The sequence below is a fragment of the Heloderma suspectum genome, chromosome 2 (genome assembly GCF_057233095.1).
Source record: "Heloderma suspectum isolate Gila_16-S chromosome 2, 16-S_ref, whole genome shotgun sequence".
Taxonomy (NCBI): Eukaryota; Metazoa; Chordata; class Lepidosauria; order Squamata; family Helodermatidae; genus Heloderma; species Heloderma suspectum.
The window spans coordinates 224,617,244-224,684,200 of NC_139459.1; the positions used below are offsets into that span (position 1 = coordinate 224,617,244).

Below are 66,957 nucleotides of genomic sequence, written 5' to 3' on the forward strand. Positions count from 1 at the left end.
GAAGAGTCAGACACGACTTAAGGACTGAACAACAACAACACGTAGACTACATACCCCTATTCCTTGCTGCTCTCTCTCAGCTCCTTGCAAACTCAAGATATTGGGACAATGACGTTTCATGAAGTTCCAGGAGGTGGGAGCCAGGAGATCCGGGTTCTAGTCCTCACTCAGCCATGGAAGCTCACTGGGTGACTTTGGGCCAGTCACAGGCTCTCAGCCCAACCCACCTCACAGGGTTGTTGTTGTGAGGATAAAATGGAGAGGAAGAGAAAAATGTAAGCCGCCTTGGGTTCCTTGCAAGAGGAAAAAAGGCGGGATATAAATGCAACAAACAAACAAACAAATGTGGTAAGTTCCAGAAGTCTGTAGACTTCCAACAGACACAAGCATTCTGCTTTACATATTGGATGAATTGGTGATGGGTCATGAAATGTGGCTAAAGACCCAAATGTCCTCTATGAATCAGAAGGGATCCTGAGCACCTTTATAAGTAAGATGTTCATATGTCTGAATTCTACTACCCAAAATATCTCTGTTACATTACTGGCAATTATTACTTCTGCTTGTGCAGAGCAACACAAGTTGGTTATGCACTCAGTTTCAAGCAATTTTCAGACAAGCACCCAAATACTATGGATGCCATATAAAGTTGAATTAAAAGTTGGGTATTAATTTCAGATTGGCAAGTGAATGTCAGCCTTCCTCACCTCTGCATGTGTTGCTCTCTGTGAATTAAGACAGTTCAGCCAATCAGTCTCTGCCAGTGGCTTCACTACCAACAAAAAATACACCATTGATAATATTCTTGTTTGTTTAAAATCTGCTCTGTTTAGTGGGTGCTCTTAACTTTGTCTTCTGTGAAAGAATAATCAGATGTAGCCTATTAAATCCTCCCCTGTCCACCCCATGTGACTTCATGTACACCTCTCTTTTCAGTTTGGAGGCCTACTGTGAGGTTGGGTGTGATAGACTGTGGTGAGATGTCCAATGAGAAAATATATTCAAAACTTTGGAATCAACAGTTATCCATCTCTGAAGGTAAGGATTAAGAGGAAAAAATGTGGTGATGACAGAAAGCAAAGCCTAATTTAGTCAGATCCTCCTATTGGTGGGATGAGGGATTTCCTTTCTGTTTAAATATGGAATATGACATGATAATTTTAATTCCAGTTATTGTTTAGGGTTGGCTTTTCCCTCTTTACACATTTGTGTATTTGCTTGAAAGCAACTATAATAAAATGTTAATAAAAATATCAACAACTTACATCTTAACATTAGTAATTTCACAAATAATATTTAAACAAACTCTTACACATTATGTCTGACATTTTAATTAAGTTTGGTTCTGTTCCAGTATCTAATGAAGCTATGCCAATAGTCAATTATCTCTTTTGACTGATATTGCTTTTTTCCCTACAACATTTTATAATATGTGTGTTTATTCACTGATACATCCACACTTTCCTGCACCATTCATTTATGGGTAATGTCTGCTGCTTCCAGGAGCCCACAATAAATGAATGGCACAGGTCTAAATCATCACCTAGCATGCAGGGGACCAGAGGTCTAATTCAGTGGCCCAGCTCCCACGACACAGGGTGGTTAATAAGCCATGGTGGTTAATAAGCCATGATGTCCAAACCCAACAAGGGTGACTTGTTGGGGTGGTTAACAAACCACCCAGAAACCATGGCCTGTTGTGGGTTGTTAACCACCCCAAGCAACCCTCACCAGGTTCAGGTGACACAAGAAGCCAAGCAAGGGTGTGAATTTGCAAACTAGCACCCATGGGTGCCGCAACCCACTGTGCCTTAAATAAGCCATGGTGGGCTGTGGTAATCATGCAAACCAGGTCACTGACTAGCACTCAGAAGACCAGAGGTCTAACTCATTGGCCAGCACCACTGGCTCCAACTGTCCTTGTGAACTCAACATCCCCAGTTATCCTGATTCTTGTTCCACCTTGCTGATTTCCCCTGCCTCTCCATGGGAAATGCCAGCAAGAGCTAAGTGTCAGGGCAGGAGACACTGGGACTAGGACTGGGAAACCTGAGCTCTGTGTGCGGCTGCCCCATGTGTTCAGCCAATAGAATGGCACTTTGGAACATCTTCCTGGGCCGTGAAGTAGGCTTTGAACTGCCCCCACCCACCAAGGCTGGCCACTGGGCCCACCTAGACAGGAAGAGCTACAAAACGCTTCCTGACTGGGCTGAGACCCTGCCTGAGCAACAGCAGTTTCGACGTTTTTCAGTGTATGATTCAGCCCTGACTTTTGGCTTGGTCCCTCAGCTCTGATTCCCTGCCACATTTTCTGGTTCCCTTCTGGCAGCTCAGCCCTGACACTACATGAATTGTAGTTCTTGAAAGATAAAGTGGTCATATGTCTGACTCAACAGAGGACAGTTCTCTGTTTGTAGGGCTTTCCAATCCAAGTCCAAGTTAAACATTAAGACCCTAAGAAGGGAGAGCAGCAGGGGCCTTGAAGTTGCCCATGAACTGTTATTACCTGGACAGCAGACTGAGGAGGCTCACGGGTCACAGTCTTCCCCACTATAGTGAGATGTATTTTATGTCTATTTAAATTATAGTCACAGTTTCAAAATATGCACCTGTATGTATAAATTAACATATACAAATTTTATGCAAATCTCTGCCCCTCTTGTCCCATTTTTGATGCTCCATTTCCTCTTTGGGGGGCAATTCATAAGTGGGTACCTTATAAGTATATGCCAGATATATAGGCATACCTCTCTCTGTTTCTCAAATTACAAGTCCTGCTCAGAAGATCTGAACACCGCATATACATACAGAGAAATAAATTTGCATAAACATTTCAGACATAATCTACAATTCAGCCACACTTTTTTTTCTCATTGTAATGGTCTTTGAGCCTGGGCTAGGACCCCCTAGCCTACCAAACCTATGGAAAGTGAACCCATTTTCCTTACCCTGAAGCTGTAGAATCCCGTCAGCTCTTTTGCTATTCAGAGTCTAGTGTGTAGATGTATGACCTTCAGAATTCATGCAAGATTTGTTCACCAGGACTTTTTTGCCAGGAGGTGGCTGCATTTCTTTGTTTTGGGGGCAATGCGTAAGTGAGCACTGTGTTAAGAGTAAGTTATGCGTATAGCCATATCTTTCTCTGTTTCTCCTGCTCACAAGGTCTGAACACCCCATAGAGCTATAGAGAAAGAAGTCTGCATAAACATCTCAAGCACAATCTACATTTTTTCATCATAATATTATGTTTGCAGCCAGGGTTAGACCAGCCAAACCTGTGGAAAGTGCACCCTTTTCTCTGCCCAGCCCTGCTTGGCCCCTGCAGGTGTAGAATTCCTCCAACTCTTTGGTCTTTTTCAGAGTCCACTGGGTAGGTGTGTGACCTTCAGCATCCGTGCAAGATCTGTTTGGCACCAGGACTTGTGCCAGGAGGTGGGGTCCAGCACTGACCTGTGCTTCCCTTTGGCTCCAAGAGTTCCTACGCGCTCTTCTTTGTTCATCTTCTGTTGCAACACCTGGTCAGCATGATCCTAATATCTTCAAGGCAGAAACTGTTTAAATCTGTAACAATTTAGCTCTTCCGTGTCTGGAACGAGTGCACACAAGAAGGGACGCTCACTTTGTAGTCTACTTCGACTCCTCAAGGTTTCGAAATACATTAACAAGAGCAGCTTAAAATCCCACAGCAAGGCCCGGGCAAGACATGTGCATAACACGTGTCCGGGGCTGACTCTAGGTTGCAGGGGGTCCTCAGCAAGATGCCACGGGGTGGGCCCCCCTACTAGCCGCACCACTGCCTGCTCAGGTGGGCATGTGTGCATGAACAGCGGTACTAGCCCCTGCCCACTACCATTTTTTCTCTGCCTGATTCTAGCTGATCGCACCTTCGCTTGCCCGGGGAAATGAGCAACCAGCAATGGCAGCTATGCACAGAACCTGCCACTTGCTCTCGCTTGCTCCCTCCTCCACTGCTGCTGCGTGCCCTTGGATTGAGAGGCGGAGTGGCAGGAAGGGGATGGGGAGAAGGTGCTGTCACAGGGGGTGTCATGGCACAAAGGAGGGCATCCTTTGGAGTGGCTCAGTTCCATTGCTACTGCTGCTTGGAAAGAGAGGGTTGGTGGCAGTGGTTGTCTTGTGATGCTAACTCCAGACACTGGCTCTGCACATGCCTCATAGGTAAAGTCTCCAGGTCACAACCTGGAGAGCACAACTGCAATGCCCCCCCCCAAAAAAAAAACTAAGAGAAAGCAAAATAAGAGGAAAAGGGAAGGAAGAGAAAGAGACTGTTTTGTAAAATGAAGAATACCCAGTTTCACTTAGTCTTCACCAAAACGTTCAAGGAACTGCAGCATCCTCTTTGCCAGCAAAAGATAGATGTGCTCTCCAGGTTGCAACCTGGCAGCTCATCTGCTTGAGTACCTGATGATCTGGTTTGTTTCCTTCTAGTTTTTCAAGCCATTCTCTGAGAAGCCTGATGATGGCATGAAGGTCAACAGTATGTATGCTGACATGAATTCTTATTTAAGTTAATTTTCTACCCAAATTTAGAACTCTCACTACTAATGGCACTTTCTCTCCCCTTTTGTGATGTTTCTTGTTGAAATAATAACCTGCCCCTCCTCTGAATATCAGTTGCTTTGAGTTAATTCACACTCTCATTTTGGGATACAGAGATTTGTAGATGTACATAAACAAAAAAAATCCATATCAAAATAATATGGGTTACAGAAATATATGTCTTGGCCCTGATACACTTCTTTAAGATTAGAAGATGTGGATAGTCTTCCTGATATCTGCATTACAATCAAAAGGTTGTCACAGAGAGGAAGGCCAGGATTTCTTCTCGATCATCCCAGAATGCAGGACACAGAATAATGGGCTCAAGTGACAGGAAGCCAGATTCCGGCTGAACATCAGGAAAAACTTCCTGACTGTTAGAGCAATACGACAATGGAACCAGTTACCCAGGGAGGTGGTGGGCTCTCCCACACTGGAGGCATTCAAGGTGAGGCTGGACAGCCATCTGTCGGGGATGCTGTGACATGGATTCCTGCATTGAGCAGGGGATTGGATTTGACGGCCTTATAGGCCCCTGCCAACCCTACTATTCTATGATTCTATGAAAATCTGTGCACATGCACATGCACATGCACGCACAAACACACACACACAAACACAAACACGGAGTCATTCATACATATCTTTTCATAAAACTATGCTCTCTCTCTCTCTTTCTCTCTCTCTCTCTGTGTATGCGTGTGTATGTATGTATGTATGTGTTTAAAGCAAGCATTGGCCAGAGTGGGAAGCTGGGTCTTGTAGTTCCAGACAGGTTGTGGTGCTGGGGCCATTTTTTTAGTCATTCTAAGCATATGTATACCTCACTCATATAATTGATTTACAGTGAAAACATGATACAAGATGAAAAACGTTAGAGAAGGTATAACGGTTTCATTTTGCAGAGTCCCATTCACACATTATACTTTCTCTTCGCTATCTGCCCAAGCTCAATGATTCTACCAGTCTGCCAGTACTACCAGGACTGCTGAGCATAGATGAGAGTTCAACATTTATCGAAAGTAGATGGCCCAGATGGCTGTGTTATGCCCACAGCAAGGTGCAGCACTAAACGTTTTGCTCAGGCACCATTCCCTGCAGTACACATAACATGTAATAGAAATGGGTGTCCCATGCAGCAGATACCCAGAGACTGGATGCATAATTATTATGTCTAATTATTGATTCTTGTAAGCCACTTTGGGAGCCTTTTGACTGAAGAGTGGGATTAAAATGTTTTGAATAACATCAAGAAGTGTTCACCAGAAATAAGAACTTCAGATTAATATGACTCTCTCTCCCTCTCTCTCTCTTTCACACCCACACCCACATTTATTTATTTATTTATTTATTATTTCTCTGCCACCCAATAGCCAAAGCTCTCTGGGTGGTTCACAAAAATTCACATGTCTATTTAGAAGTAAGTCCCATTGAGCTCAATGAAACTTACTTCCAGGTAAATACATACAGGGTATCAACCTTAATGGTCATTTCATCTGTTCAGGAAGCCCAGAAAAAATATAATTCTGTCAAGGGTTCGAAGAATCTTTAACTCAGAATTCTAAGCAACCTCAGAACAGCAGTTCTTGCAGTGTGGACAGACATGACTTTTGTTTCCCTGGTATTTGGTAGTGTGTCAGAGAAAATTCGTGGTGGCAGTGGAGGTGCTTGCAGTACCTGAAAGAAAGAAAAGAAGAAGAGGCAACGTCTAAAACTGATATTCGAAACAAATGTTACAGTTTACCACTACATTGAAATTAGGGCTGTGCATGGACCCCCCGATCTGACTCGGCAGCCGCTTCGGGGCTTCTGAGGCAGGCCCAATTCAGTTTGCCCCCCTTCAACTCGCATCAGCCTATGAAGCTGAAGCAGGATTCAGATATCTGGATCCCACTCCCCCCCCCCCCACACACACACATGCCACTCTGCCCCCAGCTCCTTACCTGGGCCCTTAGGCTTGTTCTGTGGCGGGAGACCACCGCCACCACCAGAGGGCGCCGCTGCTGCTGCCGCCAGTGCTGCCAGGGGAGCCGCCCCTGCTGCCGCCGCCAACTCCTAAACCTGTTGGACACATGCCAGCAGCTGTCTTGTTGTTCTGGGGGATGGGGGAGCCATTTTTAAAAATGGCTGCCCCATCCCCTGGAACAACAAGACGGCTGCTGGCATGTGTCCACAGGACCCAGGTAAGGAGCTGGGGGCTGGGCAGAAGCAGTGGTGGTGGCATGGTGGCTGGGCTTACGGATCATGCTGAAGCACACCAAAGCGCTTTGGAGTGACCTGATTCACTTCAGGCCACTTCAGGCCCCCTCTGCCTCACCTTGGAGGTGGCCTGAAGCGGCCTGCTTTGACTTGGAGCTCAGGCTTCATGCCAAAGTGATATACAGCCCTAATGGAAATCATATGTGCTCGAGGACTGTTCTAGATGAAGCTTTTATTGGGTGCTCACCCAAGGAAGTCATGGAAGTTTACTGGTGCTTTACATGACATCGTCATCCTCCAGTGTTTCTCCCGTACTTTCCAACTTCCTGTCTGGGTTTTTTGGGAGATGGGAAAAATGCAGTCTTTTTTGAAATCATGAAACAGCTGCATCTTTTGGGCCCTATGAACAGCTAGCTACTATTCAATGGAGATTGCTAAGTGAAGCACAATCTCTCTTTTCTTTTCTACTTTCTCCCCTTTTCTGATGTTTCTTGTTTGATCACCAGTTGAAATAATAAACTTCCCCTCCTTTCATAATCAGTCACTTGGAGTTAATTCACAATTAATATAGGTCATGAGAATATACGTTCCGGCCCTTTTACACTTTTTTTTAGGAAGAGAAGATGTGAATTGGCTACCTGATATTTCCATTAGGTCCAAAAGTTTCTCACACTGTCATTTATACACATTTTCATACAACTGTGCATCTTCTGTATTTCATTTTATTTTTAACCAGGCATTGACCAGTGAGGGAGGCTGGATCTGGGGGTTCCAGATACATTGTGATGACCACCTTTTCCTAGGTTCTGTCTCTGGTCACCACCCAATGTCGATGAATAAATTGTACGTCTTTACAATATTTACAACCCACCTTGTGCTGAAGGCCAAAATACTTCGAATATAACATTGAAATCTTCCTGCAAAGTGTTGCCTTGCTCCAGTGAGGGAGATCTGTTTGTGGAAGAAGACCTGCATGCGTGCAGCCAGTGCAGAAGCAGATATATCAGAATGTGAACTTGCGTCCCCATTCTAGTGCTCATCCGAGGGCCTCACTGAACTTGCCGGAGGCATCTTTTGATACGGGGGGAATGTGCATCCCCATTCAGGGCCACCAGTTGTTGTGCAAGACTCCTTACACATGACTACAGTTGGACTGAGGCATAGCTGTTTATTCCAGGGTTAACATCTTTATTAATTTCCATGCACTAAAAGACACCCAGAAGAGGATTGCCTGGTAATAGTTCTGAAAATACTTAAGAAACGTTCATGTTTTGATGAGGCTTCAAGAGGTTTTCAATAACTGTGGCACAGAATATGAAAAATATTTACAAAATTTTCAGCTGCCTTTTCCAGGTTTACAGTTAAAACATTTTTTGTTTAAAAGATAATGAAAAGATAGGGATCATTAGATCAACTGGCTGCTTAAAAGCTGGAAACTTGTGAGTAGGGATGTGGGAGAAATCCACAATAGAACCAAATGAGTTCTATGAGTTTTCCTGAATTTGACCTGCAGATTCCATAACAGAATGGCTTTTCCCTTGTCAGGTGGGTTCTGTGGACTCGCAGACCAGTTTTCTAAGTTTCCTGAATTTTGCACAAATTTTGTCAGAGAAAAATATGCAAAATAAAAAACCCACCTCAAAATGTGCATTTCCCCACAGGCTAAAGTGTGAAAATGTGCATTTTGGAGGAATTTTTGCACTGTTGCATGTGTGAATTTGCGCAAATGTGCATTTGTGCAATTTTGGAAAGTAAAAAAATCTGATTCCACCAATGGGTGGACAATGGAACAAAAGTCACTTGATGATCCACTAAACGCAGACGAAATGGATTTCATACAATCCGTGTACCCCTACTTGACACTCTTTGGTAGAAGTAGGTTTCCACGGCAGAAACACTCCTATAATTCTATCTAGAACAAAAGATGCTTTACAGTTGTCATTCCATTTGGCCTCTCTTGGTGTACTTGCTCTTTTTTATTTTATTTGTTATTGGCTTAAAAACGTTTTATTGTATTTTTATTATTACTGTTACCAAGCTTAGATGCTTTATGCAAAAAGATGGGAATGAGCAATAAATCAATAAATACAATACAAACTAAGAGGAGGGCAGACTAAGGCTGTGAGGCAAATTTTGGTGAATACAAAGGATTATTTTGTAGCTATCTCCCTTTTATTTGAATACAATCACTCATCCATATAGCACCATAGTCAGCAACTAGAGTTGCAGTTGTCCAGTTCAGTTCCCACCACTGTCCAAAAAGACCAGCAGAACCGCCGGTCCTGTTAACACTGCCTTGGGAGCCAGGTGGTCGTCTTCCACAGTTCTGAAATCTGTCCATGGCAGATTTCATGGCCCGCAGTTGCTGAACATATCCTCACCTGAGAACATCCTTTGTGTTTCATGATCATATCTTGAACTTCACTTTGGCTTTTTGTTCAGATCACAAAGGCAACGATCCTAAATTTCCCAAGATCCAGTGGCCTCCCCCCAATTTGTGTCCACAATGCAACAAAATGAATGGGGATTATCCATGGAATAACTCAAGTGTTTTGGAATTCTTCAAGACGGATTTCTCAGTGGAGAAGATTTCCTTGGACTTCATAAAGTAACCCGTAACACCAGTTCAAACCATAATCAAATTAACTCACCAATAAACCATCAAAAGCCCCCCCCCCAATTTTCTCCTAAAAGATAATAAACAAGTATCACAAACAGGTGATGCACCTCCCTCCTCGCCTCTGGCATGTTTTTCTCAGGACGTCTTGAATACTTGAGTGGGCCTGCGTACTTGACTTGTGATATGCTACTGGTGTCAAGTAATGAAGGTGGTTAAAGACAGCAACAAGCACAAATTCTCTTCCTACCACGCAGACTGGGCAATGGAGAATCAACACTGGGCAAAATTCCAAATAACAGCAACAAAATCTCCCTCCCCCATTCATTGGAAACCTCTTGTACATGAAGAGGGCAGACACATGCATAAATATATGGGACTTCCCCATCACATCTAGTTTGGCCCTTATCCAGCCACCCTCCTGGCTTCTGAAATGTCATCAGACATTAGCCACACTCTTTTCAGGCACTTCCCTGCAGTCATTAAACACTAGCAACTTCTTTTAAAGAAAGAAGGCTGAGATTTTCAGTACGATATGCTATAGCACTAACTTTCTCTTGAGGTGAATTTGGATTTTTTATTTATTTATTTTTTTTGTAATTCCTCTGCTTGGCAGGCATTTGACCTATGGTAATCAGTCAGTTGTTAAGGTGCTTTTGGGGGCAAAGGTGCTTGAGCAAGTGATTACCAGGCCATTTGCAATCTCTCAGGATGAAACAATAAATTTAGATCCATTTCAATCATAGGTGCTTCCAAATGGAGGGGCCCAAGTGCTAACCATTTGAAGGCTTTGTGCAGTCATTCCATCTTGTTCCTTAACAGGTTTTTGGCAGTAAGAAAAAAGACAGAAGAACTAATGCGAAAACATGGGAGGTTTATAGGTGAAAGATGACAACGTCTGGATCCCCTATCAATTTATCTGAATGAGGGAGGTGATGGGATAAAAGCCTCTTCTGGAAGCACGCATGGCTTCAGGCCTTGTTTTGGAACAGAAACTGTTGGATGACCTATGCTACGAAAGGGCTGTAACGACAGTGGGAGTGCAACTCTGCTGATTCTCTTGGACCTTCCAGTGACTTTCAGTGCCATCAGCCATGGTATCCTTCTGAACAGGCTGGCAGAGTGGAGGATCAGGGCCACTGTTTTGCAGCGTTTCCATTCATACCTTGCTAATCAGTTCCAGAAGGCAGTAGTGAAAAACTACCACTTGTCCTTCTGGCATTTATGCTATAGAGTCCTGCTGAGTTCTGCCTTATCTCCCATGTCATTTTACATTTACATGAAATGGGACTAGCTCTGGATGCACCACCTGAGGTGAGGTGGGTGATGTGGTGAAAGGGCCTTCTCAGAAGTGGCACCTCTGCAGTAGTGCTTCAGTTGTGGAACTCTCTCCTCTTATATGTTGGCCTGAGGCCAAATGTGATTACTTTTAGGCACCAGGTACTAGGGCTATCCCCTTCATGGATCACTGCCTTGTTGTGGCGAAGGGGCTTGCATAACTCAGTGAAGCCATAAGCTATGCCGTGAAGGGCCACCCAAGACGGACAGGTCATGGCAGAGAGTTCTGACAAAATGTGGTCCACTGGAGAAGGAAATGGCAACCCACTCCAGTATTCTTGCCAAGAAAACCCCATGGAACGTATCACAAGGCTAAAAGAGATGACGCCGGAAGATGAGCCCCTCAGGTCGGAAGGTGTCCAATATGCTACTGGGGAAGAGCAGAGGGTATTTCCAAGTAGCGCCAGAAAGAGTGAAGCGGCTGGGCCAAAGCCAAAAGGACGCATGTGGCATCCACCAGCTGTGGATGTGTCTGGTGGTGAAAAGAAAATCCGATGCTGTAAAGAACAATATTGTTTAGGAACCTGGAATGTCAGATCAATGAATCAAGGTAAGCTGGAGGTGGTCAAACATGAGATGGCAAGATTGAACATCGATATCTTGGGAATCAGCGAACTAAAATGGACAGGCATGGGCGAATTTAATTCAGGTGACCATCATATCTACTATTGTGGGCAAGAATCCCTTAGAAGAAATGGAGTAGCACTCATAGTCAACAAAAGGGTGGGAAAAGCAGTACTGGGGTACAATCTCAAAAACGATAGAATGATCTCAGTACGAATCCAAGGCAAACCATTCAACATCACAGTAATTCAAGTCTATGCCCCAACCACTGAGGCCGAAGAAGCTGAGGTTGATCGGTTCTATGAAGACCTACAACACCTTCTAGAACTAACACCAAAAAAAGATGTCCTCTTCATCATAGGGGATTGGAATGCTAAAGTAGGAAGTCAAGAAATCACCGGGATAACAGGCAGGCATGGCCTTGGTGTACAAAATGAAGCAGGACAAAAGCTAATAGAGTTTTGCCAAGAGAACATGCTGATCATAGCAAACACTCTTTTCCAACAGCACAAGAGGTGACTCTACACATGGACGTCACCAGATGGTCAATATCGAATTCAGATTGATTATGTCCTTTGCAGCCAACGATGGAGAAGCTCCATACAGTCAGTAAAAACAAGACCTGGAGCTGACTGTGGCTCAGATCATGAGCTGCTTCTTGCAAAATTTCGGCTTAAATTGAAGAACGTTGGGAAAACCACTAAACCGTTCAGGTATGACCTAAATCATATCCCTGATGAATATACAGTGGAGGTGAGGAATAGATTTCAGGGATTAGACCTGATAGACAGAGTGCCTGAGGAACTATGGACGGAGGTCCGTAACATTGTTCAGGAGGCAGCAACGAAATCCATCCCAAAGAAAAAGAAATGCAAGAAAGCAAAGTGGCTGTCTGATGAGGCTTTACAAGTAGCTCACGAAAGAAGGGAAGCGAAAAGCAAGGGAGAAAGGGGAAGATATACCCAACTGAATGCAGATTTTCAGAGAATAGCAAGGAGAGACAAGAAGGCCTTCTTAAATGAACAATGCAAAGAAATCGAGGAAAACAACAGAATGGGAAAGACTAGAGATCTCTTCAAGAAAATTGGAGATCTCAAGGGAACGTTTTGTGCAAAGACGGGCATGATCAAGGACAAAGAAGGCAGGGACCTAACAGAAGCAGATGAGATTAAGAAGAGGTGGCAAGAATACACAGAAGAACTATACAGGAAAGATCTGAGTGTCCCTGATAGCCATGATAGTGCGGTCACTGAACTTGAGCCGGACATCCTCGAGAGTGAAGTCAAGTGGGCCTTAGGAAGCATTAGTAACAACAAAGCTAGCGGAGATGACAGTATTCCAGCCGAGCTATTTAAAATCCTAAAAGATGATGCTGTTAAAGTGCTGCATTCAATATGCCAACAAATCTGGAACACTCAACAGTGGCCACAAGACTGGAAAAGGTCAGTTTACATTCCAATTCCAAAGAAGGGCAACGCCAAAGAGTGTTCAAACTACCGCACAATTGCGCTCATTTCACATGCCAGCAAGGTGATGCTCAAAATCCTACAAGCTAGGCTTCAGGAGTATGCGAACCGAGAACTACCGGAAGTACAAGCTGGGTTTAGAAGAGGCAGAGGAACTAGAGATCAAATCGCCAACATTCGCTGCATCATGGAGAAAGCAAGAGAATTCCAGAAAAACGTCTATTTCTGCTTCATTGACTACGCTAAAGCCTTTGATTGTGTGGATCACAACAAACTGTGGCAAATTCTTAAAGTGATGGGAGTACCAGACCACCTTACCTGTCTCCTGAGAAACCTGTACGAGGGTCAAGAAGCAACAGTAAGAACCAGACATGGAACAACCGATTGGTTCAAAATTGGGAAAGGAGTACGACAAGGCTGCATATTGTCACCCTGCTTATTTAATTTATATGCAGAGTACATCATGAGAAATGCCGGGTTGGATGAATCAGAGGTCGGAATTAAGATTGCTGGGAGAATTATCAACAACCTCCGATATGCAGACGATACCACCCTAATGGCAGAAAGCGAAGAGAATCTAAAGAGCCTCTTGTTGAGGGTGAAAGAGGAGAGTGCAAAAGCTGGTTTGAAACTCAACATTAAAAAAATGAAGATCATGGCATCTGGCCCCATCACTTCCTGGCATATTGAAGGGGAAGAAATGGAGGCAGTGACAGATTTTACTTTCTTGGGCTCCAAGATCACCGCAGACGGTGACTGTAGCCATGAAATTAAAAGATGCTTGCTCCTTGGGAGGAAAGCTATGGCCAACCTAGACAGCATAGTAAGAAGCAGAGACATCACCTTGCCGACAAAGGTCCGTCTAATCAAAGCTATGGTTTTCCCAGTAGTAATGTATGGCTGTGAGAGCTGGACTATAAGGAAGGCTGAGCGCCGAAGAATTGATGCTTTCGAACTGTGGTGCTGGAGAAGACTCTTACGAGTGCCCTGGACTGCAAGGAGGTCAAATCAGTCCATCCTAAAGGAAATCAACCCTGAGTGCTCATTGGAAGGACAGATAATGAAGCTGAAGCTCCAATATTTTGGCCACCTAATGCGAAGAGAAAACTCCCTGGAAAAGACCCTGATGCTGGGAAAGACTGAAGGCCAAAGGAGAAGGGGACGGCAGAGGATGAGATGGCTAGATAGCATCACAGATGCAATGAATATGAACTTGAGCACGCTCCGGGAGAGAGCGCAGGACAGGAAGGCCTGGTGTGCTATGGTCCATGGGGTCACGAAGAGTCGGACACGACTGAACGACTGAACAACAACAACAACTAGGGCTATACATATTTTGTTAAATACGTTCCATCTGTGTTTCGACCATTGTCAGGCATCTTTCGTTCCATGGTCTGCTCATTGATGGAATTTGATTTTTTAATGAGAATTTTGTTCTACCTGTGCTAATGCTCATACCACTAATTTGCATTAGTGCCGATTTCCATTAGAGTTAATGTGCATTAGTGCAAGTGTGGATTGGTGCTAATGTGCACTTGCGTAAATGCGTATTAGTGCAAATCCCCCCAAACGTAAAAAACTGTTCTGCAAGTTCGTGCAACTCAGAAAAAGCTGGTCTATTGCAGAATCAGCTTGTCAAATTCATAAAAATAGAAACTCATTTGAATCCATTGCAGATTTTTCTGCCATCATGGATTCCATTGTTTTCAGGAACTCCAAACTGAAGATAGTTAACGCAAGTCTTGTGTGTACGCTTATAGGAACTGGCCTGAGAAATGGATGCAGTGGCATAACCTGCATTAGGATATAGGGCAGCAGGGGTGAACCAATGGTCACCACGGTGCCAGCTCCAGGTTTGGGAAGCCCTGAGGTGGACCCCTTCCTTCCCATTGCCTACTCGTTCCCCCATTTCTTCTTCAGGACCCAGTCCTGACTGCCGCCAAAAGGGAAAGGGGAGGAGCAGCTGCTGTTCCTCCTCACTCCTGTCACCCATTCATTTGCTTGTGCTTTCCCTCTGGGCCAGAGGGAGAGAGCAGGTGAGGCGGCAATGGCAAGAGGAGCAGCTGCACTGCCAGGGGGTCCTGGCGGCCTGCCCTAGGCCCCGTGATGAGGCAGGGGTCCCAGCAGGTGCCTGACGATACTGCCCCCTTTGGAAGGCAGGCAGGTGGAGTGCTGTGGTGGCCCAGAAATCAGACAGAACTGTATGTGTAGCCCCCCGAGGGATGCCTGGCTCAGAGCCCTTTCTGGCCCTTCGGAGCTGCCACAGGGGACCAAAGGGTTTTGGCCTGAGGGGATTGGGAGAAAGGCCTGGGGAGAGTCTGAGGAGAGTATAAACAGAACGAGAGAGGAAGGAGGAGAGTCTGAGGAGGTGGCACAGAAGCCTTGTTCAGGAGTTAAGGCCATTCAGAGGGTGTTTCTACATTAAGCAAAACCCCTGTAAAAAACCCACATCTTTTCCAGAGCTTCCTGCTTTCAGTTTCTTTGTGGGAAAGGAAGGGCTTCTTTACATGGCAGCCATATGGTTTGAACTGAGGGAGTGCCACCCTCCCTCCCTGCATGCGTGCAAAAGAGGGAGGGTCTTGTCTTGTGTTTGTAGCTTAACTTCTGCTGTACTGTTTTCTCTCAGCCCCCAGGAAACTTCTGACTTACTTCTGAGTAGAGATAATACCACACTATAAGTCTGCAATCCTGGGCACACTTACTTGAGAGTAAGCCTCATTGGACTTGATGGGACTTACTTCTGAGTAGACATAAGATCACCCTGTAAGTCTGCAACCCTCGGCACATTTACTTGGGAGCAAGCCCCACTGACCTTAGTAGGGTGCTCTGAAGCAACAGAGGACATTGCTTCTGAGCTTGGTGAGGTGGAGGTGCAAATGCGTCTCACTTCATTGCAGGGAGGAATTTTACCCTCTTCTCCCTCTGATTGAGAAATACAGAGACAGGAGATGCAATCAGCAGGCGATTTTTGCCCTCGCGCCTGTCAAATCTGCTCGGGTCTCCTTCCCTGCAACCCTGCTCCCATCTTCAGTGCCTTCGTCATCCTGACCATGCCCCCAACAACCAAAAACAAATGCCCACAGCAGGCAGACAGATTGGTTTCTTCCGCTATGGGAGAATTTCACGTGAAGTCATGGTGCGCCTGTTCTGTGGGCTGGAAAAAATACATTTTTTGCATTTGGGGAAAAGGCGAGATAGGCTGGAGGAAATGGCGGGAGACACCCTGGAGGGTAACGTCTTCATATAAAGAGCTGCAAATGTCCGAGAGAGAGCCATCACAATAGCAGAATAAAAGCTCTGTGTGATGTACCCCAGAAAAGACCATGGCGGAGAGAACAGCTGCTGCCTCCTGGCCTCACACTGTGTCTTTCATTGAGCAGCAGTTCCACAGCCAGGGCCTGGCCTAGACGAGGCCTTCAGCTGTACCTCAGGTCATGCCAGAGACAGGGCTGAGAGACAGATAGCTCATGTGAGGGTGACTAAATGACTGGACCCCGTCCTCTCTTATTTTGGCGTTTAGAGACCCTCCTTAAAATGTGTATCTGAGCTGTTCCTCTTGCTTCTTCCCCTGTCCCTGTTAAATAAATACTAGTTCTTGCACTTCCTGTTCTATTAAGTTGCCTACTGTTCCCCCACCCCACCCCCATCTTTTTTCAGGTAATGTATGCGGCACCCTGCACTATTTTGGTCCCCCAGCATTTCACCCTCTCATCCATCCCACTACAGTTTGAACATAGATCCCATTGTTCCATCCATAACGAGGGGGTTGCTGGTCGGGAAAGTGAGCTTGCCTTACACATATTCTGTGCAGTTTCTGCAGATTAACCTCTTGCATCCTTTATCCTGTAAAACCATCAATTGGCAATGCTCAGGGTGTTTTGGAAATTCATGATAATTAAGCAGGTATAAAACTAATATAAGCTTGTAGTCTATGCTTGGATTTATAAACCATGAGAAGTTTCTTCACTTGCCGAGTCTGTCACTCTACCCAGAATTTGGGAACATATAGGATTCAATGACGTGCCATATTGATATTCATACTAAATATCCAATATATTTAGTAACTAAATACACTAAGCAAAATAGGACAATAACAGACATAACAGTTCCTCCATCTTCCCCCTGTGTAAATAGGTCAGGAGATTAGAAATCTATTGCTGGAACACAGTTTGCACAAAGCTGTATATCGAAACTATGCTACCCAATCCTTTGCACGTTTTCTTGCTGAAGAAAAAAACCCGTTCACTGAGTTCAACAGGGCTTACTTCTAAGTAAATTCACCCTTTTCTGAATGGGGAAATTCCCCTCGTCCTTTTTCTCTTCTCTTTGCAACCCGATTCAAGGCATTTTGTACGTTGCCCTCTTTGCGTGTGTTGCCAGCAGCACCGCTTGTCGCGAGTGTGACCACTTCTTCCACCTTTGCAGAAGTCTCGCCCTGCCTTGCATTCAGACGAGAATTGCCCACGGACAACAGTCCAGGCTCTTGGCAGCCCCCACGGACAGTTGGCCCTGAGATGCCTTGGGGACAAAGATTGGGTTTGGGAACAGGAAGAAAGGCGATTGCTTGGCTCATACTGAACAAATATTTGTTCATTACTCCAATTATTTGGAGAGAGGCGATCAGAGAAGTTCCAGCCCCCGCACTTGTTCTGCCGGCCCCCTCAGCGACTGTTTCGAGGAGGCTACGGGGAGGCCATGATCCGGATACGTCTGGGGCTGGGGGGAGATCCAGGGGTGGGGCTTGTGGGTAGTATTAGGGGCCCCCCGGCCGTCCCCCCTCATTCGCGCTCCGGCTTCCCGCGGCGTGCGCTTTCCCCCTTTTCATCGTCCGCGCTCTCGCCGATCGCCATGCTAGGGCGGCTCTCCCGAGCCCGGCCAGGGCTGCCGCCGCCCCCTTGCCTCCTTCTCCTTGCAGTCTCGGGCTCGCTGCTTTTGCCACTGTCCCAGGCATGTGGCTTCGTCCAGTATCAGCCCCACGACCTGGTGAAGGTGCTGGATGCAGACACGCTGAAAGGCCACATCTATTTCTCCCGCAGCGCCTGGGTGATCCAGTTTTATGCCCACTGGTGCGGCGACTCCGTCGCAGTGGCCCCCACCTGGCGAGCGCTGGCCAAAGACATCAAGGGTGAGTACACACGCGCCGGATTTCCGAATGGTGCTGGCTGGGCTCAAGAAGGCCGGCTTGCTGCCTGGGAGGTCGAGCCACCACTGAGGGGCCTTGAAATCCTGTCACACAATCTCTCCAATTTCAGAGGTGCCCTTGGTGGCTGAATGTGAGGGAAGATACTCAGCGGCGCTCTTTGTCCTTGTAATTGCTAGACAGGATAATCAGGATCGTTCCTGCAATTAAGCCCTGGTTAAAGACGCTATCATCCATCCCCAGCCCAGGGAAAACTTCATCTTCAGGGACACTTACCTACATATTCCCTCTTACTCAACAGGCTCTGTTTCTTGAGTTTCTAGTACTTGGGGACATTGCCATGTCTCCTGGTTGAATCGCCCCTTCCTTTTGCTCCCCTTGTTGAGTAAGTGATCAAAGAATCGCAGTGTTAGCTTGGCCTCTTAGTGTTCCTTTGTACACACAGTAATGTAGCCAGTAACACTGAGTGCTATATTTTCATCTAGTAGGGTTACAGGAAATTCCTCCACATCCCAAAATTGTGCTCACCATCTCTTTGTGGAACTGCAGCCCTTCGGCCCTGTCTCTACTTCTATTCAGTCTCTGCCAGGAGTGGATACTTCTGCTGCATCTCTGTGTATTGGGTATGACTGGATTGGTCAGCCAATGCAGAGAAAGACACAAGAAAATTACTTATTATTAATGGCAGGTGCCCACTGTCTTTCTGTCCATGTCAGTCAGTGCTGCTCCTGCAGGTGGTCATAGACCTGGCATTGAAGCTCCCCCAAGTAATCAACATTCATAATGAATTTGCTGTGTCTCTGGCAGCTCAGGACTTCACAGTTGCCATGACAAGCACAGTGTTATTTTACCATGTCATTAGCCTACCACGTTCTGTGGGTCACACCGTAGATCAGATATTCTCATGGGGAATAAGATGGTTTTCTGGAGTGCAGGGGGTTCTTTGACTCCCTCAATATCACTTTCCCCAGAAGTTAGGCTGACAGAAGCTTCTTTCCTCTGCAAGGATAGTGCACTAATTAAAACGGTTGTCTCCTGGAGGATAACAGATGCAGATGGATTCCTGAGAGCTTTCAAGGAATTTCCTGCTGGAGCTTCTGTTGAAGCTGAAGTCACTCTGTGAGATATGGAGATGAGGTGGGTGGTAGACACGCTGAAGCACTGTCCCCCACTCTGCAGAGCCCATTTGGCTCCTACTATACTCATCCCCAAAAGGTTGGGGACCCTTGTTCAAGAGATGCCATTTTTTTCTAAGTAATATAACTTTGGGTTTTGTAATGGTGGGACTTTGTTTTTTTGTTGCTAGCCTTAACTAAAGAGGCACTCTTGTGCCTGTTTAATAATGGATCAACACAGCTGCCTACATTTTTAAAATGGCTTTGGGGGTTTGGCTATGGGTGCTGTTGTACAGGGCTCCTGCACATCAAAATTTATCACTACACCACTGCTTACTGGCATACATGAAAACAGCCTTTCTCTTTATACTCAGAGCTATTTAGTCTCTCAGTGACTGGTTGGTAAAAGCAACTACCTCTTGGCATCTACGGAATCCCAGGAGTTTTAGCAGAGTCCTGGCAACATAAGCTTCTTCACTGACTTTAACAGGGTTTGGTCAAACATAAGGAGAGAGAGAGAAATGGCCTTGACTTAGACTAAATGCACACAGTAGTGAGAGCTAAAGTTTCTTCACTTGGCTTCTCAATTAAGAAGACAATAAACATGAACAAAATCACAGCTTGCCTCCAGCATTCAGACTTCTACATTCCCGGCAGAGGAATTACACAGCAGTCTTGTCCCCAACTTGTAAAGTCTTGTAAAGGAGACGTCCCCAACTATGCAGCAAAATGGGATCTCCACCAGGGAGGAAGTCAAGCACACTGGGAAGGTGAGTCCCAGGGAACAAGTCTGAGGCAGGTAGCATCTGCTGAATCTGTCACAGGCAGGAATCTATGGACAACCTCCATCTGACCCAGCACACCAAACTGTCTCCAGCTTTCTCCTCAAGCTCTGGCAAAAAGAGGCTTTTTTTGTCAGTGGTGGTGGTGCAAATCAAAGGCCAGGGTGTTCCCTGTCCTATCCCTGTCAACCCTCCCCAAAAAGGTTTTAAAAGACAAATACCTGCAAGGGTATGCCGTGTCATGGCAGCTTCTTCTATCCAGTCAAGGGTTGCTGGTGCTGCGGTAGCAGGCCAGAAAGAAACTCCTTATTTGGCAGCATCGGCATCATTCTGGTAGCTACACGTGCATGTGCGTGCGTGCACACAGGCATACCCAGAATAAGAAAGAAAATGGCTTCCTTCCTGGAGCACTTGATCCTCCAAAACTGGGAATTCTTTAATAACAACAACAACAAGAACAACTACAACTTCAAAGGCACAGCCTTTGTGGGCCAGACAGCCAATTGGATCCATCCCTGATCTTTCCCAGATGGGTCAGAAGTGCACCAGTGAGGTCACGCAGCTGCCACAGCTTAGTTCTCCCCTCCTGTTATCACTGTGTCTCAGTCTCTATTCTCTCAGCCAAGGGGGAGGAGGCAGAGGCGGCAGCAGCAGCAGCAGACTGGATGGATATGAGAGGAAAAGCCTCTCTCTGTGGACTATTCTGTTTTACTTAAGCAGCAAAGTGAATTTAATTTATTATATTGCATCTTTGTCTGGGTGGGGGAGGCACAATTTAAAATCAATCTGAATAAATGTAATATTATATTGCATCTCTGCCTGGGAGTAGAGGAGGGGCATCCTCCTGCAACCCCTTGGCCCTTCCTCTCATGACTTCTTGGCTCCACCCTTTGCCCCATCAACCACAGTGGCCATGGGTCATCACTGTTTTTTGTCCTAGTTCTCGACAATCTCCCCGTCTGTCCCCACCCCCCTCGGTACAGCATCTGGGAGCTGGCAAGAATTCACAGTGGGCATCGTTACCAGTATTCAAGTCACAGGGCCCTCTTACACTGGTCAAGCCAATCGTCCACTGAAGCCAAATCCTGATGCTTCAGAATTTGTTAACAGTGAGTGTAGGGCACACATAGACAAGAGCCCTCTATTCATTGCAGCTGCTCTCTCAGCCCCTTGCAATTTCAAGATATCAGGGGCAATGACGGTTCATGAAGATTTAGGAGACGCTCATGACAGTGCCGAGCTCCAGAAGATGGTGGACTTTGAACTTTGAACAAGCATTCTTGCAGCAGACCAACTTTCCCTGCCAGTGTGTCCTCCAGATTTCGCATGGCTTTTTTTTTCTCTTTAAACTGGGCAAGCTACACCAATTGTGGCCACAATTCATGTATCTTGGGTAAATTATGGTCATAATTAGTGTATTTTATGCTGTTTGCAGCCATGAAGTGCTTTGCTATATATACATAAATTGCAGACATTGAGGGATTCGTACATCCCTACAAGTTAGCTATGCAATCAATTTCAAGCTATTTCCAGACAAGCACCCTATATACTAACAATGATATATAAAGTATAATTAAACGTTGGGTGTTTATTTCAAACCACCATATGAATGGCAGCCTTGCTCACCTCTGCAGATTCTGGTCATGCGTAGCTCTCTTCTTTGCTCATTTGGCTGCCAGGGATTTTTTTTTGCTCCTTCTCTCAAATTCTACCCTCTGGCCTTCTCCTCCCCTCATTCTTCTGGGCAACACCCCCTTTCAAACTGCCTTTGCTTTACTTTGTTTGACTGGCTGCCACCTCAGGCTCTTGTTTACTCCATTCTTATGGCCCTGGTTCGTTTCCTAGACTGGCCTTCCCCAACCTGCTGCCCTCCAAATGTTTTGGATTCCAGCTCCCATTAGCCTCAGCCAACATGGACTATGGTTGGTAATGTTGGAAATTGTAATCCAAAACATCTGGAGGGCTCTAGGTTGGGAAAGGCTTTTTTGTCTGGCCGGATCTGAGCAACTCAGAGAACAGCAGCGAGGGACCCTTCTGCTCACCTCTCTGTGACATTAAGGCAGTTCAGCCAATCAGCCTCTGCCAGTGGCTCCACTACCAACAAAAAATACACCATTGATAATATTCTTGTTGGTTTTCTTAAAATCTGCTATGTTTATTGGGTGTTCTTGATGTTGTCTTCTGCAAAGGAATAATCAGCTCTGGTCTATTAAATCCTCCCCTGTCCACCCCATGTGACTTCATGTATGCTTCTCTTTTCAGACTGGAGGCCTGCTGTGAGGTTGGGTGTGATAGACTGCGGTGAGAAGTCCAATGAGAAAATATGTTCAGACTCTGGAATCGCTAGTTACCCAACATGGATGGTAAAGATTAAGGAAAAATTGGGGATGACAGAACATAAGCCTAGTTCAGTGGGATCCTCCTAGTGCTTTATTTATTGCCTTCTGCTTATATATGACATGATAATTTAAGTTCCAGTTATTGTTCAGAGTTGGCTTTTCTCCCATTATGTTTTATCTGTTTATTTGCTCTAAAAGAACTATAATAAAATATTAATAGAAATCACATGTATCAAAGTCTTACATCTTAATACAAGTTAGTAATTTCACTAAATATCTTTAAACAGTATCTAACGCTATTTTGTCAGATATTTTCATTATGTTTGGTTCTATGCTAATATCTAAGGAAGTTATACCAGCAATGTAATGGTGTATTATGACTGATTTCTCTTTTCCCATAACATGTTATAATGCGTAAGCAATACATCTGCATCTTTTTGTGCCATTCATTTATTATGAGTAATGTCTGCTGCACCCTGGAGACCAGAGGTCCAACTCATTGACTAGCACCCATGAGACTAGAGGTCCAACTCATTAAGTACCACATGGAAGAACAGAGTTCTAACTCAATGACTGACACTCAGAAGACCCAAGGTCCAACTCGTTAACTAGCAACCAGGAGTCCAGAGGTCTAATTCACTGACTAGCACCAAGAAGTCTAGAGGTTTAGCACCCAGGGGCCCAGAGGTCCAACTCATTGACTAGCACCCAGGAGACTAGAGATCTGACTCATTATCTAGCACCCAGGAGACTGGAGGTCCAACTCATTAAGTAGCAGAGTTCTAACTCATTGCCTGGCATTTTCAAGGGCTCCTTGGCGGCCTCTTTCAGTCTAATCCAGTAGCCAAGTCCAGACACAGACAAAGGGATTCTTTTCAAAGCTTTATTCCTTTTTTACAACTTAACAACTCTACCATTAGCGACTAGCTATGAGCAGCAGAGTACCTATGCCCTCAGTTGGAACAGTTGGTCCCCGTTTAAAGGAGAATCACTGGCAGACCCTAAACTTATGGGCTAGGGAGAGTCCCTCCCCTTTTCCCTTGGATCCTCTGGGCGCAAACGTTGCTTGCATGCCAACCAGGCACTACGCCTCCTTTCCGCGCCCTCCATTTGGCGCTGCTCCCTGCGTCGGTGTCGTGCGTCCAGCAAGCCCTCTTCCCGTGCTCTCTCACTCCCGGGACCGCTATCTATGTCAGGAATGCCAGTGGGAGGAATCTCTGCCAGCTGTTGGCCATGGGAAGGATGAGCGCACTCCTCTCCCAGGAGTGGCTGCTCCACCGCAGAATCAGAACTACTCTGGGATTCTATGGGCTCAGTGTCCACCCTGACAGGCATCTAGAAGACCCAAGCTCCAACTTGTTGACTAGCAACCAGGAGACCAGAGGTCTAATTCATTGACTAGCGCCCAGAAGACTAGTGGTCCAACTCATTAACTAGCACCCAGGAGACCAGAGGTCCTACTCACTGACTAGCACCAAGGAGTCCAAAGGTCAAACTCATTCACTAGCACCCAGGAGACCAGAGGTCAAATTTATTGACTACCACTCAGGAGATAGGAGCTCCAACTCATTGGCTAGCACCCAGGAGACTAGAGATCTAACTCATTGACAGTCACCACTGGTACCTACTGTCCCTGTGATCGCAACATCCCCTGCAAGGTCAAGATATCATGCTGGTTCCCTCTGTCTGTGCATGGGAAATGCCAGCCAGAGTTAAGTGTCAGGACAGGAACCATTGGGGCTAGAACCAGGAAACTTGGGCTCTGCCCCATGAGGTAAACCATCAGAATGGGAGTTTGGAACATCTTCCTGGGAAGTAGGCTTTGAATTGCCCCCACCCACCAAGGCTGGCCATTGGGTCCTCTTTGACCAGAGGAGCTAAAAACAGCTTCCTGATCAGGCTGAGCCCCTGCCTGAGCAACAGTAGTCTTCCTGGTTTTGATGTTTTTCAGTGTGTGCTTCAGCTCTGACTCCTGGCCCGGTCCCTCAGCTCTGATTCCCTGGCACAGTTCTTGATTCCCCTCTGACAACTGCATATGGCTCAGTCCTGACATTAAGGCAATTGTAGTTCTTGAAAGATAAAGTGGCCACGTGTCTTACTTGACAGAGGGCTGCCTATTTGAAGGGCTGCCCAGCCCAAGTCCAGTTTACAGATCAAGATCCATAAGAAGGGAGACCAGCAAGAGCCTTGAAGTGGCCTATGAACTGTTAGCACCTGAATGGCAGAAAAAGCAGGCACCCAAGTCACCTGGTCACAGTCTTTCCCACTATATTGTGATTCATTTTATTCCTATTCAAATTATAGTAATAGTTTCTAAATTTGCATTTATCTATATAAATTATCATATTGTTGTTGTTGTTGTTGTTCAGTCGTTCAGTCGTGTCCGACTCTTCGTGACCCCATGGACCATAGCACGCCAGGCCTTCCTGTCCTGCGCTCTCTCCCGGAGCGTGCTCAAGTTCATATTCATTGCATCCGTGATGCTATCTAGCCATCTCATCCTCTGCCGTCCCCTTCTCCTTTTGCCTTCAGTCTTTCCCAGCATCAGGGTCTTTTCCAGGGAGTTTTCTCTTCGCATTAGGTGGCCAAAATATTGGAGCTTCAGCTTCAGTATCTGTCCTTCCAATGAGCACTCAGGGTTGATTTCCTTTAGGATGGACTGATTTGACCTCCTTGCAGTCCAGGGCACTCGTAAGAGTCTTCTCCAGCACCACAGTTCGAAAGCATCAATTCTTCGGCGCTCAGCCTTCCTTATAGTCCAGCTCTCACAGCCATACATTACTACTGGGAAAACCATAGCTTTGATTAAACGGACCTTTGTCGGCAAGGTGATGTCTCTGCTTCTTACTATGCTGTCTAGGTTGGCCATAGCTTTCCTCCCAAGGAGCAAGTGTCTTTTAATTTCATGGCTACAGTCACCGTCTGCGGTGATCTTGGAGCCCAAGAAAGTAAAATCTGTCACTGCTTCCATTTCTTCCCCTTCTATATGCCAGGAAGTGATGGGGCCAGATGCCATGATCTTCGTTTTTTTAATGTTGAGTTTCAAACCAGCTTTTGCACTCTCCTCTTTCACCCTCAACAAGAGGCTCTTGAGATCCTCTTCGCTTTCTGCCATTAGGGTGGTATCGTCTGCATATCGGAGGTTGTTGATAATTCTCCCAGCAATCTTAATTCCGACCTCTGATTCATCCAACCCGGCATTTCTCATGATGTACTCTGTATATAAGTTAAATAAGCAGGGTGACAATATGCAGCCTTGTCGTACTCCTTTCCCAATTTTGAACCAATCGGTTGTTCCATGTCTGGTTCTTACTGTTGCTTCTTGACCCTCGTACAGGTTTCTCAGGAGACAGGTAAGGTGGTCTGGTACTCCCATCACTTTCAGAATTTGCCACAGTTTGTTGTGATCCACACAATCAAAGGCTTTAGCGTAGTCAATGAAGCAGAAATAGACGTTTTTCTGGAATTCTCTTGCTTTCTCCATGATGCAGCGAATGTTGGCGATTTGATCTCTAGTTCCTCTGCCTCTTCGAAACCCAGCTTGTACTTCCGGTAGTTCTCGGTTCGCATACTGCTGAAGCCTAGCTTGTAGGATTTTGAGCATCACCTTGCTGGCATGTGAAATGAGCGCAATGGTGCGGTAGTTTGAACACTCTTTGGCGTTGCCCTTCTTTGGAATTGGAATGTAAACTGACCTTTTCCAGTCTTGTGGCCACTGTTGAGTGTTCCAGATTTGTTGGCATATTGAATGCAGCACTTTAACAGCATCATCTTTTAGGATTTTAAATAGCTCGGCTGGAATACTGTCATCTCCGCTAGCTTTGTTGTTACTAATGCTTCCTAAGGCCCACTTGACTTCACTCTCGAGGATGTCCGGCTCAAGTTCAGTGACCGCACTATCATGGCTATCAGGGACATTCAGATCTTTCCTGTATAGTTCTTCTGTGTATTCTTGCCACCTCTTCTTAATCTCATCTGCTTCTGTTAGGTCCCTGCCTTCTTTGTCCTTTATCATGCCCGTCTTTGCACAAAACGTTCCCTTGAGATCTCCAATTTTCTTGAAGAGATCTCTAGTCTTTCCCATTCTGTTGTTTTCCTCGATTTCTTTGCATTGTTCATTTAAGAAGGCCTTCTTGTCTCTCCTTGCTATTCTCTGGAACTCTGCATTCAGTTGGGTATATCTTCCCCTTTCTCCCTTGCTTTTCGCTACCCTTCTTTCGTGAGCTACTTGTAAAGCCTCATCAGACAGCCACTTTGCTTTCTTGCATTTCTTTTTCTTTGGGATGGATTTCGTTGCTGCCTCCTGAACAATGTTACGGACCTCCGTCCATAGTTCCTCAGGCACTCTGTCTATCAGGTCTAATCCCTGAAATCTATTCCTCACCTCCACTGTATATTCATCAGGGATATGATTTAGGTCATACCTGAACGGTTTAGTGGTTTTCCCGACGTTCTTCAATTTCAGCTGAAATTTTGCAAGAAGCAGCTCATGATCTGAGCCACAGTCAGCTCCAGGTCTTGTTTTTACTGACTGTATGGAGCTTCTCCATCGTTGGCTGCAAAGGACATAATCAATCTGATTTCGATATTGACCATCTGGTGACGTCCATGTGTAGAGTCGCCTCTTGTGCTGTTGGAAAAGAGTGTTTGCTATGATCAGCATGTTCTCTTGGCAAAACTCTATTAGCTTTTGTCCTGCTTCATTTTGTACACCAAGGCCATGCCTGCCTGTTATCCCGGTGATTTCTTGACTTCCTACTTTAGCATTCCAATCCCCTATGATGAAGAGGACATCTTTTTTTGGTGTTAGTTCTAGAAGGTGTTGTAGGTCTTCATAGAACCGATCAACCTCAGCTTCTTCGGCCTCAGTGGTTGGGGCATAGACTTGAATTACTGTGATGTTGAATGGTTTGCCTTGGATTCGTACTGAGATCATTCTATCATTTTTGAGATTGTACCCCAGTACTGCTTTTCCCACCCTTTTGTTGACTATGAGTGCTACTCCATTTCTTCTAAGGGATTCTTGCCCACAATAGTAGATATGATAGTCACCTGAATTAAATTCGCCCACGCCTGTCCATTTTAGTTTGCTGATTCCCAAGATGTCGATGTTCAATCTTGCCATCTCATGTTTGACCACCTCCAGCTCACCTTGATTCATTGATCTGACATTCCAGGTTCCTAAACAATATTGTTCTTTACAGCATCGGATTTTCTTTTCACCACCAGCAGACACATCCACAGCTGAGTGTCCTTTCGGCTTTGGCCCAGCCGCTTCACTCTTTCTGGCGCTACTTGGAAATACCCTCTGCTCTTCCCCAGTAGCATATTGGACACCTTCCGACCTGAGGGGCTCATCTTCCGGCGTCATCTCGTTTAGCCTTGTGATACATTCCATGGGGTTTTCTTGGCAAGAATACTGGAGTGGGTTGCCATTTCCTTCTCCAGTGGACCACATTTTGTCAGAACTCTCTGCCATGACCTGTCCGTCTTGGGTGGCCCTTCACGGCATAGCTTATGGCTTCATTGAGTTACGCAAGCCCCTTCACCACAACAAGGCAGTGATCCATGAAGGGGAAATTATCATATGCAGATGTGCAAATCCCTGACCCCTCTAGTCCCCTTTTTCGATAGTGCATTTCCGGGGGCGGGGGATGTGTAAGTGGGAACTCTATTAAGAGTAAGTCACATGTATAGCCAGTTGTCCTGCTCACGAGGTCTGAATAATCCACATAGATACAGAGAAATAAATTCGCATAAACTTCTCAAGCATAATCTCCATTTTTCATCATCATCATAGGCTTGCAGCCAGAGCTAGGCCAGCCAAACCTCTGGAAAGTGCACCCTTTTCCCTGTCCTGCTTGGCCACCGCAGCTGTAGAATTCCTCCAACTCTTTTCAAAGTCCACTGTGTAGGTGTGTGACCTTCATCATTTGTGCAAGACCTGTTTGTTCACCAGGAGTTGTGCCAGGTGGTGGTGTCCAGCACTAAGCTGACTTGTGCTTCCCTTTGGCTCTGAAAGTCCCCTTTCTCTCTTCTTTGATCATTTTCATCTGAAACATCTAGTCAGCATGTTCCTAAAAGCTTTGAGGCAGAATCTGGTTAAATGCGCAACAATTTAGCTCTCACATCTCTCAAATTGGTGTGCAGTCAAGAAACTCTTGCTGTCTAGTCTATATTTGATGCTTTAACCTGGTAACTCATCTGGCTGAGCAGTGCAGTGCCTACACAATCTATTGTAGCAGACTCACAAAAGTGATCTTTAACAGTGAAACCTGATGTTCTCATCTGTTTCCTTCCAGTTTTTCAAACCATTCTCCACGTATTTTGGTGAGGGCATACAAATCAATGGTATGTATCCTAACATGAATTCTTATCTAAGTTAATTTTCTACCTAAATCTAGAACTCTCACTACTGAGGACCCTATGGGTTCCTACTATTCTCGTTGTTTCTTGTTTGGTCACCACTTGAAATAATAAAACGTCCCTCCTCTGAAAATCAGTCACTTGGAATTAATTCATACTCTCATTTGGGGACACAGAGTTTCAGCGATACACATGTACCCCCCCCAAAATCCATATCTAAATTAATACAGGTCATGGGAACATAATTCTGGCTCTGATACACATGTTTAGGAAGTCAAGATATAAATTTGCTTCCTGATGTGGGTATTAGAGTCAAAATCTGTATGCATCCACCCACTCACTCATATACACACATACACACACAAAGTCATTTATGCATATGTTTTTCATAAAACTATGCATCTTCTGTATTTTTTTTTTAACCATGCATTGACCAATGTGGGAGGCTGGGTCTGGCGGTTCTAGATATGTTGTGTTGCTTGGGTAGCACTTTTGCGGTCTCTTTAAGCATATGCAGACCTCGGCGTTAATGGTGCTACCCTATGCATGTCTCCTTAGAAGTAAGTCCCATTGAGTTCTATGGAACTTATTTCCAGTTAAGTATGCATAGGAAAGCAGCTTTAATAGTCACTTCCTCTTTCCAGGGAACCCAGGAAAGTATTGCTCTGTCAAGGGATCTAGGAATCTTTCACAGAGAATTCTAAGCAACCTGACAGAACAGCAGTTTTTAAAGTGTAGATAGACATGCCTTTTATTTCCCTGGCATTTAGTAGAGTGGAAGAGAAAATGGGGTGGGGGGGGCAACACATGAAAGAAAGAAAAAAGGAGAGGGAATGTCTAAAACTGATGCTCAAAACAAAAGTAATAATTTATTACTACCTAAGTGAGGGCCGCGGTGGCTTAGTGGTTAAGACGCTGAACTGCAGACTGGAAGGTCGGCAGGTCAGCAGTTCGAGACCCAAGTGCTGCGTGACCGAGTGAGCTCCCGTCTTCAGTCCCAGCTTCTGCCAACCTAGCAGTTCGAAAGCAAGAAATTGCAAGTAGATAAATAGGTACCGCCTCGGCGGGAAAGGTAACAGCATTCCGTGCACCTCGGTGTTCAGTCATGCTGGCCACATGACCACGGAAGCGTCTTCGGACAGCGCTGGCTCTTCGGCTTAGAAACGGGGATGAGCACCGCACCCTAGAGTCGGACACAACTGGTTGGGGACACCTTTACCTTTTTACCTTTTAAGTGAGGAGTAGTTCTCTGGCTGTATTTTAGGGATGTTATTGTTGCTTTTGCAGTCTAGTGCTATCTTTCTCATACTCAACAGGCAGCAATTAGTTTACCCCTAAACTCTTGGTTCTCACACTATGGACTGGGTCTCTGGAGCAGGTTGAATGGTACTTTCGGAAGGTCATGTCCTGGGACAGTGATTTGCTACCACCACTGCTTCTGATTGAAGAAAAGCAGTTGCTGGGGCTCCTCCCTTTCATCTCTCTCTCTCTTGGTCTCTAATAGTAACTCTGAAAGCAGTGACTAGAAGAACATTTTACTCAGTTTGTGTCCTTCATAGGGTTGGCGGAGAATTTCTCCATGAATCTTTGGGAGGCCGAGTGCCGACGCATTCGGCCCCCCGAAAGTGTTGGGGAAATTCTTCGCCGGCCCCCCGCCCCCACCCCCCGGGATGGGACTTACCTTTGGAGAATGTCCCTCTCAGCGGCGGGTCCCAGCGGCGGTTCGGTGGCGGTTCAGCGGGGGCAGGGGTGGCGGCCAGTCTCCCGACTGGCTGCCGCCGCCACCATTGCAAAAAAAAAAAGTAAAGTAAAAAAAACCACACACACCCGTGATAGGCTACGTAGTGATTTACGTAGCCTATCACGGCTAGATTTCCAAAGTCAGCCGTGATAGGCTACGTAAATCGTCACGTAGCCTATCACGGGTGACTTTGAAAAAAAAAAAAGCGCGTACGCAAATCGCGGCGCCCATGGGGCACCGCCATTTGCGTTCCTTATTTTGGCACGTCTAGTCTATGTAAACATTTATGTAGACTACGGCAAAAATAAGGGAACGCTATTTGCATTGCCCTTATTTTCGCCGTAGTCTACGTAAATGTTTACGTAGACTAGACGTGCCAAAATAAGGAACGCAAATGGCGGTCCCCATGGGAGCTGCCATTTGTGTAACCGCTTTTTTTTTTTTCAAAGTCACCCGTGATAGGCTACGTGACGATTTACATAGCCTATCGTGGCTGTCTTTGGAAATCTATCTGTGATAGACTACGTAAATCGTTACGTAGCCTATCACGGGTGTGTGTGTTGTTGTTTTTTTTACTTTTTTTTTCACGGCTGGGTAGACGGGGCGCTCCTACCCGGCCTGAATTTCACCAGCAAGGGATGGGGCGCCTCCCCCTCGGCCTGAATTTCAGCCGGGCGAGGCAGGGCACCTCCCCCCCCTCGCCTGAACTTCGGGGGAAGAACCGAAGCGCCTCCCCCCCACTGCAAAGCAAGCTGCGGGACCAGGTAAGTCCCTTTCGTCCATCCCTAGTCCTTCACATCAGTGCCTAGATAGGCTCAGTGGGCTGTCTTCGCAAAACAAGGGAGTGGTGTTGCTGTGGGGAGAGGAGGGTTAACCCTCATTGCAAAATCTGTAAAATCTATTCATTTGATACACAAATTTGGATATGCAGCTGCAAGATGTATGTTGCACAGTTTCCGGAGAGACAATTGGTGCAGGTTGGGTGTGGATACAAATATTCAGTGTAAAGTTTCAAAGGGGTGTGTGTCTCACTTTCAAAGGTTTAAGAAACTCTGCCTGCCTGATCCTTGGTAATCAGATATGATAGAACCTGCTGCAGGCAAACTGTTTTATCTAGTGCATGGCAGCTGTTTGTTAGTGGCATGTGGGCTTGATAGTGCACTGTGGCTGACCTGGGAGTTAATCACGATCATCATATTATGATTCTGATTTATATTTTTATACTGCCCCATAGCCAAAGCTCTCTGGGCAGTTCACAAAGATTAAAAACATTAAATATACAGTATACAGAGGTTGAAAGCCATTTACATAAAACGCATGAACAGACAAGATACACAAAGACAACATATATCTAAAAACAACTTCAGCCAACCAACCATAACCCTAAGACAAATCCAGGATTGATTAAAACCCTTTTATTCCCTGCACAGAGACTGCGGATGACCTGCAAAGCCTGAAGAAAGACATAATTACACTTGTACAGGGACATGAAAGAGCATTCTGGTCCCCTGGGAGGCCACCACTGACGCCAATCAGGTAATGTAAGAGAATAATATGACACTTTAGGCAAGTTCTAAAAGTGTATTTTCTCTCAGAATCTGCATTTCTAAACACTACTGAATTCCCTCTCACTGGGCTATACATCAGTATGTCACTAGTAGATTTACTAATTCATTTTTATTATGACACTTCAACAAAACAAAACAAAAAAGATAAAAAGACAAATAAAAACATTGCAGCTACATAAATTTCAATATATCAGTTTCAATGCATGCATATGAAGTGTGTGTGTGTGTGTGCGCGCGCGCGCGCACATGTAATGTTAGCCAGCTAACTAGCTTTCTAAGAATTATACATCAACTTCACTCAAAACAGACCAAATTTCCAAATAAGTATCCATTTGCAGATGGCATCTACATGTTAAGGTCTTCAATCCCTTGCTTTATTGGAGGTGAGCGTTTATCCTTCCAATGTTGTAATATCAGTCTTTTAGCTGTCACAAGAGAACAGAGAATCCATTTGAGCTGACCATGCATTAACTTTCAGGAAGCAGGTAGATAACTTAAGAGGACATGTACATCAGTAAATGTTAAAGAGTGTTTCAATACAAAGTTTATCTGTATAATAACCTCTTCCCCAAAAGAGGCAACTATTGGGCTTTGCCAAAATATATGTTTAAAAGAAGAATTAGCTATGTTACACCTCCAGTGATTAGCCAACTTGGACAAACCCTTATTAAAGAGATGATGATTAAGAGATCAGTGCTTGGTTTATATCCATGAATAAATAGCAACCAAGAAGAACTCCAACAGTTGAATGAAGTTGGGAGGTTCAGTATCTGCATGAAGGGAATGATCACAGTTTTTGTTCAGTATGTTATATTCTTTGTCGTTTATAGTACAGCAGAAGCTATTGGCTCCTTCAACTTCCAGGAAAATAATGTGGCCTTGATATTTGAGGATGAGAATTCGTTTTTGGGCAGAGAGGTAACTCTTGATATTAATATAAGCATTAAAATAAGCACTACAGCAAGCCTGCAACTAGCCACTTACTGTCAAGGGCTCCTTAGAGGCCTCTCTCAGTCTAATCCAGTAGCCAAGTCCAGACACAGACAAAGGAATTCCTTTCAAAGCTTTATTCTTCTTTTACAACTTAACAACTATACTGATTGCAACTAGATCTGAGCAGCACAGTACCTATGCCCTACATTGGAACAGTTGGTCCCCGTTTGAAAGGGAATTACTGGCAGACCCCTGAACTTAAGGACTAGGGAGAGTCCCTCCCCTTTTCCCTTGGATCCTCTGGGTGCAGCCGTTGTTTGTGCGCCAACCTGGCATTACGCCTCCTTTCCGTGCCCTCCATCTGGCGCCGCTCTGCGTCTGCGTCGCGCATCCACCAAGTCTGCTATCTGTGCCTGGTCACTCCCTGGACTGCTAACTAAACTAGGAATGCTGATGGGAGGAATCTCCATCAGCTGTTGGTCCTGGGAAAGAGGAGCGCGCTCCTCTCCCAGGAGCGACTACTCTTCCTCAGAATCAGAACTACTCTGGGGTTCTATGGGCTCAGTGTCCACCCTGACACTTACCTGGTTTCCTGTGGAAACTAAGACTACCACCACCCCAGGCTATTTTGGAGAGAGGGTTCAGCACTTTGATGCTTTAAAGTTCTGGCTGGTTCTGACTAAAACCCAGAATGAATCATAGCCCCACCAAAATTGGAGCCATCAGCCTCCACGTCACTCACTCAATCTGAACTCCTGCCTAAGAGCATTTCAGAGGCTTGGCACCAGCACTCCTCCCAAAAACCTCAGTTCCCAAACCACCCAGCTATCCAGAAATCCTGGCTCCTAGCCCTTCTTCATCCTCTAATCTACTCAGCTCCTGAAGGATCCTCACATCCCACACTCTGGCTGAATCTACACATAGCAGCTTTACCGTTATCATACTACAGTGGTAACTATTGCTGCGCATGACACCAATGGGCACCAATAGTTATCACTGCAGTATGATAACAGTAAAATTGCTATGTATAGATTCAGGCTCTGTTACTTGGAATATTTTCAGGCGGAAAAAAACACAGAAAAAGGGGAAATGCTCTAGAAACTGACTCTGTGGTTCCTGCCTTTGAAGCACTGTTTGTAGAGTAACCTAGGCATCAGGCAGGAGCCTTCAAGCACAGCTTCCTAGGTTGATCCAGGGATGCTCTAGGAACAAGACTTCAGAGGGGGTGGGACGACACACACAAAGTCCATTCCTAGAACATTTACCCCTTTTTTCTCCACTTATTTTCTGGAGTGGTGGGGGGTTGTCAGCCAGGGCTTGGGGGGAGGGGCTGCACTTTTCACACACCTGTCATATAGGGTGGCTGGTGACATATTTACAGAGGTACACGACGGTATGTTTACTCAGCTTCTGTTTACTGAACTGCACGCCTTTATCAAAGGGCAATGACATGGTGTGTTTGTTTAGCTGGACATTCATTGTGTGTCCAAAGAGAAGGTCAGCCAGGATGCCCTGTGAGCAGATCATTCATTTCTGCTGTGCCTCTATACCTCAGCAGAGTCTTAGGAGCCTGTTCCTTACAGATGGCACCACTCTGGGTTATAGAAGCAGCAAACAGCTTTCTTGCAACAGTAGCCACAAAGCCAAGGATGTGTGTGCATGGGATGCAGCCTGGTGCTTGTCTTGAAAATCAAGTGGAGCCTTCAACCATTCCTGTTAAACACTCAACCCCCCTTGAGGGAATCTAGGAGCTCTTAAGGAACACTTGAAGGGCCAAAGAATGTCCATTACCTGCTCCTTCCCCCAAGGGAAAAACTAACCTTGGGGAAGGGGGTACAGTTGGAGGGCCTATAGCTGTACATTCTTTGCATGCAGAAGGTCCCGGCCCGGGTTTAATCCCCAGCATCTTGAAATAGAACTAGAAAAACTCCTTCCTGAAACCCTGGAGAACCATTGCCAGTCAGTATCAACAAGACTGGGCCAGATGGACCAATGGCCAGACAGCTTCCTATATTCCATGGAGCAGGTGGCAGTGAGCTCCCTCAAAGTCAGGAAAGGCTCACCAGCATCATTTTCCACTGCAGGTCCTGGGAGCTGTAGTTCCTTTACAGTCAATGTGGAGCAACATTTTCTACTGGGTCTCATAAAAGTTATAGTTCAGTCAGGACCTTAGAGGAGGACAGATGGCATATAGTTGTGAGAAGCCAACTCGTTTCATAACAGTAACTATTGCAATATATACTTCTGATCTTAGGTCATACTGGACATGGCCCAGTTTAAGAACATTACTGTGAGAAGAGTCGTGAAGGGTGATGAAAAGCTAGCAAGTGGATGTGATGTCATCACTTTCCCTTCTCTCTTCGTGCTTCCAAGCAAAGACTCTTGTGAACCCATCCTTTTGTGAGTTGCAGCTCGTAATCTACCTACTTACATTTGCTGTTTTTATATAATAATGCTTTACCTGTGTATGAATAATCCACAATCATTTTAAAGCCCCATGTCTATTCATTCCTATTCCATACTCTTGGAATTGAGGCTCACCAATGATGACTGAGCACAGGCTAGTCCAAGGGAGTTTGCATGCAGTCCATCAAGCACATATTGCTGTGAAAACTCCATTAATTGTTGTGGGACTTTGATAGCATTGCTGTGCAAACCACATAGAAATGATTGTTTGGGGTTGTGCTTAATAGATTCATGTTTTGTGTCTGAATATTCCAGAATAATGAACTAAAAGATCCTGAATATGATCAGATTCTGACACTGGAATCAATTATGCACATCAGACATTTTTTAAAAATATATAATTAATTAAAGTGGGTAACTGGTTATTTGTTGAATAATTCTGCTTTTTTATTTTAAAGAACATGATTCTTTATTGGGGGCTAACAGTGGAGATCCATGGCATGCCCTGGTGGTCCAGTTGGTATCCAGTTGGGACTGGTATCCAGTCAATTTGAAAAGGGGCTGTGTTTATATCACACTTTTCTTTATCAAATAAACCCAAGCATCTTGCAAAGTTAAAGCTTTCAAAATTAATAAAATGTAACATATCATAATGGGGCCGCGGTGGCTTAGTGGTTAAGACGCTGAACTGCAGACTGGAAGATTGGCAGGTCAGCAGTTCGAGACCCGAGTGCTGCATGACGGAGTGAGCTCCCGTCTTCAGTCCCAGCTTCTGCCAACCTAGCAGTTCGAAAGCGAGAAATTGCAAGTAGATAAATAGGTACCGCCTCGGCGGGAAAGGTAACAGCGTTCCATGCACCTCGGTGTTCAGTCATGCCGGCCACATGACCACGGAAGCGTCTTTGGACAGCGCTGGCTCTTCGGCTTAGAAACGGGGATGAGCACCGCACCCTAGAGTCAGACACGACTGGTTGGGGACACCTTTACCTTTTTTTTTTTTTTAACATATCATAATACAGAAACAATGGACAAGCAAACAAGTATTTTTTTAAAACCTACAGTCCTTATAGCAACATCAAATAAGTAAAGATCACCATTAAATAGTAGCACCAATTAAGTGTTCAGCTCAGTATGAGAATACTGAGCCCAATCACCGAAAAGCCTTCCAGCAAAAAGCTCCACCCTTTGGACACTAAAGCTTTTTCAAACATTGCCTGTTATTTTCCAACACACTTTTGCATGAACTAAAAATGTACTTTGAGAAAAAGTATCTTGTTTGTAACTTGGCCTTCCTATGAAAAGTATGGAGTTTATTCCATTTTATCCACACAATAACCCTTGTTAGATTGGGAGAGATCTCAGGGCCACTGAGTGAGCAGGGAATTAATTCAGATCCAAACTGGACATTCTGTGTAGTATACCAGAAAGCAAAAATACCCCAAATCCAGCTCCAGATCTGGCTTCCATGTAAAACTGAAACAATTACTACAACAAAAACCTACAGCCCCAAGATAGATGAGAGAGCCCAGCCATGGTTAAAATAATAACAAAGCGCCTGCTGGAAGAGGACTTTCTCGGTCTGGGTCTCCTGAAAGGCTGATTTGAGTGTAATGGATGCTGGTAGAAAAGGAGAAGAAAGATGTAGAGCAAGCAAGGGAATTTGCACAGCACTGAAGATGCCAGGACATGTAGGAGGCAGCTTGGGTGATTGGAATGAGCTCTCGTAGTGCAGTTCCACAAGGCTGGAACACTCTGACAGCCATGGTTGTCATTCTGAGATCATACCAGTTACCCCTGCTGCATCTGCATCTAGGCACACAGCCTAAGGGGGGGTGTAACTCAGAGGAAGGGATGTAGGTCAAGAGAAGGGACTGTAGCTCAGTGGTAGAACACACACTTTGTATGCAGATAGTCCCTGATTCAGCCCCCAGCATCTCCAACTAGGGCTGAAAGATATCCTGTCCGAAACCCTGGAAAGCCGCTGCCAGTCAGTGTCAACAATTCTGGGCTAGATGGACCAAGGGTCTGACTCAGCATAAGGCAGCTTCCTATGGGCCAGTTTAGACAGAAAGTAGGGTAACAAACAAGTCCCACAACCCAGAGGTAACTTGTTTTACATATACAACGTGCTGCAGAAGGAATAGTTATCGCTAGGCCTCTGGCGATGACATAAATAAACTGGCAAGAAATCTTTCATAGTTCTTTTCATAGATGGTAGAATTCTATAATCTGGATATTGTGCGTCAATCAGTGAGAGCTGGGGTGAGATTAATCTTGAGAATTCTTTTTAGGGCTGCGGCAGAATCTTTTAAACACAGGATTTGGGGGCCCAGCACTATAATTCTGAGTAATTTACTATTGAGATAATTGGTGATATACTTCATTTGAGACCAGATTCCTTGAGGCAAAACTCTTTTGTTCCTTGAGACAAAATATGAAATGTTCTCGGAGATAGTGTAGAAGTGATGCAGCGGTCTGAAAAAGTGCATATTGATACTAAAAAAAGAAGAAGAAAGAATAGCCTGTGCAGTTTCTTTCTTGAATATCCTGTATGTGTTGGATAACTGGAAAACTCTGCATGCTTCCAGACGCAAGGGGGTGATGGAGAATGTCCTGTAGCTTGATCAGTTCCTTTTTCCTGCTTTCTCCCCTTCCTCTTCTTTCTTCTTTTTCTGCCTCTGCAACAAGGAGTAACATGCAGTTTTCCAGAGAAGAAGCAAGTAACCATATCTCATGCCTTCACCCACTCACACTCATGCATCCAGCTTTAGGGGGTGCTTGTAGTTAAACAGTGTTAGATAGCCTTCTCTGACAATGTGTATAAATGCACCAATAAAGTAAGTTGATTTGAACTTCTTCTAAACTGGCTCTAGCCTGTGTTTATTGCCTCCAATACCCAATGCTGTGTTGCCACACTTTCTCTAAATAAGGCAACTCTGCTGTAGTTCACACCAGACTTTCCAACAGTATGTGGGTTAAACAGATTTCCTGACAACTGAAGGGGCTGTTTGGTATAGGTTAGAGGAGGTTAGAAAGTTAGAACTGACCATTGTCTCAGGAGTGTCTTGCTTTATACTTTAATTACAGAGGAAACTTCTCAAGAACCCTTTACGCAAGCCACCTGCAGAGATTACCTGGGGTCTATAGAGAAACCAGCTTCACAGATCCTGATCCACCAAGTGCAGAACCAATGATTCACCCTACTGTCCGAGAGGCTGCAGACAGGTGAGAACCAATTTAGCTGCTCCTCTTTCTTTTTCTCTTCTCTTCTCACTGCATTTGGTAGGTTGGCCAACCTCAACACTTGATGACTACGTGTAGCTGATCTGGCGCAGCTTTGAGAGAAATGGTGGAGAAAGCCTGGTCAGGGCTCAGTGAGCTACATGGCCAACTTATAAAAAATTGCCGGGGTGCCACAGTGCATGAGACAAGCCCTGTACTTGGCAGTGATTGAATAGGAGCATTTTGATGAAAGATCAATGGGGGACAGGAGGCTTGTCCATTAACTAGGGATGGACGAAAGGGACTTACCTGGTCCCGCAGCTTGCTTCGCGGGGGGGGGGAGGCGCTTCGGTTCTCCCCCCGAAGTTCAGGCGAAGGGGGGAGGCGCCCCGCCTCGCCTGGCCGAAATTCATGCCAGGGGGGAGGCGCCCCATCCCTCGCCGCCGAAATTCAGGCCGGGGAGGAGCGCCCCGTCTACCCGGCAGCGAAAAAAAAAAGTAAAGTAAAAAAAACCACACACCTGTGATAGGCTATGTAACGATTTACGTAGCCTATCACGGCTAGATTTCCAAAGTCAGCTGTGATAGGCTATGTAAATCGTCACGTAGCCTATCACGGGTGACTTTGAAAAAAAGAAAAAAAAGTGCGTACGCAAATGGCTGCGCCCATGGGGCGCCGCCATTTGCATTCCTTAGTTTGGCACGTCTAGTCTATGTAAAGATTTACGTAGACTACGGCGAAAATAAGGGAACGCTATTTGCGTTGCCCTTATTTTCGCCGTAGTCTACGTAAATCTTTAAGTAGACTAGACGTGCCAAACTAAGGAACGCAAATGGCGGTGCCCCATGGGCGCCGCCATTTGCGTACGCACATTTTTTTTTTTCAAAGTCACCTGTGATAGGCTACGTGACGATTTACGTAGCCTATCACGGCTGACTTTGGAAATCTAGCCGTGATAGGCTATGTAAATCGTTACGTAGCCTATCACGGGTGTGTGTTTTGTTTTTTTTTATTTTCCTTTTTTATTTTGCAATGGCAGCGGCGACAGCCAGTCAGAAGACCAGCCGCCGCTGCCGCCCCCGCCGAACCGCCGCCGAACTGCCGCCGGGACCCTCCGCCGAGAGGGACATTCGCACAAAGTAAGTCCCATCCCGGGGGGGCGGGGGGCCGGCGGAGAATTTCACCACCAATTTCGGGGGGCCGAATGCGTTGGCATTCGGCCTCCCGGAGATTCGTGGAGAAATTCTCCGCCATCCCTACCATTAACCTCATAATTCCACTATGCCCATTAGTGGCTGTTCCTTAATTTACAACACTGTAGGTCCATTGAGTAACACAGAACAGATAAAATAGTTATGCAGAGACACTAATTTTTGTAAGTTTGGTGCAGATGGTTTTGTGAAGGTGCCAGAATGCTACCAAATTCTTTCTTTTTTTCCTTTCCAGGATAGGTCAGTGTGAATAAAGCTTCCCACCTGACTTGGAATGTCACCTAGTCCAGATCACACCTCCTTTTATTCATTTATTTGACACCGTCTCCACTCTCTTATTTTCCTAGCCTTGGGGTGAGAGGATTCCAAGACTTACAGTTTAATTACCGAGACACAGCACTTAGTAAACTCTTTCCAGTCACTGCAGGGCAGAGCCTCATTTGTTGTGTCTCCCGTCTCACCCCCCCCTTCCATTCCAAATGTAGCATTTGGAATGGATGGGGAGAATGCAATTCTATTGGTTCTTCTGTGTTTCACAACAGTATTTTATTTCATTGACCATGGTATCCTTCTGGACCTCTAGGATGGAACTGGGTCTGGGGGATGCGTGGTGTTGCAGGGACTCCAGTTCTTCCTGTGGGAATAGATGCAGAAGATGGTGCTGGAGATCTTGTGTTCCTTGACCACTGACATTTGGGGTACCTCAAGGTTCCATCTTGTCCCCTTGATTTTCAACATCTACATGAAACTGCTGGGAGAAGTCATCCACAGATTTGCACTGAGGTGTCATCAATATGTGGATGGCATACAATTCTATCTCTCTTTAGTTTAGGCAGTTGAAACTCTGGACAGGCATCTGAGGGCAGTATTGGAATGGATGACAGTCACAAGCTGAAGCTTAATCCAGATAAAAATGGAAGTATTTTGGGCTGGGAAATCTGCTCATCTGGATGGAGGTTTAGATCTGACTCTGGATGGGGGTCACACTCCCCCTGAATGGTCAAGTGCCTGGGAGTGCTACTGGACTCAGTACTGTTTATGGAGGTGCAGGTGGCATCAGCTGCCAGGGTTGCTTTTTGTCAAGATTCTTTTAGCCCCCACTTCACTTCAGTGCCCAAACATACACAGATGAGAGGCTTCAGTCTACAGCTTTTACTCCATTACTTCACAGGGTCATACAAATGCAAATTCTCAGAGAAACTCTCCATCTACCAGGAATGCCTTCAGGGGATCCAAATGGAATTTACGAGAGTTGCCCACTGTTTGAAGAAGGAGGCAGTCTTGCTAGCCTAACTTAATACGGGGAGGTCCCTCTCTCGTTGTGAGGCCTCTAAACGCAGCTTCTCACGCAAGGCCAATCGGGTAGACCGTCTAAGTTCCACCTCTGCCTTCTCTCTCTTTGCGCTGCGCCTACACCTGGCATCTATTAGGTCAACCTCCTGTTCACTGCCTCTCACAGGGGAGGGAGTGAGGAGGGACCCTCAAGCTCAGCCATCTGCTCATTTGTAATCTGAGAAGCAGGACTACTCATATCTAGACTAGCCTGGGAAAACACCTCCCCCATGTCTGATGGTTCTCCTTCAGAACCTGAACTGCTATCCCACTCCTTGTGCTCAGAAACACCCCTGACACTTTTTATCTGCTGAAGTTGTTTCAGCAACTGAAGCCCTATCTAGAGAGAGCTTCAAACCTAGCCACAGTGACACATGCCTTGGTTACATCCAGGTTAAATTACTTCAGTGCACTCTGTGTGGGACTGTCCTTGAAGACTATTTGGAAACTGTAACTGGTACAGAATGTGGCAACTAGAGCACTTTGGGAAGCTGGGCATTTGAACCATATTACTCCTATTCTGTATTGTTTATACTGGCTGCCTGTTAATATCCAGGCCCAATTCAAAGTGCCACTTTTGCCCTCTAAAGCCCTAAATGGTTTGGGATTATGTTATCTGAAGGACCACCTAAGGGTGTATGAGCTTGTCCAAGCATTAAGTTCAAGTGTCAGAGGCCCTGCTCTCTGGCCCACCAGCAAGAGCCATCAGGCTGTCTGGTGCTAGGGACGGAGCTTTCACTGTGGTGGCCTCACACCTTTGGAGGTACTTATGTCCTCATCACTGCTGGTTTAAAAAAAAAACACCTCTGAAGATACATTTATTCCAATCTTCATCTGTTGCTTAAAAATATGTTTAGTGGCAATTTGTATATTCATGTTTTTTGTAATAATATAAGTTGCCTTCTGTGGGCAGTGCATCCTGAAAGCCAGGTTAAAAACATCTTTTAAATAAAAAATATCTGACAATAGGGGTGGGGGAGATGAAATCATCCTTGAGATATCAATACACTTGATCTCCAGGTTCCAAATCATAATGTTTATTAAACCTAAGGCTTACAGGGAGATTGAGAAATCAGGCTGTGGATGACTCTCTAAATCCCTGACCAGGAATTAGTTTTACTGGAAGTCCACCTTGAGTAACAGGGAATGAAAGGTCAGGGTCTCCTCTAGGGATGTTGGAGAAATCCACAACAGGACCAAATGAGTTCCAGTTTTGATTAATCCAACTGGTGGATTCCACAGTGGACCGGCTTCTCCCCTCTTGGGCGGATTCTGCTGACTTGCAGGCTGTTTTTCTAACTTTCCCAATTTTATGCAAGTTCCGTCATCGAAAAACATGCCCTCCAAAATGGCCAAAAATGTGCATTTCCAGATAGGCTAAAGCATGAAAATGCACAGTTTGGGGGGAATTTGCACATTTTGATTCTGTCGATGGGCAGACTGTGGACCAAAAGGCACCTGACCATCTACAAAACACAGACGGAATGGATTTTACACAATCCATACATCTCTAGTCTTCTGTCCCTACTCCTGTGGATTGTCACCACATTCTGTGAGTTGACCACTGGTGGTGCAGAAGAGGAGGCTGATTTGTCCCTGTATAAATGAGGTGGCTGCCACATGGATTCGGCCTTCTCACTCTCTCTCTCATTTCCTGCCACAGGTCAAAGATATATATGGATGACCTGGAGTCTGCAGTGTTTTGTAGCCTACGACAAATTGAATTACGATACCGTTTCCTTGACAAAGAGTCACTCAATGCATTGAAGAACTATGTGAATGTATTAGCCAAGGTAAGCTTTAGCACACAAGGTCTCACCAAACAGTTCTCCCAACCTGTCTGTGCTTCTACACACATGCTTACCCATCTGTTGTTGTCATGGTAACTACTCCATGTTTAAAGTTTTGGGAACACATTTTTTTTACCTTCATTTTTTTACCTTCTGGGTTTTGTGCCCAGAAACGTAGTACTCTTGGCAAAATATGGATGATTTTAACACTGGATATAAGCAACCCTGGCTACAGAAAGAATGTCAAACTACAACATCAAAAGCAACAAATTGTGTTGTAGCATATTAAATATTGATGGATATATTATCTCTTTGAATGTAAGAAGTGGGATCAAAAGACCATCAGATCCAAGAGATAAAATCTGTGACATTTTTATGCAATGCTCAAATGTATGCAAAATGTCTTTGATAGACATAATTGCTCCTGATGTGCTCTCCCACTGAGCAGAGCTTGATTTGCTCCCTGGTGCACCCAAGACTTTGAGACATTGACACAGCAGAGAAGACAACTAGAATGTAAGAGAGGCTCCGAATGACTCTGACCAAACACAAGCTAGAGCCCATTTTGGGGTCTACTCTGGTAGTAGCGGTAGTGGTGGTGATGGTAGCGAAGAGACTGTACTTCACCACCACCATTGCATCCCCACAGTGCCATTCGGAGGAGCTATTCCGACTAGTAAGGGGTCTGCTTGATCCTGGAGCCGTATGCCATCTGCTTATTTAGATGGCAGGTACTTTCACATTCCTGTAAATTACACACTCTGTATTTGTGGAAATGGATGCGTGGAAGATCTAGTGCACTATTTATTGTGCTGTCCACTGTACACCTGCCCTAAAGAGCTTTCTTTTTTGTCTCACCTCATGTCACAATGTAGCGGGTGGCCAGTTCAGAATATGATAATCCACCTGCTATCTGATGAGCAGGAGTGTTTCTTGTCTAGTCGCATTGATTTTATGCAGCCACAGCAAAGAAAATTAGACCAAGAACCCTGAATGAGATGGCGGTAGACTGTAAGGGGGATTCAGTGATCTGATAGGGCTATCCTCGTGAGGAATTTTAGCAAGTTTCAAGGTCAATTTTAAATTTGAGTGTTTTTAAACTGTATGTGTAATTTTAACTCATTTCTAGCTTAGTGTTTTTACTGGCAGTGATTTCACTCTCAGATTTTGTGAGTAATTTTAGTTAGATTAAGGTGGATTTCTAAATGTGAATCTTTTAAAATGAAATGTGTAATGTTTCCCTTGTTTATATTTGCACTCATCCCAATGGATGTTTTTGCATTTGTCGTTCTGCAATGGCCTGTGGCTAAAAGCAATAAAAATATGTATGTATGATACTAGAGCCCAGGGTGATCTTAAAGAACCCTGATCTTGAATATCACTCAGTGTGCAGTACACTTATTGAATATATCTTAAGGCCCGTCTTGCTGCAATTGCTTGAATAGTCTTCAGCCATTGTAGCCTGAGGATGCTGACCCGGTGCCTGAATGGGTGCAGCCTTCCTTCTGTTCACTGCACCCTGTCCCGTTCTGCTGATATCATCCGGCTAAGGGGGAGTGATCAGCTGGACCCAGTCATGGTCATCGAAAGTGGGAAGAGATGGCGACAGAGGTGCTCCAGTTCCTCCAGTTCTTTGAGCCTTTCCCACCGAGGAGGTACACCGGGACTCCAAGTCCCAGCACTGTTAGTGGAAACTTTTAATACCATACCATGCTATAATTCTGGATCACCTGACTAGGATGGGAATTGGAGGACTCACATTCCAGGGGTTATGTTCCTACCTGGATTCCAGATGATGGTGCTGGAACGCTTCTCTATGCCATTAATGCTATCGGGTGTCAGGGGATCTATTTTCCTCTTATGTTATGTAACAGCTACATGCAACAGCTGCATGAGGTTATCCAGGATTTGGGTAGAAGTGTTGTCAATATACTGATGATGCCCAGTTCTGTTTCTCCTTTTCCTCTAATCCAGGTGCAGTGGGAGCTATCCTAGAGAAGTATGTGGAGTTAGTAATGGGCTGAATAGCAGTTAATAAATACAATCAATACAAACAAGAAAGGGTTACTGACATTGGGTGGCCCAATGGGCTGTGGTCTGGGGCCTGTTTTCAATGGAGTTGCACTTCCTCTTAAGGGCATTTGGCATGCAGCAGGGTGAAGCAACCTGTTTCAGGTGGCACCATGAGAGGCGTAAGGCAGAAATGGGTTTCTAAATAGTGCAGTAAGATTTTAAAAGTGTTGGCTCGGGGGGGGAGGAGCAGGGAGGGGAGGAATTTGGGCTCCGCTTCAGGCAGCAAAATGTATTGCTGCAAACTACCTGGGTAGCTTTTGCCCCAACTGGGGAAGGGTCCCTTTATACTTGTGCTCTCGCAGAAAGTGCAAATATCACCCTACCTAGGGACAGTGAGGAGTTCTGGGTTCTAAAAAATGGGAGTGAGATTCTCAAGAATTTGTACTCTGCATCCCGTATCATATTCTTCTATAAGAAACATTGCAGTATCTTCACCACCCTGGGTATAGCCTTCAAAGCCTGACTCTCTCTTCAGTCACCGCTGTCATGAGTAGGAGTTAACAGCCGCCTGTGGCTAATCTTGTTTCCTGTTGCTTTCCATTCTGACATCAGTATTTTCCTGACAAATCCGTGGTCAAGAACGACCTTCACAAACTGGATGACTGGCTTAATGAGACAACATATGTTTCTCGGAGCAACTGGACAGCAGCTTTGAAGCCTATTAAAAAGGTACACTACCTGAGCAAGGAGCTTTTTTCCAAGTTTCTAAGCCCCCCCCCCTTTAAATTTCTTCTTTAAACTTGCAGCTTTAAAATTGTCACCTTCAGAGCACTCTTTCCATGTCAGCATGTGCTGAGGAATCCTTGTGCAATATCTTCTGCAGCGCACAGTGATTCTGGAGCATTTCTAGGGCAGGGGTAGGCAATATGCAGTCTGTGTGCTGCATGCAACCTTCCTCTTCTGCACCCTTGCTGCTCCCCAAAGTAGACTGAGAGTATGGGATTGATATAAAAATTGTATCACCTTTGAGATCAGGGATAAAAAAATTAAAAGCATGGGTAAGCTTAAATTTTAAAATCTGGAATAACTTTTTAAGGTATAAGGACATTTTGGAGCAGAATAATATAAGATCATAATCACAAATAAAAAGAAAATTAAGAGTACAATCCTAGCATGTTTAGATAGAGAAAAGGTCTACAACTCCCAGCATGCTGGAACTTGTAGGCCTTTTCTCTGTCTAAACATGCATAGGATTGCACCCTAAATTATGTTTCTCCACCGTGGTTCGAATTTTTTCATATCTGATCAATTATCACTAAGTATCTTAAACTGAACTGACAGCTAAGAGATATGACAGAGTTTGAACAACTGATAATGAGGCATAAAGAACGTGTATTATTCAAAATCTATACATTACTTTAAAAATATGAGACAGAACCAGAGCAGGTTAAAGATTATATGGTCAAGCTGGTACAATGTCTTGGGAAGAATATCCCAATGGAAATTTGCGGGAAACTTGTGGGGTAAGAGCCATCATTTTTCATTAAACCTGCCAGTTAGAGAAAATCCGTATAAAGTGATGACAAAGGGGTATAGAACACCAGTTAAAATAAATAAAATAAATAAGAATTATCCAATTAATTGTTGGAAATATCAGAAACATATAGGATATTTTTATCATTTACGGTGGGAATGTCCTTCGGCAAAAAAAATATTGGAGAATGTTTAATAAAAATATGGAGAAAATATTAGGCTACAAAATTGCATTAGAGCCCTTATTTCATCTTCTTAATTTTATGAATGGGTTTGTTAGTCGATAACATAAGGAATTAACAGCTTATAGGCTGGCTCAGCAAGAATATTGTATGCAAAAAAAGAGGACACATAAAACTTCTAGGGAGGAGTGACTGGAGAAAATATGGGAATTTGCTATTATGGCAAAATTAATGCTTTATTTTAGAACTGCAGAAAAAGACAAAGGGATAAATTTGTTTAAAAAATGACATCTATTAGGGAGCAGTCCTATGGCCACTAGTCAGCAGCTAGACAGCCATAGGATATGTGGGTTTCCAGGAACCAACCTCAGAGCCCACGCTTCCCCTGCTTCTGTGCTGCTTCGCAGGCAGTGCAGAATAGCACCGCGCTTGGCGCTCGGAAGAGGAGTGTGAAGTGGCCAAAATGGGGCGTTCCGGGGGGCGTTGTGAGGTGGAAAAGGAGGAAATGCCAGTACAACACATCCTATGTGTTCTCCAGCAGTTTCCTCCCCCGCGCTGCCTTCCCGCAGCTAGACAGCCAAAATCGGCCGTCTAGCTGCAAATGCAGGGCAGGAGAAGCGCGGAGGGAACAAGCCTCTCTGTGCTTCTCCTGCCCTGCATTGGATAGGTGGTTGCCTCCGAGTTCGGAGGTGGCCACCTATCCCCATAGGATTGCTCCCTTATAAATTTTTGTAGACATAAAGCAATATATCCAAATATTCAATTTTGTTTTTCAATAAATTGAATATGTTAGTTATAAAATTTAAGGATATATAAAGAAGAAAAATGGTTCATCATAACTTTGGATTTTGCACAAGAAACATATGAAGCATATAATGCATGTATAAGTGAGTGTGAAAATGTACATACCTTATCTAAGTGATTCAGAGAAGGGATGTCATAGATAAATAGATATAATATGTATATATTATTACTCTTCTTCTATGGAAGGAAACAAAGTTCAAGATGTTTGTACTAGCAGGAAAACAACAATTAAAAATGATTGGTAAAAATGTACTATCTGAACTATTGTTCACTATCTGAACAAGGAGATTTTTTCCATCTCAGAAGCATCCATGTTTTACCCCCATTTTCTAGAATTTCTACTCAAGTAGCTTTGAAATTGTCATCTTCAGAGCACTCTTTCTACACAAGCATGTGCTAAGGAACCCCCGTAAGTTCGCTGTGCAATATCCTCTGCAACGCAGATTCTGGGGCATGTTCTAGAGTGAAGGGGACAACATGTGGCCTGCCGGCCATATGTGACCTCTGGCCTGTTTTGCATCCCCCACCTCGCTCCAAAGTGCAGCTGCTGCACCACTGAATTCTGGCAGCATGCCAGCATGAAAAAGATTCATTTCCCTTTTCAAGCAAGGTGTGCACACACCTTGTTTTAATGGCAAATCATCCTCTCCCAGGTCTCCTGGGACTGGGAGTGCACTCGGCTTTAAAAGAAGGTGTTTGCTCACCACCTCCCTTGTTTTAATGAGGAAGTGTAGCTTTTTCATGGAAATTTGGCAGTGCAGCAGCAATTTTGGCTGTGTGTGTGTGTGTGTGTGTGTATTGTATTGGACCTCTAGTGAGGTCCAGGGGGCCAAAACTGCCCCGCGGACTCTCTGAAGTTGCCCACCTGTTCTAGGGTGTTCATGTAGGGGTGCAGGTCCATTGGGCTCCTGTCCACCATCTAGCATAGACAGAGAGTTCACCTAGAATGTACCAAAATAATATACCCGAGATTTAGCTTGTATAATATTGACAAAGAAATGACAATGAATGTGGAATAATGCTGTTAAAATGATTATTAGTTCTAATTTAAAGGAAAACTTGTTAATGGTACAATACCAGTGGCATTTCAATCTGCTAAGATAACAGTATATATATCTAGAGAGAGAGGTTGGGGAGAGATAGACCTTGGTAAATGCCAATTGCTGGAGATGTAGCATCACTTATTATTATTTTTATCGCATTTTGGAGCTGTCCCAAGATCAAAGTATATTGGACAATTATTTTCAGGTTGCAATCATACACACTTACCTCAGAGTAATCCCCATTGTATTCCGTGGGATTTACTTCTGGGCATACATGTAAAGGATTGCACTGTCAATGTCAGTAAGGATATGGTTGGTCTAGCTATTCCCTGTGTCCAAACATTTGAAAGGGGGGTATTAAAAAATCAAACATGTAATTCATCGTCAGTTCATGAGCTGTGAAATTATGCATGATCTCCTGCCTTGACTATTTGTGAATGGTTTAAAATGTGCAGAATATATTATGATAAAAATTATGACATTGTTGCAGTTGGTTATATAAGAGCCTATCTCTTATTCCTAAGAGATAGGATATCAAATTGTTGTTGTTGTTGTTCAGTCGTTCAGTCGTGTCCGACTCTTCGTGACCCCATGGACCATAGCACGCCAGGCCTTCCTGTCCTGCACTCTCTCCCAGAGCATGCTCAAGTTCATATTCATTGCATCCGTGATGCTATCTAGCCACCTCATCCTCTGCCGTCCCCTTTTCCTTTTGCCTTCAGTCTTTCCCAGCATCAGGGTCTTTTCCAGTGAGTTTTCTCTTCGCATTAGGTGGCCAAAATATTGGAGCTTCAGCTTCATTATCTGTCCTTCCAATGAGTACTCAGGGTTGATTTCCTTTAGGATGGACTGATTTGACCTCCTTGCAGTCCAGAGGACTCATAAGAGTCTTCTCCAGCACCACAGTTCAAAAGCATCAATTCTTCGGCGCTCAGCCTTCCTGATAGTCCAGCTTTCACAGCCATACATTACTACTGGGAAAACCATAGCTTTGATTACACGGACCTTTGTCGGCAAGGTGATGTCTCTGCTTCTTACTATGCTGTCTAGGTTGGCCATAGCTTTCCTCCCAAGGAGCAAGCGTCTTTTAATTTCATGGCTACAGTCACCATCTGCGGTGATCTTGGAGCCCAAGAAAGTAAAATCTGTCACTGCTTCCATTTCTTCCCCTTCAATATGCCAGGAAGTGATAGGGCCAGATGCCATGATCTTCGTTTTTTTAATGTTGAGTTTCAAACCAGCTTTTGCACTCTCCTCTTTCACCCTCAACAAGAGGCTCTTGAGATCCTCTTCGCTTTCTGCCATTAGGGTGGTATCGTCTGCATATCGGAGGTTGTTGATAATTCTCCCAGCAATCTTAATTCCGACCTGTGATTCATCCAACCCGGCATTTCTCATGATGTACTCTGTATATAAGTTAAATAAGCAGGGTGACAATATGCAGCCTTGTCGTACTCCTTTCCCAATTTTGAACCAATCGGTTGTTCCATGTCTGGTTCTTACTGTTGCTTCTTGACCCTCGTACAGGTTTCTCAGGAGACAGGTAAGGTGGTCTGGTACTCCCATCCCTTTAAGAATTTGCCAGAGTTTGTTGTGATCCACACAATCAAAGGACATCAAATAGCTAATAATTATATATGGAGAACTGGTCAATGTATTGAAATGATAAAGAAAGGGATAATTTTGTGCTATATTTTTAAAGGTATTTGTTGCATTTAGAAGGGTGCGGGATCAGATTTGTTTACTCACTCATAGAAAGGAGAAAAAAGAATGCCAATGTCCCTACCCCCAACATACATGCACTTCATAGGGGAGATCAACACTGATGGTAAAGCTCTTTCTCCATTACCAATCTGCACTCTTCACATGGAGGAGTCCCTGCTAAGCTTCTGAGGAACCCCAGGGCCCTCTGTTCTGTCTCATTTTTCCTTTTCCAGAGTGGTATCCCATGAGAATTTTTCCTACCCTGTCTTTTAGGTTCTAGGCGATACAGATACTCGAACCTGGGTGGGATGTCATGGAAGCCAACTTTCACTCGAAGGTTATCCATGCTCTATCTGGACTCTCTTCCACTTCCTAACAGCACAGGAAGGACTGCCAGACAATGCAGAAGTCAGTAAGTAACTGGTTTTCTTTTCTAAAGCTCTAGTTCTCAACCAGTGTGTTTCAGGTACTAGAGTATTAGATTCAGGTGTTTCGAGACAAGCCCTTTATTGTGCAATCTCACTGCCTGATTCACAGAATTTTACAGGGGGTCCAGGTGATGATGTTTCTAAGTACTAGCCCACCTGTGTTTTTCTACCAGCATTTTTCTTACCAGAAACAAAATCTGTTTAAGAAGAAAAGATGGAATAGCAGCACAGTGCCTTTTGATTGATAGTGCTACTCTGTCTTTAAGTACTCAAGTCCTGGATTCATATCTCAGCTCAGACAGCAATGAATATGGATTCTCTTGAATCACTTACTGTTATTAGTACATCTTCATGTGATCTTTCACTAAACTAGAGCAAGAAGCTTTTCCTAATCTTCTCCCAGTGATTTCCTTCTTGGTTAATGTTTTAGGACTTTCTTCTTTTTTTTCTTTTTTCTTTTTTGTATGAAACGTAGTTCCCCATTTCAAGAGGTACTAGCCTTGAATCATTTGGAAAAATATCTTATAATATTCCTTATCACAGTAATTGCTCTATGGTTGCTCATCACAATTATGATTGTGTGCATATTCTGCAGTGGCAATTTTCTTTCCTTTTTGTTATTTTCATTTGGGGATAGAGGGTAGATTCTGACCTTGAGCAACCCTGGCAACTTCAGTATATTCCACAGAGATATCTCAGAATGTCCCTGACTTCTTTCTTTCTTTCTTTCTTTCTTTCTTTCTTTCTTTCTTTCTTTCATGATTGACTGATTGATTGATTGATTGACTGACTGATTGATTGCATAAAGGATCAAATATGTTGATGGGTGCACAAAAGGATGCATTCAGTTTTATATTTTTTTGAGAGCCTGGGGGGTGGAAGCATGAAGTATGAATGAAACATTCAGGAGATACAAACTGAAATGAAAAATTAATATAACTTCAGCTGCTTGTGCAGATACTGGGTACGTTTCCACCTATGCTCTCAAATAGTGGTAATTTCAGCACAAAACACTTCAGCATTATGGTGTCTACCGTGCGCCATACTGACTTGTTTAACCTTCAGTGGGAAGTAAACTATCTTCAAAAGGTAATGGGGAAACTGTGAGACTGCAGCAGAGAGGTAATGGTGGGAGAAGAGTGCTGAATGCTTCCCCCTCCCCATCTGCTTCTTTTCCCCATAACCCCCAGCCCTGAGCCTGTTTCCCCATCAAAGCAGCAAAAAATTGGCCAGAACCCCAGACTGGCACATGGGAAAGAGTTAAGAAGTCCTTTCCTTCCTGCCAATGCCATTCTCTACTACTGATGTGCTTCCCTTGACTGCTTTGCAGTTTGGAAGACTGAGTTCATAGACCAGGTCTGCTACTGAACATCTTCTCCAGGCCTGAATTGAAGGTGTGGATAGTGCACAACTGAAGAACCTTATTGCTGAAGTTATTGCTGGAGTAAATGAAAACTGTGTAAAAGCAAAGGTGAAAATGCATCCACCATAGATCTGCTAATGGTCTTATGCCCAGAGAAGTAGTTTTGTGTCTGGGGGAAGAGAACTGACAGTCTAAATTCACTCTGAAAGACCAAAGTGATTTTGCAAGCGCTGGGCAGACTGATTTTTTTTTTCTCACCTATCCATTACTCTAAATGTAACAGGCCTGCCCTTTCTTTCTGTTCTGTCTCCCCCTAGCACATTCAGAGGCTCTTTCTACATTGCGAGAATTCGTGAAGAACATCTATGGCTGCCGGAAGTGTGTAGGAGACTTTGAGAAAATAGCAAGTAAATCCATGGATGAAGTGAACAACACAGATGATGCTATTCACTGGCTTTGGTTAAAGGATAACTATGTTAACTTTCCCTTGAGAGGTAAGGGTCTTGCAGGTGCTGGGATGCATGTTGACTGCTGTTATCTCAGGACAGCATGGGAAAGTACTGGCTGTTAGTAATTGGCTAACAGATGCCCACTGTTTCCTTGGGCTGGTCCTAAGTGCACATTGAGAAGACAGGAAATGCGAGCTTCTGAAAATTAAGGCCTCATTTATTTCTTACCTGGAGCTCTGGAGCTACTCCCACCCTGCCCCATTAGGAGGTGTGTAACCACACAATCAGCCCTCGCTACAACCACATCTGGGTGTTCATAGAGAGGGTGTGCACACAAGCTCTTTCCCCAGTGTCCCTGTTCCAGACAGAGATGTTCATGCCGATTCCAAGGGGCTTCAGGGGAATGTGCTTAAAATCCTCCACATGAGCAGGAACCCTGATAATCCATGTTCAGCCAGACACACTTGGAATCCCACTTCACACTTTCCTGTTCAACAGGCACAGGTCTCTACCCAGAATAGGGATGTTGGGTCATGGCTGGCACACACAGACCTGTTCACGCACTTTCTACAAATGCTGGAATAGGGCTAACGTGGGCCAAAGGCACACACATTTTCTGAAACAGTGTGGGAGCAACCACAGAGGCAGCAGCAGCCATGACCTTAACATTTAAATCAGGCCTTGCAAAACGTCTGTAAGCAAGACTGGGCCCGCGCCTCCTCTGGGCTTCCTTGATAGGACTTTGCCCTCTTTGTGTCTCCTGAGAACCTAGCGCTGGGCAGACAGCTTATGGCATATGCAATTTTGTAGCCCTCCAGAAGGGTTGAAATAAACCATGGTGTGTGACCCTCAAAGGATGTATCATAGTACAAAGAGAAGGCATGGATGCAAGAGCATTATACTTTATCTCATCCAATGAAGTGTTTAATTCTTCTGTATTTTTACTTTCAGTTCCTGCTCCGTTAATTATAATTTAGGTTCAGAAGTTGAATTCCTAGCCTCTATTCCATTGATACATTGCTCTAGCATTGTCTCAGAGATTTCAAATCTTTTCCACCCATAGTGGTTGCAATATTGGCTTTTTAAATGGAATATTCTACTTCAAATCCACCCATCAGCCAAGACAGCTATTGGATGGTGCTAGGCTAGCTTGTATCTCTCAGCCTTACCTCAAAGTCTTGTTGCAAGGTTTAAACTTATTAAGGCAAGTCATAAATTAATAAAAAGTCAAGTCAGCTGACTAATGGTCTAATGGCAGAAGGACATTAGAGGGGAAGCTAAGTTCCACAGCTTGAGTGCAGCCGCTGAGAAGGCTGTGTGTGTGCGTGTGCGTACACACACACACACACACACACACATATATATATATACAATTTCTATAGCATGCTTCAGCAGAGCTTCCTGAGCAGTTACAAGATCAAATACGAATAAAACATGAACTTTTTTTTAATCATCAATACATGGGCAGAGCAACCCTACGCAGGAGGGAAAGGGAGAAATTGAGGTGGAGGAACCACCTTTTCCTGTGCCCCCCTGGCTTGCATGGGGGAGGGAATTCCACAAACAGAGCACCACGACTTAGAGGCTTCTCCCTCCAGTCACCGCCCAATGTCAATGAATAAATTGTACGTCTTTACAGTATTACAGCCCACCTTGTGCTGAAGGCCAAAATACTTCGAATATAACATTGAAATCTTCCTGCAAAGTGTTGCCTTGCTCCAGCGAGGGAGATCTGTTTGTGGAAGAAGACCTGCATGCTTGCAGCCAGTGCAGAAGCAGATATATCAGAATGTGAACTTGCATCCCCATTCTAGTGCTCATCTGAGGGCCTCACTGAATTTGCCGGAGGCGTCTTTTGACACGGGGGAAATGTGCATCCCCATTCAGGGCCACCAGTTGTTGTGCAAGACTCCTTACACGTGACTACAGTTGGACTGAGGCGTAGCTGTTTATTCCAGGGTTAACATCTTTATTAATTTCTACGCACTAAAAGACATCCAGAAGAGGATTGCCTGGTGATAGTTCTGAAAATACTTAAGAAACGTTCATGTTTTGATGAGGCTTCAAGAGGTTTTCAATAACTGTGGCACAGAATATGAAAAATATTTATAAAATCTTCAGCTGCCTTTTCCAGGTTTACAGTAGTTAAAACATTTTTTTGTTAAAGAGAAGATGAAAAGATAGGGATCATTAGCTCAATTGGCTGCTTAAATGTGTTGGGAACTTTTGAGGAGGGATGTACGGATTCTGTAAAATCAGTTCTGCCTGCGTTTTGTGGATTGTCAGGTGCCTTTTGTTGCATTTTCTGCTCATTGGTGGAATCACATTTTTTTTCAATTCCCCACATTTGTGCAAATTTACATTTACACACGTTAGTACTTGTGAAAATGCATAAATTCCCACCAAAATGCACAAATCCCCCCCAAATGTGCATTTTCATGCTTTAGCCTGTGGGGAAAATGCACATTTTTGGCTCGTGTTTTTTTTTAATTTAACATATTTTTGTACAATGGAATTTGCTTAAAATTCTGGAAAGTTAAAAAAAAATTGGTTCACAAGTCTGTGGAATCCATGAGTCAGATTCATAGAAATCCAAACTCATTTCATTCCATTCCAGATTTCTCTGACATCCCTAATTGTGACCCCTGTTATTACCAAGGGCTGATCTACATTGTGAAGCTTCACAACTTTGAATCTTCGAAGGTCATGCCTGAATTAGAAAAAAAAAATCACGGAGAAGCCCCGATTCTGCGAGGATAAAGCCTTAATTTTTAAAAAAAACATCTGGAGCGGGGGATAGGAGGGGGTAAAACTTAGTCTCATTTGAATGGATAGAACAACCCCCTGCTCAGTGCAGGAAGCCTGATTCCCAGGCAGTTGCCCATCCAACTACTGACCAGGGCCGACCCCGCTTAGCTTCCGAGATCAGACAAACACACGCACATCCAGCCCTTTGCTTGTTGCTGAGGAAACTGGGGCTGCTGAGGAAGCTATGCGATCGGTAGCTGGAAGAAGACATGGGGCCATCGAGAGCTGTGATTGGACAGGAGGGGAATACAAACACCGCCGCATATGGACAGGCAGGGGAGGGGACTATGACTGGATATGGTAGCGAAGGCGGAAAATCAGAGCACATTAAGGGGAAATATTGGGATATTAGGGTATTGAAAGTGGGAGCACGGAAGTGGGAAATTCTGGTTCCAATTCAAGGCGGGTACTGCGTAGCGTGAAAGGCAGGCAGTGAAACCTCATTGGAAGCGGAAAAAGGCGGTAAGTGTAGATCCAGCCCAAGAGTAAGTTTCCATAGAAAGACTCCTATAGCTCTATTCAGAGCAAATACACTTTATAGTTCTCATTCCATGTGGCGTTTCTTGCGTCTTTGCTCTTCTTTGTTTTATTTATTATTGGCTTAAGGCACAATCCTATGAGGATAGGCAGCCGCCTCCGAACTCGGAGGTGACTACCTATCCAATGTAGGGCAGAAGATGCACGGAGGGGATTGTTCCCTCTGTGCTTCTCCTGCCCTGCAATCGCAGCTAGACAGCATTTCCACCTCCCCCACCCAAACACCCCCGGAACGCCCCATTTTAGCCACTCCACTCCTCTTCCGAGTGAGGAGCACAAGGCCATTCCTCGCTGCCTGTGAGGCAGCACAGAAGAGGGGGAAGGTCTGTTCTCCAGGAACCGACCTCGGAGCATGAGTTCCAAGGTAGGTTCCTGGAACCCCAGATATCCTATGGCCGTCTAGCTGCTGACTAGTGGCCATACGATTGCTCCCTCCAAATATGTTTCATTGTATTTTTATTGTTACTGTTATTAAGCTTAGGTGCTTTATGCAGAAAGGTGAGATCAAGTAACAAATCAATAATACAATGCAAACTGAGAGGGGGGCAGAGTAAGGCTGTGAGGCAAATTTTCACCTTGATAAATACAAAGGTTTGCTTTCTAGCTAAATCCCTTCTATTTGAAGAAAATCGCTCATCCACATAGCACCATAGTCAGCAGCTAGACTTGTAGCTGTCTAATCCAGTTCCCACCACTGCCCCAATACATCAGCAGAACCGCCAGTCCTGTCAGCTCCATCTTGGGAGCCAGGTGGTCATCTTCCACAGTTCTGAATTCTGTCCGTGGGCCCCCAGTTGCTGGACCCTGATATAGCTTCTCAGAAGACTACCTGAGAACATCCTTTGTGTTTCATGATGGTGATATCTTTAATTTCGCATTTGCTTTTTGTTAGATAACGAAGGCAACGACCCCAAGATCCAGCAGCCTACCCGCAAGTTATGTCCAGTATGCAATGATACCAGTGGGGATTATCCGTGGAGTGACTTAATTGTTCTGGACTTCTTCAAGGCGCATTTCCCATTGGAAAAAATTTCCTTAGAATTGGAAAAGTAGCTCCTAACACTAATTCAAACTGTAATCAAATTAACTCACAAATACACCAGCAAAAGCCCACAAAAAAATAACAAATTTTGCCTGATGCCTAATAGATAATTAAAATAGCTCCAGAAACAGGGTATGACTCTCCCCCACCCACATCCACCCCACATCTCTGGCATGTTTTCCCCAGGAAGACTAACCTCTTGCCAAATCCCATTACCTTTTGGCACCTGGGATTTATATTTCAGGCCACATGCTGATCATGTTTTGAATTCTCTGGGGAGCAAGGGAGGACTCATATCTTTGGTCTGTCCTTGGAGGTAGCTTGCTGAAAGCATTCTGATCCCATTAGGTAGATTGAACAAAATGACTACTTGAAATATTAATTAGATAAAGAACTCTGTAATTTTGTGAAGCTGCTTTTCCAGATTAAAGACTGGCATTCAGTGCTTTTCTTATCTACATCTGTCCTGTAATAGGTTGTTCCTCGGTATCAAAATGGCCTTCTCAGTCTGTTTTTTCACTTTACTGGGTTACTGATCTGAAAATTGCTGCTCTTTTACAAAGGGTCTTCTGTATCAAGAAGTTAGATTCTGTTAGTTTCGGCCTGGATGAAATCAATAGTTTCCTCTCCTACTATGGGTATTAATTAACATAGGATGGTTATGTTATTACCTATTGCCACTGGTGCGAATTACTATGCTTATCTTGTAAACGATAAGCTATATATAGAATAGTCACACTGTCTTCTTCATGCATGTTATAGTTCTTTGGCCCCACTGCTTACACTGTCTTTTCTGCATACATATTGCCTACTGAGAACACTTCATGCAAATGATCAAGTGAGCTCTAGTCCACAAAAGCATATGCCACAATAAATCAGTTGATATTTGAAGTGCCACAAGACTCTCTGTTGTTTTCAAACAAAAAATGTGTGTGTGGTGCTATATTTGCAGCTGATTCTTTCACAAATATGGGGTTGGCTCCAGATTTAGAAGCATTCAACTGGGCTGGCTGAAGTGGACTTCCCTGCCCCCTCCTCCCCACTGGAGACCCACCAACCCCCTGGAAATGTTATGCAGAGGTTCGGAGGACACTGCTGAATGGGGTAAGCTGTGGCCAAGGAGGAGATTCCCCAAAATCAGGCAGAGGCATCTTCCATAAGCATGGGCCTTCTGTCCATGGAAGGCAGTCCCTGGATCCAACCCAGTGATCAGTTAGAATGTTTGCTGTCCTTTTGGTATAAAGCACAGTTGTCACAAAAGGCACAGCTGGCTGGAGTGTGTGCCATCCTTGTACAGGAATTCCTGTGTGGCCCTAGCTGTAGCATAGTCAGGCTACATCCTTTGCCTGCCTCTCCCAGCAGGCAAAACAACCACACAGTATAGAGGAGGGATGCATTTGTACCGTAGTGCAGCCTTGAGTGGTGCTATATACTTCAGTTATTACATGCTGTTGGTGTCAAGAAGTGGAGATGGCCAAGACAACGCCGATAAATGTTCTTTGCAACAAGCAGACTGGGCAATGGAGAGTCAACTCTGGGGAAAATGCCTGCTGCTATCCAAAAAAAATGGTGTGTGTGTTTTCTTTTTCTTTACACAAAATGGAGTCTGCATTTGAGGAGAGCTGAACCCTCACCTGCCTTACTTTGCTGTGCTCTGTTGCTTTGAGCTATTTTTGGCCCAGTATCAAAGCTGGACCAAGGGACAGAGTGTGTTGAGGTAAGGCAGAAGAGGAGGGCGGATTTAGCTCTCCTCAACCCACCAAATATTCCTTTTTGTGTAAAAACAAAAAATTAGGGATGGGGGAGAATTTCTCCCCGAAACTTCGGGGGGCCGAGCGTCAACGCATTCGGTCCTCCGAAGGTTGTTCGGGGAGAACTTCTCCACCCCCCCCCCCCGGGATGGGACTTACCTTTCACGAATGTCCCTCCCGGTGGCGGGTCCCGGCAGCGGTTCGGCAGGTCTTCGTCAGGGGCGGGGGCAGCAGCCGGTTTTTCGACCGGCTGCCACCACCGCCATTACAAGCAAAGTAAAAAAAAACAAAACGCCCCTGTGATAGGCTACGTAACGATTAACGTAGCCTATCACGGCTAGATTTGCAAAGTCAGCCGTGATAGGCTACGTTAATCGTCACGTAGCCTATCACGGGTGACTTTAAAAAAAAAAGCGCGTACATTAATGGCGGCCCCCATAGGGAGCCGCCATTCGTGTTCCTTATTTGGTCCCTGTAGTCTACGTAAAGATTTACGTAGACTACGGCGAAAATAAGGACAACGCAAATAGCGTTGCCCTTATTTTCGCCGTAGTCTACTTAAATCTTTACGTAGACTACAGGGACCAAATAAGGAACGCGAATGGTGGCTCCCTATGGGGGCCGCCATTTGCGTACGCGCTTTTTTTTTTTTTTTAAGTCACCCGTGATAGGCTACGTTACGATTAATGTAGCCTATCACGGCTGACTTTGCAGATCTAGCCGTGATAGGCTACGTAAATCGTCACGTAGCCTATCACAGGGGCGTTGTTTTTTTAAAAAACTTTTTATTTCGCGGCCGGGCAAGGCGAGGCGCCTCCTCCCCGGCCTGAATTTCGGCCAGGCGAGGCGGGAAGCCTCCCCCCCGGCCTGAATTTCGGCTGGGCGAGGAGGGAAGCCTCCCCCCCCCCGGCCTGAACTTCGGGGGGAGCAGCGAAGCGCCTTCCCCCCACCGCGAAGCAAGCTGCGAGACCAGGTAAGTGACTTTCGTGAACCCCTACAAAAAATAGATCTCCCACCCCCACCTCCCAGCCTTTTGCTTTGTACTTGAAGGGCAAGCACATGGTTAAATGTGGGGGATTTCTCCGTCACATGTCATTTGGCTCTTACCCAGCCACCGTTCTGGCATAGTATTAGCCACACACTTTCAAACACGTCTTTGCTGTCATTAAACACCTGCAACTTTTTTAAAGGAAAGAAAAAGGCTAAGATTTTCAGCAATCTGAATTTTAGGCTTAGTGTCATGTTCTACACTAGGATTGGGGGACCTCTTTGAGTCCTCAGGCCAACTTCAGTTTTGGAAAAGCTCTTGGGAACCACATTCCAGGGGGGTAGGGGGAAAGTCCAACCAGGCAGGGCAAAAATACCTGCAGATTTTAGCTTAAAGCTCTTGCTGTCAGTGACAGCCTAAGAGAGGCATATCAACCTTTTAGAATGGGCAGTGGGTGGGACTTCCAAAACCTAGAAAGCACCAAATGATTGGCAGTCAGAGGAAAGGCAGAGGCCATCTGGGGAATGCTGGAGGGCCAGATTTGGGCCCCAGGAGAGCCAGATCTGGCCCCAGGCTGAGGTTGCCCTCCCCCTCTTCTACACGATACAGAGTCATGGGCATGTTCCAGTCTCCTGAGAGCTCTTGCACAGATCTCCCCTGCAATCTTCTGTCCTGGTACTGAGTAAGCTGACACCTGCTTCACTTCACTGATGTGACTAAGGATGGATGAAAGTCCCTTACCTGGTCCCGCAGCTTGCTTCGCGGTGGGAGGGGAGGCGCTCCGGTTCTCCCCCCGAAATTCAGGCCAGGGGGGGAGGTGCCCCGCCCCTCCTGGCCGAAATTCAGGCTGGGGGGGAGCGCCCCGTCTCCCCGGCTGCGAAATAAAAAAAGTAAATTAAAAAAAAAAAACACGTGATAGGCTACGTAACGATTTACGTAGCCTGTCATGGCTGACTTTGAAAATCTAGCCATGATAGGCTACGTAAATCGTTACGTAGCCTCTGCCTATCACATGTTTGTTTGTGTTTTTTTACTTTACTTTGTAATGGCGGCGGCAGCAGCCGGTCGGAAGACCAGCCGCCGCCCCCGCCACCACCGAAACACCACCGAAACGCCGCCGGGACCCGCCGCCGAGAGGGACATTCGAAGGAGGTAAGTCCCATCCCGGGGGGGGGGGGAGAATTTCCCCCAAAATTTCGGGGGGCCGAATGCGTTGGCATTCGGCCTCCTGGAGATTCGTGGAGAAATTCTCCACCATCCCTAGATGTGACAGCTTTATGTGCCCCCACACCCTAAGCCAGCCTTCCCCAACCGTGTGCCCTCCAGATGTTTTGAATGTCAAATCCTATCAGCCTCAGCTGGCAAGTCCAATGATGGAAGTTGTAGTTCAAAATATCTCGAGGGCACCAGGATAGGGGATGCTGCCCTGAGCCTTTCTCTGGGCACTGGCTGTGTCATGAGAAGCACATACCTTTGATGGAACCAGTCCGTTCCACACCCCAGCCAAATCTGAGGCTTCCCAGACCTTCCTCTTCTAAGCCATTTATTTCATCCACTTCTCCATATATTTCAGTTCCTGGCTGTATTACTTCTAATCCCTGATGAGTAGGATCTAGACAGTCAGACATTGGGTTGGATCCAGATTTACGCTGGCCAACTGCACTGCCGGATGTGAACTTCTCTGCCCCTCCTTCTCATGGCAGCCCCACCAGCACCCTGAAAATGCTACCGAGAGTCAGGAGAGCCTGCTGAATGGGGTGAGCTGTGGTGTGGACCTGATCCCCCAAAAGTGGGTGGAGGGACTTTTTGCAAGCAGAGCCTTTCCTCTTATGGAAGGCAGATCCTGGATCCAACCCATAATATGTACGTGGAAATATTTTAGTAGGACAGCCTCAAGAAGTGTAAATGTGCAAGAGGGGGGTGGCAGCAGTAGAGGGGGGCTCACACCTACTTTATGGTATCTGCAACTAGGTGCTTCCTGACAGGCAATGACTAGCACTAGCAGTCAACAGGCATTGTACAGTTATCATCTGCTTCTGGGAGTGGGGCCTCAGGGAGGTGCCTCAGGGTGTGGGCCTTCATGGGCTGGGTGGGAAGGCCTTAGAGGACTAATCCAGTCCATGGACCAAGAGGCCAGCACCCCCCTTTTTGTAGTGAACTTTTATAGCCATTGGCCTAGTGGCTTGTGTGCCTTTCCTGGCAAAGATGCTTGAGTGGGGGGTTGGCATGCAACTTGGGATCTCTCCAGACGTGGAGCTGTCTCAGGATGAGATAATTATTCTAGACCTACAGTCAGGTTTCAGGCCTAGTTTTGGAACAGAAACTACCTCTGATGTCCTGATGGATGACTTACCTGGAGTATTATCTATTTTGGAATGGGCACTACCAAGCTTACAACCTTTAGGTCTCTGTTCCACAGAGACTACTTATTGGAGAGGTGACTTTGGGCAGGAAGACTGTGGTAAAAGTCCAAAATTGGACTTGGAGGTCCGTGCCCAGCTGCCCTCCAATTAAGCTCTGGACACGCGGGTAAGATCCAACTCGAGTTTATTCGTGTACAACGAAGGCAGCTCTGTCAACTCAGAGGCAGCGCAGATCAACACTCACCAGTTACATTTATAATCATCGTGTGGCTAAATAAGTGACATCAGCCAAGCCCAGAGCACATGTCTACTCATTATCAATTAAACTTTTACTGAACCACCACCACCCTGGCGTCCTGCAACTTTCCCAGGATTTATGACCCAATTATTTTGGAAGCACGATGATTCATAGGTGTGGAGTGAGTTGCTGTGCCAATAAGATAACTTATCTCTACTGTCCTAGCAGTTTCTCCTTCAATATGGAAGAAACAGAGACAACAGTTTTAGGCCTTTGAGGAATCTGCCACATAGGCATGAAGAAGCCGAGACAACATGGCTTTGCCTTAGTTATTTTCCACAAGACTAGGGGTGTACGAACCCCACCTTCCTGGCTCTGCTGGGGGGCCGTGGGGGGCGGAGGCGATCCGGTCCTCCCCCCCCTGGAATCCTCCCCAGCCGGCTCTGCTCTGCGGCGAGTCCATGGAGCCACTGGCCGGGGCCAGCCGCGGCCGGTCTTCGGACACAAATGGCGTCCGGCGTAGCGGACGCTATTTGCGTCCCTTTGCCTTACCGTGATAGGCTACGTAAATCTTTACGTAGCCTATCACAGTAAGGCAAAGGGATGCAAATGGCATAGCGGACACCATTTGCGTCCCTGCTCTTTACCATGATAGGCTATGTAAAGATGTACGTAGCCTATCACGGTAAGGCAAAGCGATGCAAATGGCGTCCACTACGCCAGATGCCATTTGCGTCCAAAAACTGCTGCGGATGGATCTGGCTGGATCCGGACCCAGCAGTGCCAGGTAGGATCATGCCAGGTCCGACTTCGCGGGGTGGTGGGGTGGGGTGGTCCATTCCACCACAGACTTCGAAGAATCCGCCCCCTGCCCCAGAGTCCATGGCGGAATTCTCCGCCATCCCTACACAAGACAAATATGAAGGGCTGTGGGGTGGGAAGTTCGGAGGAAGGCCCTATCCCCCTCTTGCTAAGGATGTGCGAAAGTCACTTACCTTTTTGAAGGGGGTGATTTGCGGTGGGGGGAGGCGCTCCGCAGCAACTCCATGGAGCTGCCGGTCGGGTCGGCCAGGTGCATTCGCAGGTGTGCGGAGCCTGCAGACACAAATGGCGGCAGCTATGGCTGCCACCATATGCGTTCCTGTTTTTTTGCCGAGATAGGCTATGTAAATATTTACGTAGAGGCCGCCATTTGCGCCCCTGTCTTTCGCCGTGATAGGCTACGTAAATATTTACGTAGCCTATTACGCCGTAGCCGCTGCCATTTGTGTTCCCTTTTTTTGCCATGATAGGCTACATAAATATTTACGTAGCCTATCACGGCCTCCGCAGTGACGCAAATGGCATCCCTGCATTAGCCATGATAGGCTACGTAAGTATTTATGTAGCCTATCACAGCAAAAATGGGGACATGAATGGCAGCCGCAGACGCGGCCGCCATTCGCAAAGCAGCACAAACGGCAGCAGGTAAGTGCTCCATTTCGCGCACCTTTCGCGGGGTGGTGGGGCGGGGGGCTTCATTCCACCACGGATTTTGGGGGGCCGAATGCACTGGCATTCAGCCTCACTGGGATCTGTGGCAGAATTCCCTGACATCCCTACCTCTTGCCATCCCACATTTCTTCATTCCAGCCCCTTAAGCTGTGTGTAGGAGTGAGAGGTTAGGCTGGGCATCATGGTGATAAAGGTGACATTTGGAAAAATGGCTTTGGAAAGGAGAGATAGGGGAAGAAGCCCATAAAAGGAAAAAGGAAGTAACAAGTCCAGCTTACCTGTCATATGTGCAAAGAGTCAACTACAAACACAGAGCAGGTAAAAAAATAATAATTCTCATTCTGTTTGTGAATAAATGTGCTTCTCATCTGAAAAGAACATAAGCAGCCCTATAGAAGTAGGTTTGATTCTCCCTCCCTTTGTTAGCACATAACCCATTCTCCTCAATCCCTATGCCTATAATTTCTTGAAAAGATGCATGAAAATAGATTTCAGTGAGACAAGAAAAGCATCAACAACTTCATAGCATCATTTTGCTGAAGAGAGTCCATTAGACAGGGCTTATATTCACAGCCAAGCAATGACCCCTGGCTGCCAAATGCAGACACCATCTTTTCTCCAGTAAATTGTTCAACTCCCATTCTGGGCAGTGGGCACGGTGAACTAGGGTCCTCGGGAAGGATCGCTATAGTTGCTGTAAATAATAAAACATTTGTGTGGGTAGGACTAGGAAGCTCCTGCTTGGAAACTTGGGGACATGAAAAGGAGGCTCGCTCCAAAAGGTTTCATAAGTAGGTGAACTTTTTGCTTTGCAAGCAAACATCTGCATTAGGGAGCTCACAATAAGGGGTCAAGAACTTGATATCTTTTTGCATGAGCCAAATCAGAAACCCACTCTGCTGAGAAAAATCTCTTTTGTTAGGATTTTTCCATCTACAACCTCTTATGAGGATAGTATAAAACTTTCTATGTGCACATAAATTGGTGATGTAACTTCTACCCAAATGTATAGGGGATAATCTACCTCTAGATCCCCTCACAAATGCAGGGGACAGGTGTGATGGAGCAGCAAGTCAATGGGCATAATACCTAAGGCCAGCCAAGTAAACTGGGCACCTTAGGCAGGAAATCCCACAAGCACTTCTTCCCCTCCCTGGCAGTAAAAACACAGCAATGATAACTAAATAATTTACCATTTTCTGCCCTTTTATGACACCCAAAATCAGCTGCCTGAAGCAGCCATCTTACTCTTCCTAATGGCAGAGCCAGCCCAGCAGCACACAGGGAGGATTCCCATACCAGTGCCTCCCTACCACGTGCACACAGCTGACCACACCTGCTAGAGCTGATGGTATCAAAAGCCACTGAGAGAATCAAGAGTATCAACAGGGTTGAACTTCCCCTGTCTCTCCCTTAGAGCCGACCATCCATTACAGCAACAAAGGCCGTTTTGATCCCAAACCCTGGCAAGCAACTACACTGGAAGGGTCTAAGAATCAATAATGTGTTCATTTATTTATTTGCTGCATTACTATACCACCAATTAGCTGAAGCTCTGTTCCTTCGAAAAAATCTGAAGCTGCCCAACCACCACACATGATGATTTCCTTTCTAAAAATATTTTCATGCAGGCATCCTTTCTTTCCCTTCTTAGAAAAAGCATCATGCTGCCAAACGGAAACACCTTCATATAAGCTCATTCCTTTCCTTTCCTTTTTTTTTCACATGTACTTTTCTATCTCACACTAGCACAGGGGTGTTGAACCTCGGTTAGCCTAAGGGCTGAATTCCATTTTGGAGAAGTTCTCTGGGGCTGCATTCCAGTGATGGGCGGAGCTGAAAGCAAAAGGGGCAGGGCCAAAAATACCAGCATGTTTTAGCTTAAAACTCTCCCCGCAAGTAACTAAGCCTTAGGGGAGGCATTTCAACTTTTCCAAATGGGGGAAAAACTGCACAAAATCTGGGAAACCACAAAAGGTTCAGTGGTGGGGGGGAAAGGGGGTGAGGCCAGGGGAAAGGGGCATGGTCATCTGGTGAACCCCAAAGGGGTTCCAGGCCTGAGGTTCTACAGCCCTGCATTAGGAGAAGTCAGGATCAAACTAAGAAACGGTAATAACAAGTGTGGGTTGCTCAGTGAAAACATTAATTCAGGTGGATTAAACAGAAATACAGTTGAACCTTCTGATATGCTTGATACAGATGTTAAAAAATTTTATTGGGCACAACAGAGGGTGTAGAGTTACACGTAGGGATCGGTGAACCCCCCAACATCTGGTTTGTGGGGGGGTGCTTGGATTTCCCTGGAGCTCTGGTGTGTCCACCAGATTTTGCTGGGCGTCTTTCTGGCTTTAAAAATGGCAAGGTACCTAATGGCGGCTGCCGTTAGCCTATCATGGGAAAATTACAGCTGCAATTTGTGTATTTTACGTGATTTGCAGCCTTAAGGTCCTTACTTCTACATAAATTGCAGCTGTAAAGCGCTTATGGCCACAATTTACATAGAAGTAAGCAATTTACACCTGCAAATGGCATAAAATATGTCAATTATGGCCGTATTTTCCCATGATAGGCTAATGGCAGCTGCCATTCATGTATCTTGCTGTTTTTAAAGCTGGAAAATCTCCCCAGACAAAATCTGGAGGATGTGCACTAATGGGGGGGATGCTCAACATTGATAGATCTGATCACCTGAGTTACATAAAGACTTAACTTTATCGAGGGGAAAAACCTTTTGAAATACACTGATGCCACAATCCCACATGGGGGCAGAAGTTTTCAATTTAACAATGAACTCATTAATATGCAGGGAATACACTGAGGAGAGCAGAAAAGGAAGTGACTATTAAACTCATTAGCCAGTGTCACCATGGATATTGACCCCAGGATATTGACAGGGGAAAAACGAAGGCATGTAATAGGTGAAGCATATTTCCGTATGAATTGAAGAACAAGGGTCAGCAGCTGCTAGAAGACGCTTTGCTTCTTGCCAGGTTTTAAAATGTAGCCAATATGCAGTACAGGCATCCATATTCCTGTTACATTTAAATACCCTGGTTTAGCTCCATGATGGATCAATCTGTCTCCTTCCATATCACCAGCAAGTGAACAAGACTTCCACGATGCCTTCATCAACTAACAGAAGTCCTGAGAATCTTCTATGATGCCTATATTGACATACCCTAAATTTCTATGTACCATTAATCAAAGCTTAGCTACTGTTAGTAACTAGCTTAGCAACTAGTATTTCTCAGTCCTCAGTGAATTCCATAAGGCCATACAATATATACCAAGATGGGAGAAAGTCACTGTGTAGATCTACAAAATTGATGGAAATCTCTGTGTACACTGCCTCTTCTATTAACTCCAGGTTCTGTTGCTTTTCAACACCACAAGGTAACTTTTTCTGGACCTAAAAAATCAGGTGGCATCCTTTGGTTCCCCTCCCACAAATCAATTTCCAGGAACTTGAAAAATATGAACTGTGACCCCAGCATTTAACCTAGTCACTGCATGCAATCACTCCTCCACACC

At 45.2% G+C, this 66,957-nt stretch overlaps 1 protein-coding gene across 1 annotated transcript; it reads left to right on the plus strand.

The window, feature by feature from the left end:
• The first annotated feature begins 16,777 nt into the window (after nucleotides 1–16,777).
• LOC146354132 (sulfhydryl oxidase 1-like) lies at nucleotides 16,778–57,491 on the plus strand. The gene is made up of 12 exons (XM_084838255.1): nucleotides 16,778–17,866; nucleotides 22,041–22,141; nucleotides 28,420–28,468; nucleotides 31,655–31,760; nucleotides 32,623–32,710; nucleotides 34,980–35,125; nucleotides 38,219–38,356; nucleotides 42,560–42,689; nucleotides 45,312–45,428; nucleotides 50,239–50,377; nucleotides 52,074–52,250; nucleotides 56,443–57,491. The coding sequence occupies exons 1-12, from the start codon at nucleotides 17,437–17,439 to the stop codon at nucleotides 56,601–56,603; spliced, it is 1,782 nt and encodes a 593-aa protein (XP_084694381.1). The 5' UTR covers nucleotides 16,778–17,436; the 3' UTR covers nucleotides 56,604–57,491.
• Nucleotides 57,492–66,957: the final 9,466 nt, after the last annotated feature.

What these genes read in the sequence shown, in the direction of transcription:
- LOC146354132 (XM_084838255.1), top strand. Translation starts at nt 17,437, where the DNA reads ATGATCCGGATACGTCTGGGGCTGGGGGGAGATCCAGGGGTGGGGCTT. An exon ending in ATTCGTTTTTGGGCAGAGAG is followed by an intron (nt 32,711 to 34,979) that starts GTAACTCTTGAT and finishes TTCTGATCTTAG; the next exon opens with GTCATACTGGACATGGCCCA. An exon ending in GCCAGACAATGCAGAAGTCA is followed by an intron (nt 50,378 to 52,073) that starts GTAAGTAACTGG and finishes GTCTCCCCCTAG; the next exon opens with CACATTCAGAGGCTCTTTCT.